The 72,089-nt window shown below is 32.3% G+C and overlaps 3 protein-coding genes across 3 annotated transcripts in view; all 3 read left to right on the forward strand.

Moving 5' to 3' along the window:
* The window catches only part of LOC134280691 (uncharacterized), a 2,882-nt gene extending 87 nt beyond the window's left edge, over positions 1-2,795 (forward strand). The window contains exon 2 of the mRNA XM_062763132.1: positions 554-2,795. Within this exon, the coding sequence (XP_062619116.1) occupies positions 577-2,760 (2,184 nt within the window). The 5' untranslated portion in view covers positions 554-576 and the 3' untranslated portion in view covers positions 2,761-2,795. The remainder of the gene's footprint in view (positions 1-553) is intronic.
* A 3,993-nt stretch (positions 2,796-6,788) lies between these two features.
* Positions 6,789-26,947, forward strand: LOC134280681 (short-chain collagen C4-like). The gene is made up of 4 exons (XM_062763120.1): positions 6,789-7,026; positions 21,121-21,195; positions 21,286-21,516; positions 26,703-26,947. The coding sequence occupies exons 1-4, from the start codon at positions 6,789-6,791 to the stop codon at positions 26,945-26,947; spliced, it is 789 nt and encodes a 262-aa protein (XP_062619104.1).
* A 30,748-nt stretch (positions 26,948-57,695) lies between these two features.
* Positions 57,696-60,509, forward strand: LOC134280682 (short-chain collagen C4-like). Its single transcript, XM_062763122.1, has 3 exons — positions 57,696-57,831; positions 58,400-58,633; positions 60,262-60,509. Exons 1-3 carry the CDS (start codon positions 57,696-57,698, stop codon positions 60,507-60,509), a joined length of 618 nt encoding a protein of 205 aa, XP_062619106.1.
* Positions 60,510-72,089: the final 11,580 nt, after the last annotated feature.

Here is a 72,089-nt window from a genome sequence, read left to right on the forward strand (position 1 = left end):
CTACTTCTCATATTGTTAAAACAGTTTCAAAAGTGAATTATATGTTTAAAAAGTGTTAAATGCTGTAGAAGAATTTTCCATTCATCTGTACGATGAGAAACTACCTCAGAGGCAACAAATTTATATACATGTATGTGCCTCCTTGTTAAGAAGCATTGAAATTTAGAACGTAATAGGTCATACTCATCGGTTTAGTCATCGCCCACTAGTTTTGCTTGTGTACGTCTCAGCTGGCCATGTTTTAGAAGTTTTGCATTCATTAAAAACATAGAATTAATTGAAATGTAACCCAACATTTATGCTTGGAGATGTGAGCCATATCAAAGAAGGTATAGTCATTCAAATCAAACACCTTAAACTGTTGACAGAATATGTCATTAATTGTTCTATTTATAGAGCAAGAGTGGATTTTCCAGGCGGAAGAGATTATTGTAAATAGAAAGTATAAGGACATCATAAGATAAAGGTAGTTATTTCTTTTCTACATCTTATCTTGTTAAAATAGTTTCATATTTTCACTGACTTTACAAAGCATCGTAATTACTTTTTTCAGGTTTAAATATTCTGCCTATCAAAATGGAACATAATATTGATTGCGAGGAAGATCCACTGATATGTCAATATGCTGAATTGATAGAACAATTAGGAAAAAACACTCAAAAAAAGAGACTAGCAATATTTGATATTTTTGAATTTATATGTCAGAATAGTATATCAGGTGAAATTCCTTTTAAGATACATATTGTTGGATCGTCGGCTGAGGGTGTTACAGCTTTAGACATTTTCACTTTGGAAACTGATATAGATTTAATGTGTGATTGTTCCTGGTTTCAAGCTTATGAAAGACGAGAAATTCTTGGAAATAAAGATCAAATGATTTTTAGAATGGATAGCGAAGGGGCAGTTCCAGGTTATGCTTACTTAAAATTACAAATTTTTGATGAAACTACAAACACAACTTACGAAGAAAGTTTACCGTCTACCGACATACTTTTACTAGGTTCAACATTATTTAACATTGATTTACCCATTCAGAACATGTTTAGTCTTTTTGGGGCGCCTTGTATATCCAATGGATACTTGAACGGGCCATCCTTAGCAATGGGGATTTTGACACAAGGAAATTTTCTAACCAGTTCTTTTCCAACATTCATTAAATCTTTCGACCGGGTTTTTGCAATTAAGTGTAATGAGTGGCCAATGATCGCTGATGAATGGATGGAAAGAGAAAGACACTTTAGCTGGCCATCAGGGGAAATAATTGCAAAAGCTATAGAATTAGGCTGCTATTTAGTACCTATCGGCAAAGATGACAAATTTGAGTGGCGAATTTCTTTTGTATTAGCTGAAAAACTTCTGGTTCGAAACATGAATCCAATGCAAACTTTTGTATATTCATTTCTCAAATCCATTAAAGAGGAGATATTTTCACCAGTCACGTCCGGAATTACTTCATACATACTAAAAACAGTATTATTCTGGGTGTCAGAGGAGAATGATGTGGCAAATTGGCGACCCTGGACTGTTCTGCAACACGTTCGTTTATGCTTCTTAAAGCTAACTGAGTTTTTATGCTTCGGAAAATGTCCACACTACTTTATGAAATCTTGCGATTTGTTTTACAGAAAAATGTCCCATGTGGAAATTGTCGAGCTTATTGCTAAATTGACAAATATGACGAATTCTATGAATTTTAAATTAGCTATAATCAATTTGAAATCCATTAAACTTCTTAGCAAGAATGCATTTTTACCAATCATGCCAATGTTAAAGAACTGGATGGAAACAATGCCTCAGTTAAATGGGAAAGTTATGTCGAGATTCTGCGATGAACTTTCCCAAAATTGTGTCGAAACACTATTCAATAACGTCGACGTACAACGTCCAGAGCAGATAATGGTGATAATTGCTAATGTACTGAGGAAAGTAAAAAGATATGACAATGATTTATCCGTGTCATTCAAAGATACTTTAATACGGATACTATCCTGTTTGCAAATTCGTGCAACATGCGCATATGAGTTTCAGACACTGACTGGACCTAATAGTGCCAAAACAATTGACGACAATTTTCAATTAGTGAGTCACTTAATTAAGCAATCAAAATTGCAAGTCGAAACATTGTGTCCTGGAGATTTGACACAAATAGCTCACACATTCTTTTCCGTTGGTTGCTTTGAAAACTGTTTAAAGATTATATCAACTATGTTAGAAATGTTGAAAACAAAATTCCAGACAAAAATTGGTTCTGTTATGTCTTTGTGTCAAGTTTACATGTCATTGATGTTTGGGGAAAGTGATGCATCTTTTGCCTCTCCCGCACGTCCTCTAACACAGATAGAGTTCTTTCCATTTGAAGTGGAGATGTTGACAAAGGACTTGAAATTAGAAATTGTGACATTAGAAATGCAGAATGAAAATTTGAGGAACAGCTTTCCAGTGCCATTTCTTTTTTCGAAAGTTCGTGCAAGACTGCAAGTTAACCCTCTGGTCTATGCTTTTTATTTGAAATTTCAATGTTGTCGATTTCTTGTAGACAATCAGGGGTCGTGGTCTGTTCTGAGGGATTTTGAAGAAAGTGCATCTTCGGGAATCTTTCAGAATGCAATATCCTTTAATCTTCTTGGGTGTTGTTTAAAGGAAAATGGACATTTTGAGAAAGGAATTCAAATGTTCGGACGATCGATTCAGAAAAACAAAGAATTGCTTGGAACAAAGTATCAAACTGCAATATTACTGAAACATGCTTTCAACTCTTAAATCATTTTATTTTAATTCTAGATTGACTTTATTGTGTGTACAAAACTATATGTATTATCATATGTTTTCTGAACTATTAAAAATATTTTCTTCTTTTTATCTTTTTTCTTTTGTAAATGCTTTCCATAACTGAATGATTGAGTGATTGACTTAATTTATGATAGAAGATTCTTATCTAACTCGAACATATAAAAGTGCTTGCCCAGACATTTTAAGTTAAGGAATACGATACATTACGTCATCAGGGATAAACATTAAATTCTAGATTTGACCAATTCCAGCAATAATTTTATTTTATTTGTTTCAGTTCTTTCACTTTCAAGAAATGCAATGAAAAGTTATCGAAAACATTATTTAACTTAATGTGGATGTAAAACTTTGAAGTAAAAAATATTTATATTTAATAAGCAAAACAAGATTGTAGCATTAAGGAAGAAATCGTAACGTTAATACATAAATTATTTAATTTTTTTGTACGTGCAATATATACTCATTGTATATAAAATGTTTTACACAGACGTTCATGACTGACAAAGAAACTTTTTTCTACTTATGATAGAATACAGACAATGTAGCGAATATTTGATGAATTTTAATAATACATTGTATATGTCGCTACATTTGATTTACTTTATTTCTCTTAAAAAGGAAAAAAAACTCGTGCCACAATCCTTTCGGATTCTAATGAAAAAATGAAAAAAAAAAATTGGAAGGAAAAAATGTAAATGTAAATAAATATCTGTTCTTGTTTGGCAGCCATTTTGAAAAGTTTTGTACATTCACAAAATGTTGCAGCTGTCATTATTACGTCTTCGTCTGCGTCTTTCTTCGGCTTCTTCCATAAGCCAATTATTTTGAAAGTTATGATTTTTCGAATATTTCTCGTCTGCCTTCCAGTGACTAAAGACCTTTAGACTAGCATTCGGTTTGAAATCGTCCCAGTCCCGAAGTAATGATTGCTACTGTCGCCACACATTTCATCATTTTGGAAGAAAATCTTGTTCAGCAATAAATCAGGGGAGAGCATTGTGCACAGAATTAGCAGCTCGCTTTTTTGTTCTTTAGAGAAATCTATAATTATCATAATTCCGCAACCGATCGATATTTTAAGTGACAGCACTGTCCTTTACAAAAACGGTCCAGGTAATACATCAGTTTAGCCCAAGGATCATTTGGTACTGTGCCCGTTTCCTACACTGATCACTTGCAAGCGGACATTTCGAACTGCAAAAGCCATTTCGTCTCTTTCATGTAAAATTGTGAAATATGTCGAGAGACGTCCGCTCAGGGGTTTAAATAGGCGTACTACTTTATTTTTTTTCTTTTGTGCCGGGAAATCCCACATAAGAGTCTCAAAACGAAATGACTTTACAATGTATAAATTTATAATTTACAAATTATTTTATTATGTTTTGAAATGATGTTCAAAACTTTTTTAAAAATTGAAAATTCTGTATTTATAATGTTAAACTGAATTATAAAATTTATTAACTTTCGTTTTTGAACTCTTTTAAAACGATTGGAAATGAAAATTTAAAAGCCAGGAGCAGATTTTTACGTGATTTCTGTCATATTCATCGATCTATCGTTACATGTATGAATTAATATGTATTTTTAAAAAATCAAAATGAAATATTATTCTTTTCTTTATTTTTATTTTAATTTCTCAATTGTATAAAAAAGTGAAAAACTAAACAGCAATAGTACTTCATATTAATACATCTTCATCGACAATTTAACCGATATAACAATCTGTTCATTCACCTTCGTAGAATTTCTGAAAAATTTAAAATAGAAACATTATTTACCCTGTCTGCGTTCCTCTACAATCAGCAAATTACTCCCGTGTATTCATTTAAATAATTGCAAGTTATTGTTGAATGCATGTTTTGTTTTTGCATTGCCTTTATTCTGTACTATTCCTCCATTTTAACATTAATTATCTAAATTTTTAAGTGAAAGATAATTATCATTTTGAATTATATGCATATTTTAAAAATATTTCTTAAGCATTACATCTAGTGTCCCAGATTCCTTGCCAATTATAATAATAATATATAGTTGTCTACGTGCAGATATTCTGTTGCAATCTAGTCCTGAAACTAGTTTTGTCGGATTCCAATTGCCTTGACCGAGTTTTAATTCATCAATACAACAAAGTTTGTTCATTTTTTTTTGAAATTGTGTTTGTCATGATTTCGTGTCTATTTTTTTTAAAAATAAAACTTGTTCTTTTTTACTCTTAATATAATATCGATTATAAAATTTTATAATATTTGAAAATCGTTTTACGTTTATCATTGACCATACGATATATGGAGGTTTTTTTAGCCTATTAGAAAATTTTCCAAAAAGATACAGATTTTTGCTATTTTTACTTTGCACAAGTTATTTCAAACGATAAATAAAAACTGAAAAAGTGTCTTTGTGGACAAAATCAACCATCATTTCTTTGTGTTTTAATTTTGCGAATTAAAAGTGATCGCAAAAATGCGAAAAATAAATCATCGCAAAAGAAAAAAACCGAGATAGCCTACAGTATATATTCTCTGAAAAGTTTTATAGTATGATATTGTCACAGAAGATGTCACTGTGTTGCGTTCTCTGCTCAAAGGATACATATGACAATTTCATAAAGATTTGAAGTTCATATTTCTATAACTTTTTATTTTTACAATATTTTACAAATGAAAATTCATGCTTTAGAAGAAATATTTGGTCAACACGTTCTTGAATAACTATACGAATACTGCAAAACAGAGGTCTTTGTATTTGGAAAGCTGCCATAAAAGAGCGACAATAATGACTTAGTCTAACAATGTCCAAATGCGTATACAGTGTTATCTTCATACAGTTGCAAAATCAGAATTATTTAAATTTGAGTACATTTGATAAATCATTAATTATTGAGTAGCTTGTGCCAAATTTTTGTGTGATCAAATATTACGGTTTTTAAAGAAAAATTAAAACAAAAGAAAGGGGAAAATAATATGCTCCATCTTCTATCTTCGGATTATAATGATATTCATATAAACAGGTATGTACTATATGAGACATTATATCTTATTCGGTTAATGGGGTTTTTTGTTATGCTTATTATTATTAATCATTATATTTTTGTACTTATTTAGTTTAAAAAAAAAAATTAAAAACAAACTTATAATTGTGTGAATTTTATATCAACAGAAAAAATGTTTGAAACGATTTGATTTTCAAAATCAATTGTAAGACAATATAATGAATTTTAATTTTCTTTATTAGAAGATCAATGCATGTTTCCAAACATGTTAACATGTGTCTTGTATAATCATTGATGATCAGTTTGAGTATTTGCTGTGCGAATTAAATGTAAACTTTTAAAGGAGCCTCTGTAAAGGATAAATTGACCTAGAAATAAACATATATATCGTTTCTTAGACTCTTTCGGTTTCGGTGTCTTTGTCTTATTTTTCCAACAAGTAGGTCAGTAGTCTAATTAATAAATTATTTTAGACTCCCAAATTTTTAATGGGTAAAGCATGAGTGTGTAAAAATTACCGAAATAATTAACAAAACTTTGCTCAAATGGCCTCGTGCCAATTCCTTGAAACTGAATTATATTTGTATGTAAGATTATAAAATACATCAAAATGTTTTATAAATATAAATGGCGTGTACAATGTTAAAACAATAAACAAAATCAAATCCTCTCCCTCCATTCCTTAATGAAGAATTGCATTTTAGATTGCGTTTATGCATAATTTCTCATTTCCGTGATTTCTGAAGTTTTTTCTTGTCATGCTAGAATGTGATTAAAATATCAAGTTTCAAGTAAAGATGTTGATATATTTATGAAAATTATATATATGCAAGTTTACGTCAGAATCTTCAAATTCACGGAAACATTTAAAGCCAAAAAAAAGTATTTATTGGACAAATATATTTTTGTTCAAAGTAAGTTTTATACTCAAGAGGGTTATGGATGGTGTCCTTATTATTTGGAGCAAAGGATATTCAATATTTTAATTTTTGATATCTTTTTTTTCTAGATGATGTGTCCTGTTTTATTCATTATTATGCTTATTCATGCATCCAAATCAGAGACGCAGACAAGCAACTGTAAAGAAATGTTACAGGGATATTTGACGGGACAACTCTCTTCTGCTCTTGGGTCATACCAAATTGAGGCTTTAAAGCGGGAATTCAAAGGTTTAGCTGATACCATGGAAAAATCAATTAAAGAGTTTAAGGAGCAAGTGAAATCTGATTTGAAGATGGGATCTGGAGGTACATTAAACATTCTTATCAATTTCAACCCATTAGAACGATTATGTTTGTACCTAAGTTCCTCTTTTATACTTATAGGCGTAGTCACAGGGAGTCAGCGGGGGCATTAGCCCCCCCCCCCCACCCCACTTTCAGATCTGGGGTGTGGGGGTGGGGGGTGGGGTGGGCAAGAGTATGTCTGTGCTTCCCCCCCCCCCACTTAATGTAGAACAAAATCACAGCTATGCAGAAATAATATTTTACCATATTTTATGGCAAATGTATTTTATTTTCAACAACTGAGTAAGCATTTCTCTTGAAGTACGAGGGTTGTCCCAGAAAAATGCGAACATTTTTAATATCTTTTGTTTAACTAGGACAATAAAGTTAAAAAGTCGCACACAAGATGATCAACATTTTTTGAATAATGCCAAGGAAATATCTCTATAAATAAAATTTTCCTCTTATGTAAAGGAATCTATTAAATCAGCTGTCGGCGCAACACTGACGACGTCAAAACGTATCTTGTAGTGTTTACGAATGTTATGAAAAATGCGCCTCTATAAATATTCATTTTATGCTCACATTCGGCAATGTGTTTAATTCTTTTTTTTTGTCTTCACGCATGCGCGGATCTAGAGGGGGGGGGGGGGTCAGGACCCCCCCTGGAATTTACCAGGTTAAAAAATGTATATTCTAAAACAAGAAAAAAAGTTACCATGGACCCCCTCTGGAAAACGCTGACCCCCCCCCCCCCTGATAAACGGGAATATGTGTGAAATAGGTATGAAAAGTGAAAGATTTGAGGCAATAGAAGTCACCACCCCCCCTCCCCCCCCCCCAAGAAATAGGTTTTTGACGTTTGGTCGAGGAGTTTAGGTTTTTTTTTTTTTTTTTTGCTTGTCAAGAAATTTCTGGGATTTGATTTTCTTTTTGACTGGGGTGGACCCCCCCTGGAAAAAATTTCTGGATCCGCGCCTGTTCACGTACATGTACGTCTATGACGTCCCGCTCTTGTCTTTTAAGTTCGTATTTATTTATGTGGTCTATTCTCTTGATCTTCTATCAGATAACCAGTCAAGTTAACCTATAACCTCTTCTACTAGATATAAACATGTTCCCCATAGTTCTGTTTAAGTTTTTTTTCATCGTTAAAATCTTTTTTTTTTCTAGATGCAGAAGTCATATCCCGCTCAACATAGTGTTGCTTGATAATTTATTGCTCCACATCACAGCTTAACGTCACCATTTTTGACATTTTCTAATTCAAAGCGCTTTGCTATATATCGTCATATATTTGTTATTCATGATGTCAACCAAATGAAATTTTAAACACAAGTACACCAAATCATAGAGTATTTATGATAGTAAAATTTTTTATATTATATTACCATATAGCCTGATAACAACGAATACTTCAATCACAATTTTATATAATTTAATTTTGTTTGTATTCTCGCCTCTCATTGGTTGATTTCGAAAAAGGAACGCAAAACATTTTGTATAATCTGGTTTGGTATGGGGACACACCCCCTTGACGACCAGCTTAATCATCATATCCATGCAATCCCCTCATTTCCTGTCCTCGGAATCCATGGAAAACTCCAGATTTAATAAATGCACCTTCAACTTTAAACAATTACTCGTTCTTACCTCATGTAAACAAACATCATGGCTGCTAGATCTATGTATCAGTTATTACCTCCCCTCGCTTCAAATCACTTCCGTTACTACGGTTGTATTATTGCACGGTAAATTTGAACTTATAAAAAGCAACACAATTTTACATCAAAAGTTGTTTAATTATTTTAAAATTAAATTATAAGGAATGACTTTAATTCTTGGCCATATTATCGAGTATAATCTGGTTTGGGTCAGTTTACGCTTTTTTATAATCCGCTTCGCGGATTAAAAAGCGTAAACTGACCCAAACCAGATTATACTCGATAATATGGCCAAGAATTAGAGTCATTCCTTCATTGTGAAAGTCAAAAAATTGTCGTGCGCCGACCACCGATATTTAACATCATTTAAATGCTGTTTTAATATGCTTATTACATCACATGCCTATAATATTTTGTCAGAATATCTAAAAGATGATTTCCCAACAGCATACCAAAAATTATTAGTTTTGGTTGAATAGTATTTGAAATATTCAAAGAGTTCGCGTTTTTCTGGGACAACCCTCGTAACAGTTGTATAATATAGTAATGTAATATAGTAATTTAAAAATCTGTCAATTAAGAGTCATTCTCTGTAAGAATCAAAGAATTTAGAAAAAAGATGGAAATGGTACATCACAGATTTTGCTGATTTTTTGCATGCAATGTAGAAACACCATGTATAGAACATTTTGGGGGTTAATTTTTTCTTTTGAGTCCCGGTTGCCATGGTAACCAAAACCACCATTTTGAGGCCAAAAATACAGAGCAACCTACTGAAAGTATACTATCTTCATCATAAATTTCTATTTTCTGTATATTATTTACATATTTAATTGTTGTCCACTCTGATAGACTATTTGTTGGAGTAACTACCACAACTAATGAAATTATTCAGTAGTTGGTCATAAAAGAGTTGTGTTCCAGTGAAAAGTGTGAGTTTTTCAAAATTTTACAAATTTGAAAAAATGCCAATTTTTGGCATTTTCTAAGCATAGTAGCAAGTAAACGCGGGCAACCCATAACAAACAACTGCCATCACTGAAAAGGTCATTCCTAACTCAACAAAATATAAAATTTATAGAGAGGTATTATTTCTTAAAATAAAATAAAACGAAAATGGTTGCTATGGAGATTTTGGATTAATTTGTAGATTCAACATTTGGCTCCTCTTTGTACATCATAACTTTAAAAAGGTCAAAAGTAAAGCAAATCACACTACTAAACATCATAATTTTACAATATTATGATAAATATGTAAGTTCATAAATTAAACAAAAATAGTTTGTTACTACGGCAACCAAAAAGTCAGGAAAAATCACTATAGCTAATGACGTTATCATTATGCTGAATCTGTGGCCTCGGTGCATGATTTAATTTCTTCAATTTTAAATAGATAACACTTATTATATTTGTTATTTCACTTATGAACATTTTAAAGAAAAATAAATACAAATTCAAGCGTCTAAAATCATGTTGCTGTGGTAACCAAATAGTTTTTGAACACTTTCTTATATTGGTTGCTATCACAAATTTTGTTATGCTGACAAGTATACAACAAATAATATCATAGCTTCATTCATTATTTTTTTTCTCTTTTTCAGTAAAATAAATTGAATTTAATTGTATTTCATTAAATATCAAAATAGTAATTCATAATTTATTTTTTAAAATGTTTGCTATGGCAGCCAATAGTTCAGGAAAATCCTTTTCATTGATATGTTTTATATACAAAATCTACTGCTTTATTGCACGATTATGTGTCTTCTTCAATAAAATAAATTCCATAAACCTTGTCATTTCACTAACATGAAAAAAGACTATAAATTCATAATTTAAAAAAAACAGTTGCTATGGTAACCAAATAATTCAAGAATGATCCAAATAAGTATTGATGTACCAGTATACAAAACTCATAGCACTGCCACCAACGTTTGATTATACTTCTAATTAATTTATTTACCAGGACAAAAACAGATGAACTCAAACTTAAACTGCTCACATATATCTGAATTACTGCAGCAGGATTTGTTTCCATGGAAACAATAAATACCGACATAAAATCATGACCAATCTTTTGGAAGCAACTTGCTTTATTAATTGAAACATATATAACATGTTTTAACGTGTGCATGCACTTCTTAGTTTAGTAGGACAAGCACATAGTCACTATCAAGAGTGCCCCCCCCCCTCCTCGATTCAACTTGTTTTTGCTGTTATTGAAATGATCTTTTGCTGCTCCTTTCGTTAGGAATTATTATACCACCGCTACGAAGAAGAGGGGGGTATACTGATTTACCTGTCTGTCCGTACCGTACATAAAAAAAAAAGTTTTCCCAGCCGAGATAAGTGTGATTCATACACATTAAGAATGACAATCAAAATTCAGTATGTAAGATTTTGTGATTTTGTTCTTCCTCATTAAGGCACAGAGGGAAAAATAAATATTTGGGAAAGTGCAATTAGATTGAAAGTATATAATTATACAAACCACCGCCACTCTTATTAGTTCCAAAACACTATCCGTAGGGGCTATGCCCCTCGGAGTGAACTCCCTATAAGCTTTTGAAATTCAATCTACAGAGAACCTCATCGATATATGGCAGGAAAAATATAATGATCTGAAATAGTTTTCTGGGGGGGTTAAAGTGAGGGGGGGGGGTTAAAATGTTACCACCCCTCCTCCAATATGTTACAAAGGGAGGGGGGGTGATTTATTTGTATTAGTATTTTTTTTTCAAGTTAAATAACTTATTTTTATCTAAAACTATTTGGAAAGCTTCTTAAAAACATTTTCCAGAACATAAAGTATGTGATAAATGGAATACTGAGATGTCCTTATAAAATATGACAAAATCAAATATATTTTTTTTTCTCTGCTATAATTTGGGCACATAAATCCATTATTTCAACAACGACCATTTTACATATTCCCATTTTCTGCATGCACGTACAATGAACTCCTCTCCACTGAAAATTGCCATATTTCCCTATAAACTTTAATGTATTCCTTCATTATATATATTGTTTCAGTAAAGTGTACACATTGTATTATAAATTTAGCTTAAATTCAACTGTTGTAGTGTTTGCTTTGACAAAAAAAATCTTAAATTATATAATGAATTAAATTATTTTTTCTTTGTTGCATAAAATAATCTGATGTTAAAGAAATAAATTCCTAGTACGTTCTTTCATTTTTTTGCAATAACTTCAAGTTCTTAAATGAAAGGGCACATTCATTCACAATCATCGACCCATTCAAAAAAAGAAACTTGCATCAACAAATTTCAACCCTGCAAAATTGAAATCTAAGAGAAAATCGCAGTTTTGTCACGTGTTCAATTTAGCGATGTGATTTCATAAGGTCAACATGTAAAATAAAAAAAATTAATTCATTTAAAAAATGATTAATAAATGAAATTCTTTTAAAAATTGATGAAATGCCTTAGTTACATGGCAATAACTTTTTAACCCCCCCTTTTTTTTTCAAGCACACAATTAAAAAGCTATTGTGAGGTATTTATCTTTTATCATATATACCGAATTGCTTTATATAATTTAGTTGAATTTGGTTAACATATATAATTTTTATCAACAGATGGTTTAAAAAATTTTCATCAACATCTGATTTTAATAAGACTGATAATATGTCTATACTATAAATTATTGACATAATTAGAATCATGTCATTATTTATGCTTTGGGTACTTTAATGTTTTTTTTTTAAATAAATAGGCATACCTTATTATTAATAAACTCATACAAAATAAATTGTGCAACTTTCAATGTACGTGGTAAATATTTCATTGGTACTTGCCTAGTGATCTTCTTATTGCCATGTATATTTCTTCATCACAACGTTATTATCCCACCCTTAGCTCTGAAGTCTATTTAACTGATGTTACTTTGTTTTTAAACACTTTTTTTTCCTTGATGCAGCACTTGTTGTCACAGAGGCAGGGATTTCATAGGATGCAATCCATTTTTAAGTTTATCACATCTATACACAAACGTGTATATCTCTCAGTCACAGTAAAGCCTGAACACTCATTTAACAGTTTAACTATGGGTAATGTTAAATACTTCACAAGTTGGATTAAAACCCCTAAAAATATCCAAAACAGACAGTATTTACTCCTCAAAGTCGTTTTCTGCTGTGTACTTTCACTTTCATTTTCATTGATTAAGCAAAAGATTTCCGAAAGGGGAAATAACTCTTGTCAAAAATGTGTGTAAATTTAGAGATTTTTACAAACTTTACAATCAATTTATTTTCTTAAAGTAAATAATACCTCTCCAGTTTTTTCATATGTTCTTCATAAATGTATAAGGTGAAATTCAGAGCATCAGAATATTCCATCAGTGCCTGCGTTTTTTGTACACATTGTTATGTTTAACCCCCCTTTTTTAAAGCAATTTTTTATGTTATTTGGCATTTAACAGCAGGTCCAAAAAAAATTTCAACTTTTTTTGATAGAAAATACAAATAACAAATTATTTCAAAGGAAAAAATAAGAATAATCACCTTTATTTAATTAAATGTACATGAATGGGAAGAAATATCATTTTAGGTATTTACCACTATGTGAAAAAACAGGTAACCTGGTTGCCATGGAAACAAGACCAATTGATCACTTTTAATAATATTTTTGTAAATTGGGCTTATAATGTAACTATTTCCCAAAGTTTCAGCAAAATCCGTGAAAATCAATTTCCAGCCCATTTTGATGCTTACAGAGAATGACTCTTAAGACCTCTTGTGTTCGCCAGTTTCGGATAGGGAGTGCAGGTCATAAATTTGAAGTTTAGACGTTTCTGTTTCACTCAGCATCTGTTATCTAACAAAATTAAATGATGATCACAGGCTGCCCCTTGTGTTGACATCTGAAAGTCATTATTGTCCCCCGCTTGAAAAGGGGGGGATATTAATTTGGGTATGTCCGTCCGTCCGTCTTTCTGTCTGTCTGTAACGCTTTCGTTTCCACACGATATCTCGAGAACCCTTTGAGCTTTCGCAATGAAATTTTGCATAGCAACTCCCTGTGGCCTAAGGAAAACCCCTATTGATTTTGAGGTCAAAAGGCCAAAGGTCAAGGTCATAAATTCGCAAATTCTGTCTGTTATAACACTTTCGTTTCCGCGCGATATCTCGAGAACCCTTTTAGCTTTTGCAATGAAATTTTACATAACAACTCCCTGTGGCCCAATAAAGACCCCTATTGATTTTAAGGTCAAAAGGTCAAAGTTCAAGGTCGTAAATTTGTACATTCTCTCTGTATGAAACACTATCATTTTCGGGCGATATTTCAAGAAGATTTTGAGCTTTTGCAATGTAATTTTATATCAAAACTCCCTAGGACCTCTCTCACCCCTCTCAAAGTGTCCCGCCCCGTTTGTTGTACCCCGCTTGAAAAGTGGGGGATATTAATTTGGGTTTGTCCGTCCGTCTGTCCGTCCGTCCGTCCGTCCGTCCGTCCGTCCGTCTTTCTGTCTGTCTGTAACGCTTTCGTTTCCACACGATATCTCGAGAACCCTTTGAGCTTTTGCAATGAAATTTAGCATAGCAACTCCCTATGGACTAAAGAAGACCCCTATTGATTTTGAGGTCAAAAGGTCAAAGTTCAAGGTCATAAATAAGCAAATTCTGTCTGTTATAACACTTTCGTTTCCACACGATATCTCTAGAACCATTTGAGCTATTGCAATGAAATTTTATATAACAACTCCCTGTGGCCTAAGGAAGACCCCTATTGATTTTGAGGTCAAAAGGTCAAAGTTCAAGGTCGTAAATTTATACATTCTCTCTGTGTGTAACACTATCATTTCCGGGCGATATTTCAAGAAGATTTTGAGCTTATGCAATGTAATTTTATATCAAAACTCCCTAGGACGTCTCTCGCCCCTCTCAAAGTGCCCCGCCCCGTTTTTTTTATTAGTATTTATAGTATTACATGTCGCTATTTTTAGCGCAGGGGCATGAGGAGAGTTATTGCGTATAAAACAGGTTCTCGGCGGACTTTATGTTCTTATTACATCTATTAGAACTGTTTAATAAAGGCTAAATAAATCAAACACCATGGATTGTGTAAAATTTTGAGAATACCGAACATGAAAACATGAATATATACATGTATGTGACTTCACTTCTGCATATACTTCACACCGCGTGTAGAGATTCCGTAGTCTAGTGGTTATGTCTCTCGCTTCAAATGAGAGAGGTCCCGGGATCGAACCTCGATCGATCCTTTTTTTTTTTTTTTTTTTTTTTTTTATATATAAATACTTTTTTTTTTAACTAAATGATAGTATTCAGCATGTGAAATGAAAAATTTATGAGGTTATAAAATCATCATTACAGTGTGATAAATATTCCATATAAAAAAATCTTCTATACACATAATAAAGAATAAGCAATCAAATCTTTAATGCATATTGACATACATGTATTTTATTTGCTTCAGTATACATGTATACATTTAATAATTCTACAAATTCAGTCAGGAGGAGCCGACTTTTTCCCTAAGCGGGGGACACGAATTCTCTGAATTAGCTTGTTTTATTAGTATTTATTACATGTCGCTATTTTTAGCACAGGGGCATGAGGAGAGTCATTACGTATAAAACAGGTTCTCGGTGGACTTAATATTCTTATTACATCTATTAGAACTGTTTAATAAAGGTTTATTAGACACCATGCATTGTGTAAAATTTTGACAATATCGAACGTGAATATTTACATCTATGTGACTTCATATTTGCATATTATTCGCGTCAAGTAACAGAGGCTCCGTGGTCTAGTGATATGTCTCTCGCTACTTGTGTGAGAGGTCCCGGGTTCGCATCCCGGACAATCCATTTTTTTTTTCGAAATACTTTTTTTTTTTAACTAAATGATCGTATTAAGCATGTGAAATGAAAAATTTATGAGGTCTGGCTTGTACAAACTCATAAAATCATCATTACAGTGTGATAAATATTCCATATTAAAAGAATCTTCCATACACATAATAAAGAATAAGCAATCAAATCTTTATATCCATATTGGCATATTTTATTTGCTTCAGTATACATGTATACATTTAATAATTCTACAAATTCAGTCAAGGGGATCCGACCCACCCCCCCTCCCCCCGAACTGCGCATGGTTTACTTTTTCCCTAAGCGGGGGACACAAATTCTCTGAATTAGCTTGTTTATTTGCTGTATCCCATTTCTTGTTTAACACATAGTCTCAAAGTAAGTTTTGTCAAACCTCCGGATATTTAATCATTTAATTTTGCTGATTCATTAGCACTCTTTTATGTACTATAGAATATATTCTAGCCAATCCAAATCTCATCAAAATAAGTATTGGCAATTTCTACAAGATGGCTGCAGTATTGGAGATTCTGATTTCGGTATACCTGTGATGAATGTCAATCAACTTTAAAAACACTATTTGAAATCCTGTCATTCAGCTTAGACAGGGGCTTGATATCACTTAGGCTAGCGGATTTAAAGGGGCGTGAGGGGCGCACACCCTTAAAATTTTTAAAATATGATGTGATTAACATTATTAATGCCATACTTTGATATATATCTAACCAATTCCACTATTTTTGTTTCTGGTTTTACTATTGAAATTACACAAAAACTCAGGAGCTTCCAGGGGCTTCGCCCCCTAAGCCCCCACCATTCAAAGTGTGATATGACTAATATTATTTCATGCCATACTTTGGTATACCCACTGGTACGGAAGCGTATTAGTGCCACTTTGACACTTCACTTTTTTTAATTTTTACACTTTAATCTGTAAATTTTACGCTTTAATCTGTAAAATTTACACTTTAAAGTGTAAAATTTACACTTTAATCTGTAAAATTTACACTTTAATCTGTAAATTTTACACTTTAAAGTGTAAATTTTACACTTTAATCTGTAAATTTTACACTTTAAAGTGTAAATTTTACACTTTAATCTGTAAAAGTTACACTTTAATCTGTAAAATTTACACTTTAATCTGTAAATTTTACACTTTAATCTGTGAATTTTACACTTTAATCTGTAAATTTTACACTTTAAAGTTCAAATTTTACACTTTCATCTGTAAAATTTACACTTTAATCTGTAAAATTTCATTTAATCTGTAAATTTTACACTTTAAAGTGTAAATTTTACACTTTAGTCTGTAAATTTTACACTTTAAAGTGTAAATTTTACACTTTAATCTGTAAATTTTACACTTTAATCTGTAAAATTTACACTTTAATCTGTAAAATTTACACTTTAATTGTTTAATCAAATAGTCAAATAAGCATAATCATACATCCTTAGTAACGCATTTTAAAGCCAACAGACCGTTAATATTGCAAGATAATATTTAATTCTGATTTTCAATTTTACAATAAATGCAAACTAGTGCTAATTGTAACGGGGACCGTTACAGATGTTCCCCAAACCCTCCCCATCTCCCTTTTGGTGCCATATTCCCTATAAGCTTCATTAAATAAGACAATCTTTATGCATTTGAGACTTTAAGAACGTTTACCCAGATGGGTACCAAGTTCATTCAAATTTTAGCATTGCACGCGTGCGCATGTTAATGCATGTGGGTAATGACCATATCATCTTGTTTACACAATCTATATAATTAAATTTACTAAATATTAAAGTATTTAATCCAAAAGTATTAAAAAATACGCTCATTCAAGTGTTTTTTTTTATTTTACTAATTTCACGTGCACGCCCGTGCATACATGAGCATGGTGACATACCTTCTTGTAGAAGTCCATTACATCTATCTATGTTCTAAATCCCACTCCGTTTGGTTGAAAACCAAGGGAGTTATAGCTGATTAAAGTTTCAGCCAATCAGATTGCAGCGTACGTACACGCACGTGTATTGATGTGCTTGGTGATCATACCTTCTTGTAGAAGTCCATAATATCTATCTATGTTCCAAATCCCATCTTGTTTGGTTGAAAACTAAGGGAGTTATAGCTATTTAAAGTTTCAGCCAATCAGATTGCAGCGCACGTACACGCACGTGCATGGATGTGCATGGTGACCATACCTTCTTGTAAAAGTCTATTATATCTATCAATGTTCCAAATCCCATCCTGTTTGGTTGAAAACCAAGGGAGTTGTGGCTATTTAAAGTTTCAGCCAATCAGGTTGCAGCGCACGTGCATGCACGTGTTTTCATGAAAATTGTTATATTTCATATTGTAGGATATCCTAATGCATGGCTATGTTCAAAATTTCAAATGATTTCATCAAAAAACAAGAAAGATTTTGAGACTTTAGTTTCAGCCAATCAGAGCGAAGCACACGTGCATGCGCGTGAGATCTTGCTATTTTGACCATGTCATATTGTCTATGCTACTACTATATCCTTATATTATGAGTTTCAAAGCATTTCATCAAAAAGGTAAAAATATACGCCTATATCAATTAAATCGGTCATTTCACGTGTTGCTCGTGCGCGCTCTTGCAAGCACGTGCACACAAAATGGCATGTTGACAATGTCATCTTACCTACATTTATAATATGTCTATATATGATAAAAATCAAAGCATTACATCGAAAAATGTAAAAGTTACGGCAATTTCAAGTATATTGGTCATTTCACGTGTTGCACGTGCGCGCTCTTGCAAGCACGTGCGCGCAAAATGACCTTCGTTCCGCAAATCTACATAACATGCCTACTTACCCTAAAAAGGTTTCCCCTTAATCGGATGTGTACTTTACAAGATCATTCGCGGACAAAATTTTCCCGAGAAGAAAAATAATAATAATAAGAAACAGAGTAAAAACAATATGTTCCCCAACTTCGTTTGGGGAACATAATGATAAGCAAATTAGTATTACTGATACAAGTAAAACTTTTCTTAGAATATAAATGAAGAGCATATCAAACATATGCATACATGTATATATTCTAGATGAATTTTATATTGATATCAAAGTATGTTTATATTATGTTTATATTTTGGAACAGCAATGAATTTTATATATTTTGATTCAATGACGTTTCTTTGATGCTACGTTAAAAAAATGACCGTAATTTTAATATATTATTTCATCATGACCATAGAACCATATACTTGTAATATCAAACTTAACTGCAAATAAAAAAATCTTTGAGATATTTATTTTTACTGTTAATTACACTGTTCATATACTAATAAACATGTACGAGTACATGTAAAATAAATATATGCAAACAATTGTAAACATCACAGTTTAATACTTTTTTCATGTTTCAGAGGTAAAACATCACAAATCGACCGTTTAATCATAACTGATAACAGTTTAGGTTGTTTAAAATAAAGTGTAAAATTTACAGATTAAAGTGTATATTTTACAGATTAAAGTGTAAAATTTACACTTTAAAGTGTAAAATTTACAGATTAAAGTGTAAATTTTACACTTTAATGTGTAAAATTTACAGATTAAAGTGTAAATTTTACACTTTAATCTGTAAAATATACTCTTTAATCTGTAAATTTTACACTTTAAAGTGTAAAATTTACACTTTAAAGTGTAAAATTTACAGATTGAAGTGTAAAATTTACACTTTAAAGTGTAAAATTTACAGATTAAAGTGTAAATTTTACAGATTAAAGTGTAAAATTTACACTTTAATCTGTAAAATTTACAGATTAAAGTGTAAAATTTACAGATTAAAGTGTAAATTTTACACTTTAAAGTATAAAATTTACAGATTAAAGTGTAAAATTTACAGATTAAAGTGTAAATTTTACAGATTAAACTGTAAAATTTACAGATTAAAGTGTACAAATTAAAAAAAAGTGAAGTGTGCAAGTGGCACTAATACGCTTCCGTACACTGGGGACCTAAAGGCGGCCCTCTGACCCCCTGCTTGAACGAAGTTATCAACCCCCCCCCACCCCCCCCCCCCGTATTACATATCCTGTATTCGCCCATGGATATTACATGTAGTACATCTTAATATTTCTTTATATAACACACTTGGCCTTTGGAACTGGGGGGTTGGAGGGTTGGCGATAAATAGAATACTACAGAAAACTTACGTACTACATGTATATGCTGGTTCCCCCTCAATAAAACCGTCTGATTACCTTTTTTATTATTATTTTTTTTTTTTGCTTGTCAAAGAATTTTGGTATTTCTGGAATTTGAGCCCCCCACATTTAAGTTTGTCTACGCCTCTGATACTATATTATAAAAAAAATCATTTCCTTTGTTCAGACTTTCAATAGTTTGATGTAAAAAATAAAATTTCAAATTTAGACTCAATGAAAAAGGTCAAATACTGTTGTTGAATATTCAACGAGTATTTTTTAAGTGTCTCCATGTATATTGCTACGTGAGAGTATACAAGAAGATGGTCTTCAAATCATTTTTCACAGTAGAAAATCACAGCATATGTAAATGCAAGAAACATATTGACGCAAGCTTCAAAAATCGGCCGCAAACCAATTACATGTAATTGTTCCTTTGAAGTTTCATGAAGCAATTATAGAAACTGAAATGTGTGATCTGTTTTTAAAATATCTTATATTTTATCTGTAAATATATCCTCGTGACATTAAACACCTGCGTACGACACTGCATGATTTTCTTCATAGGTAATACATGTTTAGTATTGCATGTATACGCAAACTACCCCTGGTCCTCTGCGTCTCCACACTCAGTCTGGTACAAACGAATTCTGGCGGAAGTTTGATGTTTAAGTAATATTTACATTAAAAGTGAAAAACTTAAGTTTAAAGTTATCTACAACTAGAGATAGTTTTACTTTAATAAAAAAACACATCAAATATGTGGGGTTCCTTGCTCTCTTTTAAAGGAAAAAAGTTAAAAAAAAAAAAAACAAACAAACAAACAAACTCCCTCTAGATCTGCCACTACATTTCTTTTTGAGGTGTAGCGGGAATATTCTTGGCACTTTGTAAAAACACGCGTTATCCTAGTCTGCTAGAGCAAAATCTCGTAATATTCTGTCTTTTAATAAATGAACATTTCATCATATTTTCGAAAATTCTCCGTAGAAAATGTTTAAAATTATATATACATGTGTACACGTCATTTTAAAATAAACACGTACAACAAATCCTGTTTAAATAGAGAAAGTAAAATTGTTTATATTTAACGCGGTCTTTGCTTTAGAATATGCCTAACACTTGTCCTAATATTCTCCGAATCTCAGTCATGTTAAAGTTTGTCAACCAGGATTGGATGAATTATTTACCCCATTGTTTCTAAAAGTTTTCTAATCTAATGATTATTGTGCGTTTTTCTGAAACATTTAGACATTCTTTTTTATATTCTATTATATGAATGTTAAATATTTTTTTTATTTGAATTGTTTTAATTCCGCAGACACGCACGCCGACTTCAAACTTTCATATCAATTAACCGACCTCCTCCTGGCGGCCGGTAATAATAGAATAATCAGAATTTGCTAAAACTAAAATATTTCATATAGATCCAAAGAACAGTGCTGTGTATATAAGGTGGGGAAAGAAAAGTTGTCCCTCGACAGCCCAACTCGTCCATTCTGGTATGTATGACACATACTAGTATTTGAGATATTTATTATTTTCGCACATTTTGTGAACCTCGCTACTACAGGGACATCATATATCTACAGGTTATGTAGGAGGATCATTCTATACTCACACCGGCGCTGCAGTTGATCCCCTTTGTTTGCCAAGAAATCCCGAGTGGGGTAAATACAAAGATGGAGTTGAGGTGTATAGAGGTTATGTGTATGGGTCAGAATATGAAACAAATGATATACAATTGACAAACCTTCATGATCACAATGTACCATGTGCTGTATGTCTTCTGAGAGATAAATCAACTACAACAGTTTTTCCGGGTATGTCATAAGATTGCAGCAATAAACTGTAATTGATCTAAATTCATACCGAATAGAAAATTTAAATTATCGCGTTGAATAATGCTTTAAAGTAAAGAATTTAAAAAAGAAAACATACCCTATATTTTCTTCATTTAATCAATACTTCAATCATTAAAGAATGTTGATAAGGGCAATACCTTTTTCTCAGGTATCTTTGCTCAGACAATTTCTTTAGAACATGTAACGTATACATGAAATATATGGAGATAACGAACTATTCAAGCTCCAAACTCCATTCAAACAGTACAAATCGGGAGCAGAGTTCATACGGACCTCTATCTAATGTAAAACGGATTCCTTAAAATTCATAATTTAAAAATATTTATACAAAGGGATAACTTTTGAACTTTCAACATCAGAGTAAGATATTTGAATCGGTTTTTACATTTAAAAAGAACAAAAAAACAAAAAAAAATTTTTTTTTAAGTATTAAAGGGCCTTATTGTTGCTGATACTTGTGCGAGGGTAAGAAAACGTTTTCGACCCAAGCCAAAATAACACATGTATTTCAAAACATTTCCTTGGTATTTTGTTTAACCTGCAACATTTTTTTTTGACTTTTGACTTCCGAAACAAATATTTCATTAGATTTAGGCATATACCGGTATATATTTCTCCTAGCCGTTGAACTATGACGAAATGGCGTATATGGGCGGCGGAAAGGGTAAAAAAGACGTTTATGCAAAACTAACAACTAATTTTATAAACATAATGAAATACAAAACAGACAACCTTAAAAACAAAATCAACAGACTCGTTTGCAAAATCAACAGACTCCGATGCGAAACCAACAATCACCAATGCAAAACCAACGATTATTCACTGAATTGTCGCTAGATGTATTACCTGAATTAACGCTAGATGGCACGCAAGTTTTTCTACGTCATCATTATTTTTGTACTATCATAGGAACGTAAATCACGCGAAATTATATCAGGATCCAATTGGTAAACCTCGGAATGTATTAAAGAATATATTATCGGTATCGAAATTATTTATATATAATAAGGGATCATATACTACCGGTATATAGAACATTTTATACCCATTTTTATCTATCAGATTGACCCCGTGTATATTTAAGGGAATAGCTTGAGTACTTTAAAATATTTATAAAGAAAAAAAATTAAGGCAAGATGTGTGTATCCATGTGTTTTTTTTTGGGGGGGGGGGGGCTTAAAAATAAAGTGAAGGAATGTAGGACAGCGATTACTCCAGGTTTGGGCGATACTGTTTTCGGACTCGGAGAAATTAGGCAAAATGCACATGGGACAAGGTCTACTGCGCATACCATGGCAAAGATGCCACCACATCTTGTACAGGAGTACAATTAAGTCTCATCCTTGTAGCCTTATAGTGTAAATTTCATTGAAGGACCCAGAGGGGGGGGGCCGGTGGTTGGAACCCCCTTTTATTTTTGTACACAGAGAGAAAAATTTCTGTATAAATATAGAATAAGTCTAAAATTTTGAATAAATGGAAAATCTTTGTCCGCTCTGCTCTGTAGATCTGTAGATTTTCGCGTACCTTCCTCCGTGTACCTTCCCAACCCCGGCTAAGAGTTACTCACAAGTAACATGCAAAAAAAAAAAATGCAGATAGAGGGGATTTATTTTTTCTGAGAGTAATTTTTTGCTGTAGTTTTAATTAATATTTTGATTTGGAAGCTCCCTCCACAGTTTTTATTGCCGGAAAATACGCAGATTTAAGCATTACATGAAAGTATATAATGCAGTCCGAAGAGAAAAGTTACAGAAAGCCCCCTCTACCCCCAAAGAAGGACTTAGAGTGTGGTGGGTTTTTTTTGTTTTTTTTTGTTTTTTGTTTTTTGTTTTGTTTTTGTTTTTTGTTTTTTGTTGTTTTTTTTTCCTTGTCAACTGTTTTTGGAGCCCCCTTTCTTATAAATACATGTAGTTACGGACTTCAAGTGGTCCTATTGTGATTCTATGCATGAGTGCTGGGGCATCGACCTTTCGAAAATTGCTGGATCCGCCCCTGAATTTCTTTTACGGTTTCAACTATACTGAGAGGAAAAAGAAACGCATAGTAAAACTTTTGAATAAAATTAAAACTATCCTTTCGAATATGTTTTCCAGATTTATTATCAAACATTTTTAATTCATGTTTAATCAACAAGTTACCAAAATCTTGTGAGACTTTGACAGAAACTTCATGAGTAAATGATATCGATAACCCCCCCCCCCCCCCCCAAATATCATCATCTCCCTTGCGCAAAAAGTACCAACCTTGATTATCCTGTTTCTTAGAGCATTTATCTTTTCTGTCCTATATAATTCATATCTGTACAGGCGCAGATCCTGTTTTTCGGGGGGGGGGGGGGGGTCCACCCCAATAAAAACAATCCAGCCCATATATATTTTTTTTTGATCCGCGCACATAGATCGCTAAACAAGTAGCAATTAATGCGAGCGGATCAAAGGATCTGATTTTAATCAGATTGCTTCCTAAGTTAACGATCAAAGGATCTGATTTTAATCAGATTGCTTCCTAAGTTAACTTATTCTAAAATAAATTTGATAGACTTCACTATAAGTCGTACAAAGAAAAGCAAAAATGATAAAAGTACAACTTGCCAAGTGAATTTTCATGTATCAACAAGTTGTGTAATGCATGAACACAATAAAATAATTTTAGGCCAAAATAAAAAATACCTTTGTTTCCCCTAACGCGACCGACCCAATTAAATCGCACCGACTGAAAAGATTTTTTAAATAAGAAGATTCAATTATTTTTTTTATTGTTAACTAAGTTTCATAAAATACAGTTTCATCAAAATCAGTTTTCAGCAGAACGGCCGACATTGTTCTACTGTGATTTGTTGAAGAAAATCGCGCCAAGATGTGATTACTGAGAAAAAATTCTTAATACATGTAAAACAACGGCGACGTCTCAATCTTATGCCTTTAGCTAAGTAGAATTCTTCACTCTTGAAACAATTTGATAGTAAAATTTACCACGACTAATTAAGAGTGTTTCGGAGGTGTCTTGGCCTCTTCATGTGAGTGTTTTTAATCCCTTCGAGTTTTGTATGGACGACATTTGAACATTTCCTCATTGCTCCAAATTAGGACGTACTCAGCACTTTTTTGCCATTAAGGAGTAAGGGATCTTTTTTGAGCCATCAACTTTAGCGGGACTGGACATAAGTTTTATGGTTCTTTTTGAAAGACTGTTTTCAACGTTCCTTATTGGTATTTTGGACCTGCGACTTAAAATTAGACACTTCTTATCTCTATAGCAAAATGCTCTAGAAACACTGCAAATCTGATGGCCCTCAGAAAGTTCATTGATTGTCTATAACTAAATTGGAACGTATTTTCAAAGCTGCTGTCATAAAATAAAATTGTTCACCTACCTACCGACCCGACTTGAGAATTCAGGGTCGGGTTAGGGGAAACAAAGATATTTTTAATTCCGGCCTTATATGAACTTTTTTAAGAGTGTAAGGGGATTTTTTTCTTTCAAAAATTTTCTCTTGGGGGAAAAAACAATATCTGCTACTGGTTTCTTGTAATAGTCGTTTGTCTTGCTGCCTCTAATATGTTTGAATTTTAAAAGTTCGACATGATGCTATTATCCGAGGTTTGCAAAATGGATGTTGATAGACAATTTCGCGGGATTTGGACCCGGACTACAATTAGCTTACATGTACATATATATAGACTTATATAGTAAAAACATGTGTTTTGTTTTCTTTGTAACTTTTTTAAAAAAGATTCATTTCCAAAATATTTTTTAACACATGACAGAGTGTCAGATAAATATTCACATAAAAATGGGGGTGTTCAATGTGGAAATCCTTGGTTATTAATAAACTTCTGACGTCATGACCTCCGAATAGCTCTCGCTTGGCTTAAACAAACCAAATGACCTCTCATTTCAATATGTATTTTTATGCATAATTTATGCTTGAAAAGCACCTTAATGCATATCATTGTAAACTTTTGACATTAAACTTTTATTATATACCCAGAAAGTTTCACAAACGTGAGCATGTTTTTATTTTTATCATTGAAAGGGAGGTATGCGAATTTCCTTTATGTGCTACTTTTCAGGCTTTTGACCTTCACTCTATAATTGTGGCCCTGATCCATTTACGTTCCTATGATAGTACAAAAATAATGATGACGTAGAAAAACTTGCGCGCCATCTAGCGTTAATTCAGGTAATATATGTTTTTTGCGCGCCATCTAGCGACTATTCAGTGAATAATCGTTGGTTTTGCATTGGTGATTGTTGGTTTCGCATCGGAGTCTGTTGATTTTGCAAACGAGTCTGTTGATTTTGTTTTTAAGGTTGTCTGTTTTGTATTTCATTATGTTTATAAAATTATTGTTAGTTTTGCATAAACGTCTTTTTTACCCTATCCGCCGCCCATAGGCGTACACATTGCAATATCAGTGGCGTCACAATGCTTTGAGACTTTTAATGTATACTTTATAAACAAGATACACGTGGAATCAAATATGAGGACAATGACAGTACATACATGTAGCATTGGTTTATTCAGTATATGCAAGGGTGTCTGCGGGATAAAACCCATTCAGACATAAATTCAGAAATGTTTATATTTCATCATGAAATAATTTATAAAGCCAGAAAATCCTGTTACATACATGTAGCTAGGTTGGCGATTAGAATATATTGGGTTCCTTATGACTGGATATCATAAATTTAACGCTAATACTATGTTTACATTTAAACTAGTTCATTTAAACAATAAAATGCTTTCTTTGTTTGTTATTACTAGAATTAACGGAAGCAGCTGTTGCAGAAAAAATACATAACCCGCGTAAGTGGGTTATGTAATTTAAAATTTTTTCTGCAATAGCTGCGACCGTTAATTCCAGTAAACACAAACAAAGAAAGACATTTTATTGTTTAAATTTATATCTGTTTAAATATTTAAAGTAAGATTAAAAAGATTAATTATTGTATTAATGATGCGAACGTCTTTATACGTTTCATTAATGGAACAGCCGCTGATCAAGAAATCTGTACAGGGGACATGCCGACTGCAGTTCATGCAGTGATTAACGAATGGGTTTCCGTAAGAAATAAAGGAGAAAATATTCAGCGGGTGTAAATATTTAATAATAATGGTATAATTGTATTTTCCAAAGCCAGAAAATCCTGCTTCAGAGGTTGGAGGTTAGAGTACAGTGGTTACCTTATGGCAGGGTATCATGGGCATAAGTCTGGTACTATGTATACTTGTGTGGACAAAATTCCGGATACTGTTGTTGGGGGCCATGCTAACCATAATGGCTACCTCTTCTATCCAGTGGAATCTCGCTGTGGATCGCTGAAATGTCCACCCTATGTAGAAGGACGAGAACTTACCTGTGCTGTTTGTTCTGCGCCATGAGTTTTAGGCACTATAACTGTTACAAGAGCAAGATACTCCAATAATTATTTGAATAAAAATTATGCTTATCAATCTTGCATGGCACGCATTTTTTCAAAAAATTATTCTAAAAGGAAATTTTAAACTTTGCATTATGCTTGAATCGACACATAAGGATATTGGTCTTGCAAGGCTAGGATAAAGTTATTTTAGATTCCCGATAAATCAAACAAACAATATAGATGTTATTTTGCTTGTTTAATATGGCGCTTCTGGCCGCGGTGATCAATTTGCTGGGGTTACCACAAGGCTGCCCCAAAATCAACAATCAATACAACAAATGTGACGACCCAAATCGGGTGGATCATGCACTGTGCAGGTCAAAAGTGCATGAACATCACCAATGCAATAATCAATCAAATTCAATCAATCAATTATTAATCAATCAGTCAATCAATCAATTCAAATATCAATCACGTCAATTACGTGTCAACCAATCAATTATTAATCAATCAATCAATTCAAATATCATCAAGTCAATAAACAATGGAATGAGCGTAAGAATCTGTGTTGTACTCGTCCAATTGCGTTGAGGTGCGACGGAATACGCCACTTGCAAGGGTCATGACTACTCGTGTCTACTTCGAGTAATCATGGAACTGCAACCGCCACCAATGGAGTGTCAATAACCATGGTGACGGCGGCAGTACCTCAACACAAATGTTCACTGTCGACCAGGGCCTGCTCATTCACCAATACAAATTTACAGAACAAGTAATTACACAAGATTTACAAACAGAGTCAAGAACTTGTCCGTATAAAACAACTTCTATTTAACATTGTTGATACTTACAGGCACTGTATTTTCCCATTGGTTGCTTGTATAAATTACCAAGAGGCTGTCATTCTTTTTATGGCTTTTAAATCATTAAAACACCTCTTACTAAGTTTCCTTGCGTGAAAAGTAATATAGAACTTAGAAAAAATAACTATCTTTGCAAGTGTTGCTTATAGATGTCTTAAATCGTTTTTTACTGAAACAAGCTTAAACCAAAATGGCATACCGAAATTGGAAAAGCCAACGATAATGTCACCTTTTAGCTTAAGGTACTTAAGCTACTTTTAACAATAACAATGCCTGTCCTAACACACACCCCATCCTCCAAACAGATCCCTTTATATACCTACCTATATAAATTAAGACTCTTCTTTAGTACTTCACAATTTATGAACCAACTATCCATCAGTAATAGGAAAAATAGAATACCAGTTAAGAATGTAAAACTATGTGAACACATGTTAATAAATTTATTTATGTATAAACGATATGCTTTTGAAAGCCACCAGTTCTCAAAATTATAATAACCTTGTTCTCCCCTGTTGCATTCTGATGGGAAATTTGTATTAGGTGCTTCCCTGACTGAAGTGAGCGAGATTTAATGTTTTATCCTACAAAAACGACAAATATATTTTATAAACTATCCAATACTGTCTAAACCTGCCCGCAATTTCCGTTAAAAAGGGTTTAAACCTAACGTCCCATTCAACCTCTCATATAAATCTTTGATTTAAAGGATTTCGCCCCTTTCGCCCTCTCCTTGACTGGGCGAATTTAAAACTGGGCGAATTCAAATTACATAGCATAATTTCTTAAACAGAACTATGAATGGGCGAATTTAAAACGGGGCAAAATGTTTGCAAGTGCAAAAGGGCGAAAATAACACTGGGCGAAAATAACCCTGTATACAGTATTTTGATCTCCTTTAGAAGAAGAGCTCCATATAAAGATATACAAAAATGATCAAATTTTAAAAAATAATGTATGAAATCTTTCTTTGTCAAGTGATAGTTGACAGCTGAAGATATCATATCCCAAAATTTAAGTTATATCTGTTGGTTAATAAAAACTAATTTGTTGACCCCATAGCATCCTTAAGGTACTGTGTATTTAGATTTATATTGCATCTTGTCAAAAGAGCAATTTAACTCCGTTAAAACAAAAACAAGAATTATGAGTAATTAAAAAAATTGCCTCGAAGAGAGTAGTTTTATCTCAGAAAAATGGTACTAGTAATTTATATCAAGCTTAGACACTTAACATTAAACCTATATTTGGTAATTAAGGAAGATACTAACTTAAACAGATCTGGTTTAAATTATTACATATCTTTGTTATGTTTACTTTAGATTGTTGAGCATATGGGATTTGATACACTGGTATTTAATGCAGAAATTAATACTTTGCCATATGCAAGTCTGATTAATTCAAACTAGGTCATTGTATGCTGATATACAGACATACAATTCTTAGTTGCCTTTATGCTAAAAAAGAACTGTATTTATTTTTATACAAATTTACTTGAGATGTATAATTCATTTCAAGAGTCTTTGTATATTTTATTTTTAAAATTTTGCCAAGAATTTTTGGTAAAACTTGATATAACTAAAATGAGAGTAAACCTGTCCAAAAGACAGCTTTGTAAAACTTATCTAATCAAACATGATAAAACATGTGCCTTATCAATTATGTAACCTTATATATAATACTATCAAATAAAAAATGGCATTTTACACAATGTATAAACATTTGAGAGTTTTTATGATTATGAAAAATTAAAGGATTTTTTGATGCAAACTCAACATCAGTCTGTTGTTTTATGTGTTTTGGTGCTAAACTACAGTATAAAATACTCTACGTTAAATTTTGGCTGTTGAATTTTGAGAGTTATGTTCTCTGAAACAGGTTGTAATGTATGACAATAACCATGCAAAGGCATGTATTTTATGGGCTTTTTAGTTGGTTTATAAGTTACTTGAGAACTATCTTAAACAATGCTTCTTATAAAATCAGTCACACATGCATGCAATTAAGGAATAACTGTCTTATTTTTCGAATTCATGAAGTGATCAATGGATTGGCTTGTGTGATAATTTGCATAAACGCCGAAGGCGTTTATGCATAAAATTATCACACAAGCCAATCCATTGATCATCTTCATGAATTCGAAAAATCTGACAGTTATTCCTTATATTTACATGCTTTGATTCCGCCAATCCACGGGCTCCAAGCCTGCTTCTCTCTAGGTATTGTCCCGCCCTGCACGTGGTTTTTTTTGGAACCACGCCAAAACATTCATGAGGAAATCAATTACATTTACAATTGGTAATTTTATCTCGGACAAAGACATTGGAAATGTAAATATGTTTAGATCAAGTTGGTGGGAAATGGACATACATGTACTCACTTATGTGTAACTAACAATGGATTGGTCTATGTACAACCTTGAATGATGAAAATAGTTAAATATCTGAGAATATAGTGTTTGGAGTATGTTGTAGGTTTGTGAGATTGAATACATTAAAGATGTGTTACAGTTGAATACTCGATTTATTTAGACATAACTCCCATTTATTACTATTAGCATGTGAGAGTGGAATGTTCCCAATTTATGACCTTTGATTTTGGAAAGAGTTATTTCCCTTTATTTAAAATTAATTTAAAAATTAATTTTAAAAATCCTATCTGGTAATTTTTTTTTGAAAACAAAACTTAAAACGGATTAGTATGCCTGACTTAATATTTCTGCGCTTGACACCCCCCCCCAAAAAAAAAGCGAATCGGGGATTGTTTACGTTTTACTCCTAAAATTAATTACTTACATTAAACCATCCCTTGACTCCCATATATATTTTATTCCTGTTATCTATAACTCAAATTATACCATATTGTGTAATTCATACAATCAGTCGACGTTTGATCTTAACAAAAATCTCGGGCCAAATCCAAAGAAAAATTACACCATTGATCGACACGTCTAATTTGGCTTGAAATTACAAATCTTGATAGTTACCCTTGAAATCAAACTTATTTCATTTCAAAAATTAAAACATTGCAACAATTCAACTTCATAAAATTTTCCATGACGTTTCGTTTTATCGATTCATCGAGAAAGGAAGAGGAGGAAACAACTAAATATTAGACAAATGGACCTAAATTATCCGAAATGATAGATTGTGACTAAGGGTGAATATAATTATATATTCTTATATCTGAAAGGACTTAAGATATCCGGAATGGAGGGACATAGCGTTACTGAATAAACTCACTTATCCTGAGGGCCATAAAACTTAGACGAGCTCACTTTTGATGTCAGTCTCACTTTTTTGAAAGGAATATATAGTGGAAAAGTGAGACTGAGATCAAAAGTGAGCTCGTCTAAGGTTTATGGCCCCCAGGCCAGACTCGTATAAGTGGTGATGTTCTTTTATAAAATTGGCACAGGAAAGTTGGCTTTTTGAAATATTTGAATAAAGATGTCAAATGACCTTTTTAGAAAACATATCCCATGGTAGGGTCAAATTTTGACTGACGTGTAAGGCTTGTATTTTTATTTTGAATTGATACTGGAAACTCGTTGATGTTTGATTATTTTGTTATGAATATCTACCATAACGAATGACAAGCACAGTCTTCCTTAGGAGTAGAGGTAGTGAAACATACATAGCATCTGATCGGTCAAATCTTATTTTATTTCAGCGAGAAACAACTGTCTACTTTAAGCATACCGGTATTAAACTTCAAGTAGTGATATATGCCAGATCATAAAAGTTTCATATTTTATTTGAATTTTGCATTTAGGTATTACAATTCCTAATCAATCACAATGAACGTCTTCATTTGGCATTTGAAAACAATCATGAAATTTCATTGGTTAAAATAGAAATGGTAAAGATAACAAACAGTATTCGATCCCAGAAGTATTTAAACGACGAAATTATGTCGATTTGTTATTTTAATGCAAATCCTTTTCCTGGAAGGACGTTTTGTTAAATGAATTAGAGTTTATATAGTGTGTATAATGACTTTGCTTAGGAAAACACTAAAATTCACCTTAAAGCAACTGGGACAAGTGCTACGGTTCCTGATATACCCAAAGCGAACCTCATGTATATTAACTGTATTGCATACTAGTATGCAGATTGCTACAACTGGACGACTCTGATTCTGCCAGCATATAGGAGCTCAGAAACTACCGCAACCACCTGGCTTTATCCGACAAACAACCACAAAACTGCTCGTATTTTGCTCTCTGCTTTCATCAGATGTTGAACAAAATCATTTTTCAGAACGATGAAATGTGTGGTCATTCGAGCAATGAATTATTTGAATCGGGTGTTGTTTCGAATAGAATGCTTGTTTCGAGATCCATTATGATTGGTGGACAATCTGGCACTGTGAAGAAGGTCATGACCTTTAAGATGAGCTGGTTGAGAGAAAATTATACCGAACCTCTGCACGCCTTGTCCAGTCAGCTGGAATCTCGTGAAACTCAGCAAAGGAGGAGAGATAGCGAAGATAGCGATGATTCCTGTGTTGTTTCCTAGATTTCTTAACTTCGATACTTTTAAAATGATTGACTTCTTAATAATGGTAGCATTGGTAGAAATTTCAAATCTTCGTAATATTGAGTTAATGTATCATACTTTTTCCATACAGGGTACATGTTTAACTTGATAGAAAATGTCATTTTCTTTGATTATATAGCGAAACCTGTCCAATCCAATATACAATAGGAGACTGATTTTGCGTTGGAATAGACATGTGTCGGATTGCACAGTGTTTACTTAGGTGCAGAATCAGACATTTTTCATATGTATATGCTTTATTAAATTGTGTTGTTAAGTTAAAATTTCAATATAATACATCCTGTGTCTTAATGGTGTCAGTGCATATATAACTGAGTATTCTGATTTTTCACTGCCCTTTCAATAAAATTGCAAACGATAATCAAAGATTTTTTATGAAGAATTCAAAATCATAAATTTCATACTTGGCTATTACTATAAAAGTTGGATATATTTTTAATCTTTATTAGTTTTACATCACAATAATTCTAGATTAAAGACAGATGATACATACAAAACAAATGATGCCTAGATTGGTACATATTTTAGGATCTTTTTTTGGTTGTAAATGATCGGAATACTGTGTAATACTAAAATTCTAAAATATTAAGATTTTAACAAAAAGGATTTTTATATGTTCAAAATTTCACCTTTCTGCGACCGTCCATATTAATCTTTACAATTTTTATTTACTTTAAATCTCATAAATATTAAAATCTTTTCTGTTTAATTTATTCAATATATTATATAAAAATGATTGGAAATATAATTATTCTTAAAATTTCATTTTAAAAAAGTTTATTTATCATCTATTTATAAATGAAGGGTACACTTTTTCACTAAATTGAGGGGATACATGTAGAGGTTCGAAATAGATTAAATGTCCTTCAATAATGCTGTAAGAAAGTAAAGTTTTGAAATCAAAGATAACTATATCTTTATTAAAATGGAGGTCGGAAATGTTCAGATTCTTTGATTGATCACTAACCAAATACTTTTTAAAGTCACTCTGATTCTACACACAAGTACTCTGAAGTTTAAACTATTAAAAGAATGCTGGAGTTATGGGGAAACGATGATAGGCTTCTGTGAGTGCTGTTAAATCCATTTCATTCATATGAATGAAATATATTTCAAACAAATGATGAAGTTCCTCATTTGTTTAGTTTGCGGAGGCCTTATTTCCAACAAACTGTGGGAATGCCGATGGACACTAATTGTGCTCCTTTATCATCTTACCAGTTTTTTTTATTTCTTTTCAGTTAAATTCTATTCAAAACATAAATTATATTTTAAAAAAAAGAAATCGCTTGTTGTGCCCTTCAACTTGTCGTTTAGATATATCGACTATGAATTCATATAAAAATAGTTACTTTAATTCATATGTCGATTCGTTATCTCCGTCAGATTAAAATAATACGAATTTTTAGTGACTATTGACGACAAGTGTCATCTAACAACGAAATGGTGTGACAAACGAAATAACTTTAGCTTTTCCGTCGTCACCTTACTTTATATAATTTATAGTAATATCCCTCTATTCCCTCATATGGTGTTTTCATCTCCAAACTTATGATTACACTTACTTCACTACGCTCTGATTCCTACTTACCATTGATTTTTCTCTGCTTATCAAAAATTGAATAATTCATCTCGTGTTATGTACCTACATTGCGATAATTGTATGCTTGTTACTCCCTGGTGAGCCAATTTGCAATTAAAAATAAAGACACAGAATCCGAAACAGTTCCATGGACTATATTTCATTTAAATTTGTACTTAAAGATGTTCTTAAAAAGGTGACTTTACACATTAGCCCAATGCAAATCATGTTCATTTCATGTACTATTTTCAATATAACACGGAGAAAATTTAAAGTTTATATTTGGAAAACAATAAGGAACTAAATATTGTTGGACTTGGATTTTAAGAAAAGTTCTCTTATATGTGTAAAGGTTCAGTTGCTGCCGATCGAGAAAATATTCCGAAACTTCAATATACGTTACTTTATTTAAGCATTAACACATAAGTGATAGTAAAAGCATTGACCTGATAAAATAAGTCTTAATTCCATAGTTACCTATTTCTTAAGGTATATCTTCTGATTGTATGTAATTTTTAAAACAAGCGTATTGAAAGTATTGTTATAAGCAATATTAATCCAATGTAGTGTACATTGTGGGAATATCCATTTTTCCTGTTTCGAAGTATTCAGCAATTTGAAGTTTTGATACCTATTTTTACACGCAGTCTGCACACAGAGTAATATTGTGCAGTGAAGTGTTCTATGCGGGTCTTAAGTTATATATTAAATTAGCTGTCATGAATTCTATAATCATATTTGGAGAAGATATCGTGCAAGTCCATAAAAAAACAATTAAGCTTAAAATTAGCACTATTTTAGTAATATCTAAAAATTAACATCATAGACCCCCACATTTAATTTAGTTAATGTAATTTTCCACTCTGCTTAATTTCAGAAAAAATGTCATTACTTTCAAATGATGTTATTGCTTTTTAAATTTTTAACATAAGAAAAAATAACATTTTTTTTAGTGCAGAAAGGTCAAATAATTGACTATGCGAAGTATTTTAAAACACTATTTGTTGTCACAACTTTTGATTGGATTATTTAAGATAAATAAAAAGAGTGTGTTTGATCGAATAAATCATTTGGATAAAAATTAGAGAATGAAAACTTTTAAAAACTGATTTACAGTGCATCAAGGTCATAAAAATTGCTCAGTAGTGCTAAAAGACCCCCATATTGTGTTTTGATATTTCATTAAGCTATGTGTGTGTTTTCTAAAAATATACTTGACAAAACATTCTCAATACTTTTGATATCAGGAACCAACCTCCTTAAATTCAATTCATTTCATGTAGTTGAATTTCAAACTGTTTCCTTATTCAGAAATAAACTACTAAATACCTTATTGCTGTCGAAAAATCATCTTATATTTGCACCTCGAATCACCGAAATATGACTGAAATATTGCGGACATGGCTTTAAACAATAATTATCACTCAATCAAAGATGAAGTAACCTTAAAAGCAGGGATTACTATAGTTGAATCTTTGTATCGAAAAACATTATAACAATAGTACTGAGTGATTAGTATATTTTATTTGGCTGAATGGGCCACGTTAAATGCAGGAGCCGAGGCATCAATATACTGCCCTTGTAATGGCATCCTTAGAAAATGTGAACCCTGGACACAGATGTCCACGGCGTTAAACAATGATAATCACTCAATTACATGTAATCACTTCGAATATGTACACTTTTTCCCAACATAACTGCAATTTGTATATTTACCCTTAACATATTTTACCTGCTATAACTATAACAGATTTCTCAATATGGGTCTTAAAGGGATGTCTTGGTTGTACACTCCGGACTTCCTGACCTCGTTTTCAGCACAATAGATATTTCCTCTTGAGGCGTCCGTTCTCCTGTTAAGGCGACCCAGTTAAGGGTCTTTCGGTGAACAGATAGCTATGTTCAACTGCACCTCCTGGGTGCATTTAATTGGTTCCTCAAACATAATTGCAATGCAAGTTATTTACATCTTTAATTAACTACATTTACTAATATTTTTTTCATCTTTTCTTTTGGATTTAACAGAAAATTATATGATATGTAAATAGCAGAAGATATTTTAGAAGATTTTTGGTAAAAAAAAAATAATAACAACACAAGAATAAATATCAGTGTGTCATAGTGTGTTTAAGTTATTTTCTTGGCAATTTTCTTTGTTTTCTTGATAATGTCTAATATTTATAATATTACATGTACTTCCATGTTTCTTTTTTGTAAAATTAAAATCTTCCACAAATGCAGTTAAAATAATTTTATTATAACATATAAGGTTGTCATACAACGACAGGAGATTAATTGCATTACATGTACTTGTATTGATGAACGGAAATTTTAATTGGATATCAATTTATTGATCCATTTGAAATCTGTACCAAAAATACGCTGAAAAAAATCCTGCAGTTATCGACTGTATATTTTCTAAATGACTACATGTGCATTAGAAAACTGTTAAGGTCAGAAGACACGTTGCTCAAAAATATATAATTTTCTCCAAGAATTTGCCATTGAAATTAAGGTACTTAAACAAGTTTCCTCACAAAAAAATTAAGGTAGATTACTTGACATTTGGACAAGATACCACAGGGTGATATTTCTTATTTAATCCATATATATATGCTTTGGAAAATCATCTGAATTGCCCATATCACAATTTTTGATGTACTTCTTTTTAAAAACATATTGAAAACAATGCAGAAATCACAAGAGAATGACAAAGATGCATATTTTTAAAGCATATTTTTTATGTAATACCAAGAAATACAAAAGATATATTTGAGGAAGGTGTCATCTGACCTTAAGTTACGACTGCATGTTTACATTGAATGGCTTTTGGAACGTTGAGCATACACTTAACCGTAGTGTCCTTTTAAAAAAGCATTTGCCTTAAAGTCCACCGATTATCTTTAGAATCCACAAGCACTCGTGAAAAAGTCTTACACCTACAGAATTATCCCAGCAGGCACACAACATTGAATAAACTTTTAATCAACGTTGTTTTTCTATGTTTGATTCAACATTGATTTTATGTTAGATTTTGAAAATTTGTATCAACGTTGAAGTCTTAACATTGAATCAACATTGATAATCAACATTGATTATCAACGTTGATTATATGTTGAAAAACAGTTGATTCAACATTTATTCAATTATTTATTTTGGAAAGGGGGTGTCATATACATGTAGTAATAATACTATGACTTAAAATTTCAACCGTTATGGCACGGTTGCTAAGATGTCTTCATAATTGTTGAAGGGATAGCGACCCTCTGATAAGACAGATAACTTCCATCTAATAAGTAAGTATTATTTTCATATGCACCTCATATAATATATTAATGTGGTGGTAATAAATCGTTACTCGTTCTGTTCTCAGTGTTCAATTTCTTCATTCCATGATCTACACATAAAAATCATTTCTTAGAAAATATGCAGCGCTTTTTAGTTAAAACTATTTTCCATGTAGTTCTAATGTTATTTTTGTTTATTAAAATCAATATTTAAACTTTCTAAGGTGAAATTTATAGCAGATCAATAGAGGGTCGGGACCCCGTAAATGAAAACATACGGTATATCACCATATGAAAAATATATATATATATTGTAAACAGTAAGTGTTTAATTTCCTATCAATATTTAATTGTGTAGCCATTATTTTCACCAAAATACATTCTATGAATTGTGTAGCCATTATTTTCACCAAAATACATTCTATGAATTAATCATGTTACAAAACCCGAGCATTTATAAACGTTTTGTATTTACACATGTGGACTTAAAATAGTCCAGAACATGAAACAATTCCAAGATAAGGTGCTAATCTTATACGCTACAACTTTTGATGTACCAGATATGCATTTCGACAAATTATGTCTCTTCAATGATACTAGTACTCTTTATACATGCCGAAATGTTTTCTTTAAAGAGTATTTTTTTTATTAAATCTTGGTGTTGAGTCCTGAAAACTGTGTTATGCTTTTTTAATTTTTTTTTTTGATATCCTACTGCGTATGCTCTTAATTAGTACTTTGGCAAATTCGTACTGAATTCATATTTATCATTGAATGTGTAAAATTCCTATATTTACCATCCTTGTTAGTTATAATAGTTAGTAATGATATACGGTATTACGACTTTGTTAAGTCCGACCTCGTTATGGTCCGAAAGTGTTACATTCCGACACTATCATAGTCCAAATTATCTATCAGCGAAACATAGGATGGCCCGCTCAGCAAAGATCTGACGTTGAATTAATGTTGGCAATTCAACTCAATTTGAATTCAATGTTGATTCAACGTTAAATTTTCAACGTTGAAAAGTCAACGTTGAATCAATATTGTATCTAGATTTATCAACGTCTAAACCTAACTTCAACTAATATTCAACGTTGAAACAATGTTGTGTGCCTGCTGGGTATCTCGTATGTTAAAAAAGTCACACGTCTATATATTAATTATTTCGTATGCTGAAATAAAAAAATTGCATGTCTTCATCATCCTGTTGCATCTGATGCCATATAATGGTGTTAGAAAGTTTACATGTACCAACATTAAAATAAGATCTTCTACAGAGAAAAACTTGCATATCAGCATAATTAGTTTGCACGTTGATAAAAACGATCCGAATGTCTACATTTATGGTGCATTTTAACCTAATCTATCTTGTGTGTAGGTGGCAGATTAATGCCATCAGACTTAACAAAAGAAGAAATCCACAGGCAACTGACATTACTTATTTTTCGGTTAATAAAATATTATACATGTACCTCTGCCTAAAAATGAAAAATAAGTAACATCAGGTACCCATCTCCTAGTCCGAAGATGGCTTCTAAAGCATGCCTGCAGCAGATCCTAAAATCGCTCTATAACAGAACTCTTACATCTTTTAAAAACTAATCTAATACCAAAATGGGGATTCAGATGCCCTTTCCCAAAAAAGGACTACGGGCATGTTGATATCAAGTCATTTTGTGCATAAAATGGAAATGTTATACATATAAATAGTAAATACTCGAGTTATATGTTTAATTTAATTCATTTTTATAAACCTCTCGCAATCAATTAAGCCAGAAAATTTGTTGTTGTAGAACCATATACGAGAGGAGGTTAACTTGAACATAAATTTTCACGGCTGGAGTCTTAAGCATATATTCAACATTTCTACTTAATGTACCACCGGCAGGCATAACAAAATGCATCTAGTCCTTGTTTTGGAAAGGGAAACTTGCTACAAATTGACACATCTCTTTGAGAAAATATGCAGCGCCACCAAACAACTATTATCGCGCGTTCATTTAAAGTTAATTTGGTGAAAGACCATATATCTTGATTTCATGCACTTTTGTTTACATGGCAATTAACACTGTTTGCTGTGAAATTATAATAATTTGTTGTGCATTTTTAAGTTCGTTGTATTTTTATGTTATAGTCATCTGGCAAAAAAAGTCGTTCGTTTTGCATTTATATATGCCTTTTACTTAATGGATCGTTGGTGTAACTTTTACGAAAAATGTCTTTTGCGAAAAGGTCTGCTGATTTTGCATTATAGTCATTTGGTAAGTTTTATGGTCATTTGAAATTATAAAAATGCTTGACAGGTATATAGCACTTTTGTCCTCTTAACTTCATATATATCAGTAATTTAAAAATCATTAAATATTAAATGTTGATTAATGATTCATAATCAGAAATATTCAAATTTTAATCTCCAAGCTTGTTTCTTTCTTCACCTGTCAATATGTCACGTCTCGAATCAAGGGTGTGACAGAAGGTAGGGGTTTTATATAAAAGACCATGCACCTCTGGCCTTTAAGACTTCGAAGAGCACCGATTTAAGGTAAATCAAAATTAAATTAATTAAATTTTGAAAAGGGAAATGTGTTTCTCTACATATCTTAAAATTTTTTCACTTTTATAATGTTCTTTTCAAAAATGTTTCTTCGGTGTTAAAGTTTTTACTTTATTGTGAATGGTTTGAAATATTGAATACATATAAAAATGAATATTTCTTTTTTATTGACCTTAATCAATAATTTGTTTTATTAGTCATTATATAAAATTTTAGATGATGTCCATTTTCTCTGTTGTCCTGATTGTGGTAGTGGTCGCTTTTCAAGCTGGACAGTGTTTCTCGCCTGGGGGTATTGTTTACACCCGATGGGGCCGGAAGACTTGTCCAGCGACAGCATCCATTATTTATTCAGGTAAGGGTTACTATTGACAAAATCGTCCAAAGTATATACTGATCAGGTAGGAGTCATTGTTCGTAACAATTACCCACACAGACATCAACCTTGATTTATTTAGTTATGAACTACGGTTGGCAAGAATTTCCCAAAGTCAGCAAATATGATCTGTTCCGTAAGATGTGCTGTTTTCGAAAATTGCCAAAGAATGGCGAAGCATGGTATCTTGCATGTCAACACAATTATTTTGCATGTTGACATAAATAAGTATCATGTATATTTATGTTGCATGTTTACATGTGCCATCGCCACAATGATACGTCAAAAACGAATCAAACCATTTGACATTATATTTAAAATGCGTACAATTTAAATGCATTTTGAAGAAACTTATATTATTTTCTACACTCCAAGACGGAAAGGAGTGATGATTTAATAGTTAACCAACTCCGCAGATTTTAAAGTGTAACCTGCCCCACCCCAATTAAACAGTACGAGTATAATTTGGGTAGATATTAAATTAATTCCTTCAATAGAAAAAAAGGATTACTTTGAATGTATTTTAGGTTATGCTGCAGGAAGTCATTATAAGCACCCAGGAGGGGCAGTTGAACCGCTCTGCTTACCGACAAATCCAGAGTGGGAGACCCATAACACAGTGCTAGACAACTCAAGAGGACTGGTATACGGAGCTGAATACGAAGTTTACAGAGATATCGTAATGTCTGATGTCCACGACCATGATGTGCCCTGTGCTGTCTGTAGGACTCAAAACGACAAGTCTGTCTTAGTTATTCCAGGTATAGATATAATTTTTAAAGTTTACATCAATGATCTGTTCAAGGACAAACTGAGAGACATAAAACTAGAATTGTCGATACTTTCTAATGTTTCTATGAAAGTTTTGGAATTCATATTGTTTATATTTGCCGCTACTACATCAAAGTGTGACACTAACAGTTTACTTGAACTAAATATAAGTCGATAAGTCGACCTTAGTCGATAAAAAATGGGTAGCAATTGTTCCTTCGACATGAGTTCGGTACTTGAAGTGAAAGTAGCGTGTCCTTCGGATGAGACCTTAAAAACCGAGGACCCGTGTCACGGCAGGTAAAGATCCCACTACTCAGTGGACCTGAGTGCCAAATATAAGTCAAAATCTGAGCCCTTCACTGGTATATGATGACGTCTCTACACATAGTGAAAAATTCTCGAATGGGGCGTAAAACAACATACATTCAATAAATTAATCATGTCATGTTAAGCATTGTTTTCTGCAATTCAATAAGATTGAACACTTAAGAATATTATTAAGATTTTGAATAATGAAGAATGTCTTCTTCATTTTTTATTATACACCAAAGCAAGAAAATCTTGTTATGACGGATGGAAAGTAGAATTTTGGGGGTATCTGATGTCAGGAAATTTTCAACACCGTGCTGCCTCCACTTTCACCTGTATGGACGCTCAACCTGAGACTCTGCCAGGAGGACCTGGAAATGCCAACGGCTATTTATTCTATCCAGTGGAAACTCAATGCGGCAGTTTGACATGCCCACCATACAAGAATGGTACGGAATTATTGTGTGTCGTTTGTTCTGAAAACTGAGACAAAAGTGTCGATTGAATATAAAAATGACAACAAAAACTGTATGTTTTGACCGAATTTTTATGATTTATATTTTTCAATTTAATTAAAGCATTTTTTATAAAATAAAGTTACTGTGATGTATTTCATTTGTAATCGATTCATAGTCTTCATATACAACAATAAGGGGCAATTACTAGTATTCGTTTTCGACATTATAAAAGTTTGCTAAAATTCCATTTATCTTAGATAAGTGCATATAAAAACACCAAGTATGTACATGTATTTAATAGATTTTATGGTGGCGAAAATTTATCCAGAGACACAAATTATGAAAAGCTATTGGCGTCTCGGCAACACAAGAAAGCAAAAGTTACATATAAAAATTCGTAGTTCAACGTTTACTAACACAATCTCAGAAAGTAGTAAAAGCCTTGACCCTGGGAAATGTAGAGGTCAAACACTTATTTATGTACTGAATATCTGAATCCAAAGTTTACTTTTCAACTTTCATGAGTTACATGACTGCATATAAGGATAGTTACTTAGTGCCGCTCGTTTACGCACATCTCAGCTGAAAAGAAACGGACATCCGTACCAGATTCTATAAATCCATATTATTGTTTAAAGTTTGTGGATAGAGTAAAGTAATTGGCTCCTGGAAAAAATGGTTCATGCCTTGCTCTTGGAATGAATTACTTCCATATAAATGATTGTTCCTCACATCACTTTCACATTAAATGTCTTGAAAGTCCAGAATGCTGTGAGTCCATACAGATACTTGTGGTTCAATCCTCTTGGCTGTTTCCTAAGGACTTGGTTTCATCTCGTAAGTCCTGTTATGTTGAGATTGATATATTCACTACAAGTCTTTGTCTGAAAGCATAAAAAACCAGAAAAGCAGTATCTATTCTAAATGGTTGGGTGGGTGGGCGTTTCAAATTAATAATACACAATAACAAGCTGGAAAATTTTTACCGACTAAAGATGATGCTGGAATATTGAAATTTTGAAGAAGTTACAACCAAAGCGCCCTCATGAATTTTTATTAAAAGGGGAATAATCAACCAAAATATTTGACAAGAACGATAATCACTACGAATAAGTACTGAGATTTAGGTAAAGCATTTATGCACTTCCTTCGATAAATGCAGCTAATTCAGAGTGAATTAGCTGTGAATATTATCTCAGATAAGTGCATATAAAAACATCATCTATGTACATGTATTTAATGAATTGTAGTATGGCGAAAATTGGGCACAGCTGTTTATCCAGAGACACAAATTATTAAAAGCTATTGGTGTCCCTGGCAACACAAGAAAGCAAAGATTACATATCAAATATTCAAAATCAGGTTCAGAGTTCATAGTTCAAAGGTCAAAGTTCACAAACACCATCTCAGAAAGTGGTAAAAGCCTTGAACCTGGGAAATACAGAGGTCAAGCACTTATTTATGTACTTTATATCTGATTCCAAAGTTTACTTTTCAACTTTCATGAGTTACCGGGTACATGACAGTATATAAGGACAGTTACTTAGTGCCGCTCGTTTACGCACATCTCAGCTGGAAAGAAACGGACATCCGTACAGATTTTATAAATCCACATTATTGTTTTAACGTTTGTGGTTAGAGGAAAGTAATTGGCTCCTGGAAAAATGGTGCATGACTTGCTCTTGGAATGAATCACTTCCACATAAATGGCTGTTCCTCACATCACTTTCACATTAAATGTCTTGAAAGTCCAGAATGCTGTGAGTCTATACAGATACTTGTGGTTCAATCCCCTAAGCTGTTCCCTAAGGACCTGGTTTCATCTCATAAGTCCTGTGATGTTGGGATTGATATTCATTGCAAGTCTTCGTCTGAAAGCATAAAATCCAGAAAAGCAGTATCTATTCTAAATGGGTGAGGTGGGTAGGTGTTTCAAATTTATAATACACAATAACAAACTGGAAAATTTTTACCGACTCAAGATGATGCTGTAATATTGAATTTTTAAAGAAGTTGCAACCAAAGCGCCCTCAGGTACTTTTATTAAAAGGGGGAATAATCAACCAAAATATTTGACAAGAACGATATTCACTACGAATGAGTACTGAGATTTAGGTAAAGCATTTATGCACTTTCTTCGATAAAAACAGCTAATTCAGAGTGAATTAGCTGTGAATATTATCTCAGATAAGTGCATATAAAACACCATGTATGTACATGTATTTGATAAATTTTATTGTGGCGAAAATTGGGCACGTCTGTTTATCCAGAGACACAAATTATGAAAAACTATTGGAGTCTCTGGCAACACAAGAAAGCAAAGATTACATATTAAATATTCAAACTCAAGGTTCAGAGTTCATAGGTCAAAGTTCACAAACACCATCTCAGAAAGTGGTAAAAGCCTTGACCCTGGGAGGTGCAGAGGTCAAGCACTTATTTATGAACTGTGTATCTAAATCCAAAGTTTACTTTTCAACTTTCGTGAGTTACATGATTACATATAAGGATAGTTACTTAGTGCCGCTCGTTTACGCCACAAGTTCCCGACCACAAGTTTTTGTTGTAAGGAACTCCGCCACCATATTGGTGGCGGTAGAGCGGCAGAAGTAGCCATGCCCAAGCAAATACCTATCAGGATTGATGAAATTGCTTCCCTGTAGAATTAAACCTAACCCCCGTTTATACATGGAGTCAATGTGATGACCCTTAAAACAGTATCTAAGATTTTGGTGATGAGTAGATCAAAGAAACATAATACATGTACTCATGTATATCACTGTATATGTAGAAACCAGGAATATATACGCAAAATACAACGAGAAGCATAACATTTAAAATCTATTTTATATCCGAATTAAAGGAAACTGTACTAACCTTACTACTGCAAATATTATTACCTATTTATTGGAATACAATAGATGCATAACAAATTAACCTAATGAGAAAACTGGAGAAAATGAACGTTGATCGAAGTTGGATAAGTGTACATATATAAATATACAAACATTTAATTGAATTTCTTTGGGTAGGATCATGGGCTTAGAAGAAAACATTCCCTACTGACTGTTCAAATTTGCCTCAAGTCCTGTATATATATTGATCAGGTGCAATGGAACATTGTGTTGAAATTTAGTATAAAAACAAGGGCCTACAAGGGCCTAACAATTGGTATAAATAACACCAGTTAAAATATGACCTACTTATGGGTTAAATTTGCTAACAAGGTCAGTATAACAGCAATAGATTTTACAAAATCTAAACTGTAAAGAAGGTTTATCCGTGTTTAACAAACTAATTTATAATACTGGTTTAATCTATTACTGATTAACAAACATGGCACAATATTATTGATTTAGAATAATGTTTTAATATATCATATAATCTAGCATAGGACACCCTACCACTAATATCCAGAGTTGGGGAATATGCCACACTTCCAGCAAGAAAGTAAATGATGTTCAAATTAGAATTCAAAGGAAAATTATTATTTTTGTACGAAAAGTATTAAATCAATGACCCGTTGGAGCTATAAAAAATATACTCATGAAGTCTTGTGATTTCAAAGTTTTGCCAAAAATTAGTTACAATGAACAATTTAAGACTTAGTGAACACTTACGATCTTTCACGCTTTGCTGATTAAATATCAGATTTTTGCAGTATATGAAATTAAAAGTTGTAAATATTTGTACAAAGCATAATTATTTGTTTAATTTTTTGTTTTTGAATAAATTAAGTATATAATAATCGGCTACACATCATATTTTTATTGTATGATGTATGAGTAAAAGTTTAATTTTCATAAAAATTGAAAAATAATTAAAACGTGTAAAAGACTACCGGTAAAATGAAATAAGTGTAGATCAAGTAATTTTGTAATGTGTGTAGATTCAGAATGTTTAGTGTATGTAAAGGATGGAATTAATTATTATACATATACATGTACAACCATGTAGCTACATGCAGGTCATGATCAATATTTTTTTTCATTTAATTGTGCAGTTTGTATTATGTAAATTAAGGGCTATAATTCAAATATAAGGGCAATGGACCATTGGACCGCCAACAATGAACATGGTAATGCTCCAAAATAAGTTCACCAACAATATCAAGCTATACACATACAATCATGTAGCAAGGTCATAATTAATAGTTTTTTTTTTCTTGTAATATGCAGTGTGAATGTTAAGTGTGTGTAAATTAAGGGCTGTAATTCAAATACAACAAGGGCAATGGGCCGCCAACAACGAGCATGCCCCAAATCAAATACTAGTACTCAAACAACATCAACCAACACATATTCACAACATTCAACATAATTTATAAGCTACACATACAACAATGTAGCTGGGAGTTTATGATCAGTTTGAACATGATGCAAGATGTAAGTGTAAAATACTCTGTGTGAGTAGTTGTGTTATGAATTCATAAAAATTGTTAGATAGACAATGGGCTTTATTTGGGGCCTAAACTCGTAAGACACTACCTTTAAAATTATAGAAAGGTTAAAAGGATATAAAGCAGAAATAAAATACTAAGTAAGGCAAAACCTTAAACCTGGAATTATCATCAGACTTCTACATGTATGATGTGTTACAGATTTTAACATGAGCACCACAGGTCTGATGGAAGCGGGTACAAAATCTGGCTAGAATATAAAACCAAAATATTTAAGAGAGAAAATTTTTAAATTGTATGAAGAATGTGCCTTATTTCTATCCGAAATCGTTTCGAGGACAGTGTTTAAAACTCACTGTAAAATAAGCTGAGCATGCAGGGTTAATTGATAGTTGAAGTTGTCCGCCCTGCCAAAAATGTACTAGCTCGCAAAAAAAGATATTTGTCTTTGAAAAATTTTATTTAGCAAAAATGTGAATAGGACTGACTCTCTATATATTCGATTCCTGACCTATAAGCTGCATTATGAATTCTACCCATTTGCTTGTTACACTTTGCAACCAGTAATAGTTGATTAAATTTTACTCGTACAGCTGGGCGTCAATATGTGTAAATTTGTTCGCCCGTGACAAATTTATGCATCTCGGGCCGCGGGGCGGTCGGGTGCACGGTTATTCCATACACTGTTGAGAGCCATGTCAAGTTTCAAATATGGTACTTTAAGTGAAAAGAATGTTACTTATTTGTATTTTATAAAATTAACAATAAGTGAATGACAAGTGAATTAAATTTTCCCATATCAGACTGCTTTACAAAGAGTTATGACTATATTAAAAAAAATTAACAATAAATAACTTGCTTTTAGTGAATTAATTATATTTCATTTCTTGAATTTTACCATTGATAATGGAACCCATGAATTGTTGTTCATCGACGAGCAAAACAGGTAGGATTTTAGCGTTAATTTTAAAATAAATTTAAAAAGTTTCAATTCTGATATTGACTTAACGGACAGATATATCCTTTTTGTTGTTCTTGATCCAACTTACCTTTTATGAAATTGATTCACAGGTAATAAAATATTAAGTCAATAATTGTGCAAATACAGTTTTATGTATGACGTTATCAGGACGTTACTTGATGAGAGCCAAGATTACTGACCCCTTTAAGATATATTTTTATATTCTTATCTGTTAGTTATTTTGGGTTTCACATAACAAAAAACTGCATGTACTTTATCATTATACTAAAAATGATTTCGAGTGCACGATACCAGTTTAGTGAGCTCAGTTCTCTAAAATAAATATGGAATATGGAGATAACAGACAACATTCAAGCTCAATTTTCATTTAAACAATACAAATAGGATATAAAAACTTCAGAGGTGGGATCAGATGTCATGGAGTAGTAAGCACCTCCTGCTGACCAGTTACATCCGGCGTATGCTCCTTGTCATGGTCGGCAAATAACGGAAAAATTTCGCAGATAATTCAGTGTGTAAATAATGGTCTATACAATATTGTGCTGATTGTCAAACAAGTCTTAGATTGAAATAATTTATTAAGGAAGGGCTCATACACTTTATCTACCTTTATGCCTCCATGAGAAATTTCAGTCTGATAGTTCAGTAAATATAACCAAAGACAAATATGCAGTTTTTCCCACCGCATACCAGGATAACAATCAAAGTACTGAAAGTACTGAAAAACGGTTAGCATGCTTTCCGCTGACATGTGCAAAAACGCATGAAATTATGATATTAAAATATAAATATTTTTGACTAATGTCATCAGAAAAGAAGCAGACATTCTGAATTTTCTAATACTTTACTAAATAGTAAAGCTAATAACATTTCAAACTGATGTCACAAATGCATGTTTCAAAATATCAACATGAGAATTTCTTCGGTTTGAAATACAGGAAGTGCAATTTTAAAAATTTTCGTTTCTGGTGGCGTCCAGAAGTACTCAGGACGAAAAAATGAATATGTTGATGTTGCAAATTTAATTGTCTTTCATGTTCTTTTGATTTTAAAATTAGGAAATTAGAAAAGCTACTAAAGCAAATAACTCAAAAAGAAGAAAATGATAATTCAATTTTTTAAATAGATTTATGGATTTGAAGAAGTTGAAGATCTTTAGCTGGCTTGTCTGAGAAAAACGGATGGATGAGTAGAGAGTTTGAAAACAAATAAATTTCAGAGAGCTTCAGTTGTGTAGGTTCACTGCGGGTGTTACCTGTCGATGGGGATGTTTACTTTTCCTAGGCACCGGATCCCACCTCTTGAACTTTCAGGGGTCCGATTTTTTTTTTTTTAGATCGATCACTGTTTATCTGTATTTTGATACAGATACTGAATACTTCCGTTTATTAATATCTTAAGCTTGCACTACTACCTTCACATGAAGGCACACAAGAAAACGAGATAATCAAGTTGTATAAAATTTATATTATTGACTGTTCAAACAATTAAATGTTCGAATAAGTAATTGGTATATGACAATCATTTAAAAAGGAGTCTTGCACAATAGATATATGGGGACATATTTACTGAGCATTTCGCACATACTCTTCATGCAATATTGATATCAAATAAAACGTGTGAAAAGGAAAGTTGTTTAATCCAATGATAGTATTTTTAAAATGCAAATGTTCACTAAAAGTCATTGTATGATAAACAATTTATTTGTCCATCGCAAGAATTATCCAATTATCATTGTTAATTTCTTCAATTTGTAGGTTTTATTTTATTCTTAAGGACAGACAAGACGTTCCTCAATAATATATAATTTTTTCCATTTCTTTGTCATTGAACAAATACTACTTTTGCAAGTTTACTCACAAGAAATTGAGCAACCTTACCAGGCATTTGTACGAGATACCAGATGATGACATTTCTTATATAATCCTTTAGAGAAAAAAATTAGTTTGCTAAAATCACATTTTTAGTGTTTCAAATTTTTGAAAACAATTAAAAACAGGTTTAGAAATCAGAAAGCAATTAAAATTTTGTTTATTTTCATACATTATGAAGACATACAAATCAGAAATTCAGGGAACGTATCGTCTGACCTTAACGACGTTCGATCCTGATATTTAAAGTCTTAAACTTTTTTTGCCAAGTATATTTTTAGTTTCTACATACATAGCTTAATTAAAATTCAAATTAAAAAATGAGGGTCAATACGCTTCTTTTGGCGCTACAGTACATTTAATATGACCTTTTTGCACTGAAATTTGTGTCTTAATTAAAAATTATATTTTTGACGTTTTCCCTCCAATATTTTTATCCAATTAAAGCATGAAACAAAATGAACTCTAAGTTTGTTTAAAAAAAGACAATTAAAAATTGTGACTAAGAAAAAGTTTTAAATTGCTCCGCATAATCAATTATTTGAACTTTTTGCACTAGTAAAAGGTGATTTTTCTGGCATTAAAATTTAAGAAGCAAGACAATTATTTTAAAGTATAAAACTTTTTCTGGTTTTAAGCAAATAGGCCAAATTTATCTTGAATATTTAGAAAAGAACATCAAAAGCGGGGGTATATGATGTAAATTTTCAGATATTGCTAAAAAAGTGTCAATTTTACGTTAAAATTGGCTCAATTTTTTCCTGGATTTACAGAATATATTAACTATATTTGTCACACTTTGTTGATAAAATTCATAAGAAATAATTTAATAGATATTTCAGAATCAGCATAACACATTTAACTGCAAAAAACAGCTTTTTGTGCAACCAGGAAGGAAAAATAGGAATCCAAAATTAACAGTACTGTTATAGTTCAAAATGGAAAAACTGATCATTTTCGTCTAAAAAAAACCTTCCGCCACAAAATATAGTCCCTATCTTAATTCTACTTAAATGGAATTTAATCGCCTTTTTTTCATTGAATATAGTTAAATTTGCACTGCAGAATTCAGATTTAATGTTAGAACTTAAAAAAGATGCAGATTTTTATAAATAAAGGACCTGACCAAGTTACGCTCAAAATCTCAGGATCGAACGTCCTGAAGAATTATCGACCATTGTCAGTTTTACCAATTGTTAGCAAAATCATAGGAAGGCATGCTTTTAACTCTTTTTATGAGTATTTGAATAATAATTATCTTTTAACTGAACATCAATCTGATTTAAGGCCAAAGCATTCATGCGAAACGGCCTTGCATAACATTATTGATAAATGGTTTTAACAATATAGAAGGATATGGAGATAAAGAATAGTATTCAATATTAAAGTCCATAAAACAATACAAAATAGGAGCAAAGCAAACATGGACCTCCGAAACATCAGAGGTGGAATCAGGTGCCATGGAGGAGTGAACATCTCCTGCTGACCGGTCACATCCGCCGTGTGCTCCTTGTCATGATCGGGAAATAATGGGAAAATCCGTCAATTCACTGAATAAATAATGGACTACTAATAAGTATGAAAAACGTCAGTCAGCATTTAACTTAATGATAAATTGTATTTGCTGACAAGGTCATTGTATCGACCATAGAACTTACAAAATTACCGGGTATGATTTTAAACGAGACTGCTGATATTCTTGTTTCATCAACTTCTTGTCAATAATTTACTTCGTTTTAGAAATTGTTCATACGTAGAGCATGCTCTTGCGTATCGAATAAACTGAGATATATACACATCGTATGCAGATGATGAAGGTATATTGCTGCATAAGTAAAGAAAATTGACGATAGAAAAGTTAAAGTCATCACGTTTATCATATAGCTTGGTTGTTAGATTACCTGTAGCTTCTTAGCAATTCAATTGGTGTTTTTTTAATTGATCCTAGTAAAGCCTTTTACACTGTAAATCATGCAGAATTGTTGCACAAACTTTTGTCATGTGGCATTTGTAAAAGATCTTTTAACTGGTTTCAGTCTTATCTTAGTGGAAGATCACAATGTGTTAGATGGAAAAGTATCTTGTCTGATGAAAAAGATGTTACAATAGGAGTGGCACAGGGATGTATATTGGGACCTTTATTTATTATTTTATTTGTAAATGATTATCCAAAATGTCTGAAGCACTCAAATGTCAATATTTATGCAGATGATACCTGAAAGGATGTGTCACATAAATCATAAATCTATTGATGTTATTGAACAAAGGTTGCACGATGATCTTTTAAATTCTGTGAAATGGATAGAAAGTAATTAATAAGCTTACGATGAACTTCACGAAAATACAATGCATGTTGCTTGGTACTGCACAAAAGCTCTCAAAATGTAGAAAATTGTGTATCAAAGTAGGTTATGTTGTGTTAGAGACTGTTAAAAGTGCCAAACTACTCGGTGTACAAATAGATGAATGTCTAACCTGTTCTGTACATATTGATTCTTTATGTAAGAAACTTTCACAAAAATAGGTATTTTGCGCCGTTTACAAAACTTTATTTCAAAGGCGGCATTGCTTAAAGTTTACAAGAGTGTTATTTTTCCCCCAGTTTAACTATTGTTGCACTGTTTGGTGTTCAGTCAAAAACAAGAGTTTTATTGAAAGACTTTTTAGGTTACTAAAAAGGACCGCCAGAATTATCTTGAATGTGAAAGAAATTCAAACTCCTACTGTTGACATTTAAGTGCTCTTAAGTGGATGCCTGTGCATGATTCTGTTATGTATAGAAAAATTGTGTTTACTTTTCAAGTTATGAAAAGTATGACGCCAGAATGTTTTAGTTAGGTTAGCCAAGTTAGCTCAAGGGCGACAAGAAGTAGTGTTGGTGGCCTTTTATACATTCCAAAAGCACGAACTGAGAATTATAAACGATCTTTTAAAGTTTCAACTGCAATTTTATGGAACCAGTCGCCTGAATCTGTTAGAAACTGTAATACTTTGACTTCTTTTAAATCAGCATATTTGCAAAATTATAATTCAAACAGGTGAAGAAATTGTTATGAAATGAATTTTATCTTATGGTACAATGATTTTCTTTAAATAGTTCATTTACTAGTATGTACGAATATGTCTGATGTAATATTTTATGTATATATTCTTTCTTTACTCTATTTTCCATTTTAATATTTTTTATCTGTCAGTAAATATGTTTTATACTGGACCACAGTGTAAACTAATAATATGTACTAATTGTCTGTTCCTGCCGAAATAAAAGAATTTATAATTATCATTTTTATTGGGTGCAGCAATCTACACTGATTTTTTTTAGCTAATAACAAGTATGCAAATTTCTATCAATATGCCTGTAAATACAAGTACTATTATATAATAATATTTATTTCTTCTCAAAGGCTCAAAATATGATAATTAACAAAATGGACAAATTAAAATTTGAAAAAGTATTTTTACAACTTAGATATCCAAAGAAACTTAACAAAATTTCAAAAATAATGAATAATCATTTATTATATATCTTTGATTTTTGCTAATTGCAACTTGAAGATTTTTCATGCTTCTTTGTCTGCGGATGTTTTAAATCGGTTGAATTTTAGAAAAGGATCACGAATTTTTTCCCCAATTGCAATTTTTTAAAATCAATTTTATTATTTTCAGTGTCCGATTATTTTTTTCAAAAATAAAAGTAAGTTATCATTTATAATCGTTGTAATAAATATCACACGGAGTACAGAATGAACCCCTGGGTGCAGAGGTTTAATTAATATAACCTTTAATTAGAGAGAAAAAAATAGAAGAAAACAAACGTTTCATTATGCAGCTTTTTTTTGGAAGTTATCCTTTTGTTTCCATAAAAATGTTACAAAAACTGCAAAAACAGATATATTCAGTGTTTTTATAAAAGCTTTTTTTTTTCATGCATTAATTAGCTAAATAAAAGGTATGCCTGAATCATTATAATACTTTTGCAACGAAAATCAAACTCGATCATGACGCGTCGCCGACCGATGTTTTGTAGTCGGTAATAACCCTCGACCTCTTTAATCAACAATGAACGCGTCCGTATATATCCAGTAGTATAATGAGGTCGAATATTTATTGTTCATGAAAATCGTTCAAGTTTCAAAGATAAACTAACAGTTGCTATAAATCGCATTGGCAGGATTTACTGAATTTATAATAGGGACCAAATTCCTAGTTCTTTGAAGTTAGTGTAATAACCGTATCAGTGGAAATTTAGCGATTTGTCCTTAAAAATTGTCAATATTTAGGTTCAGTAGAATTTGGCATAATAATCACTGACTCTTCATACACAGATACACTACATATCTTTGTCAATCTCTCACCAGAGAACGTATTACGCAGAGTAATTATTAAAAGCAAATCATAGGTAGCGCTTTGTTAAAGTTTCCGTTGTCGATAGGTAGCGCCTTATGGAAGTTTCCGGTGTCGGCAAAAATTGCGTAATCTCGTTGGTTACGTGCCGTAAAGTGATTAGCGAAAACGATAACCGCTTAAAAATGGCGCAGCAAAAACAAAGATTTTGATTGGTTAAAATCTGTAAAAAGTTATAAGAAAAGCAAGGGTTGCAATTTCGCAATGAAAGGTTATATACAAATTGCGTCTGCGATTAAGGCGCATATCCGGCAGACTGTGCAGGGATATGTGGAATTATCCGAAGATGTAAAATTTAACAGATTTCTCATAGCGGCATAAATTGAATTATCTGTGATAATATTGTTTGATTAAACGACTCTCCCGAGACTGAGGACCCTGCTTTTGATGGTCGCCATGCTCATTTTGGGAAAGAATATTCTGATCACCCATTCTATTGCCAAGATCTGGCTTTTCTGACAAATGGACTATTCTTGTTATAAAAATTATTAAGTTGCATGGAAAGAAATAGAAGAATCAGAAAAATCTTTCACCATTTGACAGAAATCTACGGACCATATCACCTGACCGCGAATAGATTAATAATATGTGTTCCGCAACACGGTCGCACATGTGCATTAAAACTGGAGAAGACTAAATAAAAATACTTTTTGATCACCCCTCGTACATGTATCTTATTCTTTTTGTATCTTGTCCTACTTCTTTTCTTTCCACAGTGTATGTTGGTACATTTATGAGAATAAATTTGTTGTCATCCTCACTGTCCTTGCCACACGGTATGGTTTACATTTAACGTTTACAATCTATGAGCCTTGTTTAACGAATGAAAACATACTTTGGGTGATGTATCTACAATTTTTACCCCCTTTTCATAGCTTTAGAAAACATTTACAAAATGTTGCTTATTCAATTTAGAATACGGTTTGCATTTCATAACGGTTGGAACGTCGATCATGCACTAAACCTGGAGTGTCCTTTTAAAAAAGCATTTGCATTAAAGTCCACCGATTATCTTTAGAGTCCACAAGCACTCGTGAAAAAGTCTTATACCTACATAATTATCTCGTATGTTAAATGAGTCGCATAATTTTTGCGAATAATTATGCGTCGCAGTTTATAAAAAAAGGTCGTCTGTCTTCATAATCCTGTTGCATCTGATGTCATATAATGGTGTTAGAAAGTTTAAATGTACGAACATTAAAATAAGATCTTCTACAGTGAAATACTTTCATATCAACATGATTAGTTTGCAAGTTGATATAAACGAGCCGAATGTCTGCATTTATGTTGCATCTTAACCTAATCTATTTTGTATGTAGGTGGCAGATTAATGCCATCAAACTTAACAAAAGAAGAAATCCACAGGCAACTGATATTACGTAATTTTCTCTTAATAAAATATTATACATGTACCTCTACCTAATATGTTTATTAAAAGAAAAATAACTAACGTCAGGTACCCATCTCTTAGTCTGAAAATGGTTTGTAAAGCACGCCTGCAGCAGATCTTAAAACAGCTCTATAACAGAACTCTAACAACTTTTTAAAACTAATATAACACCAAAATGGGGATTCAGATCCCCTTTCCCAAAGAAGGACTGAGGGCATGTTGATAACAAGTCATTCTGTGCATAAAATGGAAATGTTATACATATAAATAGTAAATACTCGAGTTATATGTTTAATCTTATTCACTATTATAAACTTCTCGTACTGAATTACGCCAGAAACTTTGTTGTTGTAGAGCCATGTACGGGGAGAGGTCAACTTAAACATAAATTTACAATGTTAATGGACGGTTGGAGTCTTAAGTTTATATTCAACATTTCTACTTAATGTACCACCGACACGCATAACAACAGGCATTAGTCCTTGGTTTGGAAAGGGATCTAGCTACAAATTGACACATCTCTTTGAGAAATTATCCAGCGCCACCAAACGACCATTATCGCGCGATCATTTAAATTTGTTAATTTGGTGGAAAACCATATATCTGATTTCATGCACTTTTATTCAAATTTGTTAATTGGCGAAAGACCATATATCTTGATTCCATGCACTTTTATTCATATGGCAATTAAGGACATTGGCAACGTTTCTGGCTTTCGTATTATAATAATTTGTTGTGCACTTTAAAGTTCGTCGCATTATTTTGCAAAGAAAGTCGTTCGTTTTGCATTTATATATGCTTTTTAGCTCACCTGAGCCGAAGGCTCAAGTGATCATTTCTGATCAAAATTTGCCCGTTGTCTGTCGATGTCGTTGTCGTCGTCGTTGTTGTTGTTGTAAACTTTTCACATTTTCATCTTCTTTTCAAGAATTACTAGACCAATTTCAACCAACTTGGTACAGAGTATCCTTGTTTAAAGGGGGTTCAAGTTTGTTGAAATGAAGGGCCATGCCCTCTTTCAAGAAGAGATAAATATGAATTAGTGAAAAATTTATGGCATTTTTTAAAAATCTTCTTCTTAGAAACTACTGGGCCAGGAAAGATGAAACTCATGTGGAATCATCCTCAGGTAGTTTACATTTAAGTTTATTCAAATCATGTCCCCCGGGGCAAGGGTGGGGCCACAATAGCTGATCGAATTTTTACGTGGGAATATATAGGGAAAAAAACTTTAAAAATCTTCTCAAGAACCATTGGGACAGGAAAGATGAAACTCGTGTTGAATCATCTTCAGGTAGTGTACATCCAAATTTGTTCAAATCATGACCCCAGGGAGTAGGGTGGGGCCACAATGGCTGATCAAAGTTTTACATAGGAATATATAGGAAAAATCTTTAAAAATCTTTTTCTTAAGAACGATTTGGACAGGAAAGATGATTCTCATGTTGAATCATCCTCAAATAGTGTACATTCTAGGTTGTTCAAATCATGACCTCTGGGGGTAGGGTGGGGTCACAATGGCTTATTAAAATTTACAGGGGAATATACAGGAAAAGTCTTTAAAAATCTTCTTTTCAAGATCCATAGGGACAGAAAAGATGAAACTCAAGTTGAATCATCCTCAGGTAGTGTCCATTTAAGTTTCTTCCAGTCATGATCCATGGGGTAGGATGGGGCCACAATGGCTGATCAAAGTTTTACATAGGAATATATATAGGGAAAACTTTTTAAAAAAATTCTCAAGTACTGCAAAGCCATGATTAGTGATATTTATATGGAAGCATCCTCAGGTAATGTAGATTCTAGTTTGTTCAAATCATTACCTGTAGGAATAGTGTTGGGACACAATGGGGTATCCAAGCTTTACATTAAAATATATTTTAAAAAATCTTTTTCTAAAGAATATCAAAGCCATGATTATTGATATTTATATGGAAGCATCCTCAGGTAGTGTAGAATTAAATTTGTTCAATTCATAACATCCAAGGGTAGGAAAGTGTCTCAATGGTGGATCAAAGTTTTACATAGGAAAATAAAGGGGAAAATCTCAATAACAGAAAAGCTATGTTGCGTCACACTGACATGTAAGCATCCTCGTGTATTGAAGAATTAAATTTGTTCGAATCATGAATACCCTTTGGGGTAGGAGGGAAACAATGGGAGTCAAATTCAAATTATTACAAAGTAATATATAAAAACAAAATTTTTAAAAAATCTATAAAAATCCTTTTCCGAAAAACTTTCTCAAAAAGTTATATGCAGAATTGATATGGAAGCATTCTCATGTAGTATTAGAATTCAAACCCCCTCCCCTCCCCCACCCCAACTCTTTAGTAAAATTTTCAATTCTGATATGATTTGAGGTTTTTCCTAGCTGATGTGCTCAGGTGAGCGATGTGGCCCCTGGGTCTCTTGTTACTTAATGGATATTGGTATAACTTTTACATAAATGTCTTTTCAAAAAGGTCTGCCGATTTTGCATTATTGTAATTTGGTAAGTTTTATGGTCATTTGAAAGTATACGAATGGTTGACTATATGAGAAAAATCATTAAATATTAAATGTTGATTAATGATTCATTATCAGAAATATTCATATTTCAATCTCCAAGCCTGTTCCTTTCTTCACCTGTCAATATGCCACGTCTCGAATCAGGGGTGTAGCAGAAGGCAGGGGTTTTTTTATATAAAAGACCATGCATCTCTGGCCTTTTAGACTTCGAAGTGCACCGATTTAAGGTAAATTAAAATTAAATTAATTAAATCTTAAAAAGTGAAATGTGTTTCTCTACATTTTTAAAATTTTTTACTTTTAAAAAAATTTCTTGGGTGTTAATTTTTTTTTTTTACTTTATTAGGAATGGTTTGAAATATTGAATACATATAAAAATGAATATTTTTTATTGTCCTTAATCAATATTTCTTTAATTAGTCATTATATAAAATTTAAGATGATGTCCATTTTCTCTGTTGTCCTGATCGTGGTAGTGGTCACTTTTCAAGCTGGACAGTGTTTCTCGCCTGGGGGAACTGTTTACACCCGATGGGGCCGCACGACGTGTCCATCAACAGCAACCATTATTTATTCAGGTAAGGGTTACTATTGACAAAATTGTCCAAAGTATATACTGATCAGGTAGGAGTCACTGCTCGTAACAATTATCCACAGACAGCAACTTTGATTTATTCAGTTATCAACTACAGTACGGTTGGCAAGAATTTCCCAAAGTCAGCAACCATGATCTGTCCCGTAAGATGTGCTGTTTTCGAAAATTGTCAAAGAATGGTGAAGCATGTCTACATAATGTTGTGATATCTTGCATGTCAACACAATTATTTTGCATGTTGACATAAATAAGTTTCATGTATATTTATGTTGCATGTTTACATGTGCCTTCGCCAAAATGACACGTCAAAACGAATCAAACCTTTGACATTATATTTAAAATGCGTACAATTTAGATATATTTTGAGGAAGAAACTGTCTTATTTTCTACACTCCAAGACGGAAATGAGTGATGATTTAATAGTTAACCAAGTCCGCGGATTTTAAAGTGTAACCTGCCCCACCCCAGGTTAAACAGTAAGAGTATAATTTAGGTAGCTATTAAATTAATTCCTTCAATAGAAATAAAGGATTTCTTTGAATGTATTTTAGGTTATGCTGCAGGAAGTCATTATAGGCACCCAGGAGGAGCAGTTGAACCGCTCTGTTTACCGACAAATCCAGAGTGGGAGACCCATAACACAGTGCAAGATAACGCAAGAGGACTGGTCTATGGAGCTGAATACGAAACCCTCCGAAGTCTCGTAATGACCGATGTCCTCGACCATGATGTGCCCTGTGCTGTCTGTAGGACTCAAAACGACAAACCTGTCTTAGTTATTCCAGGTATAGATATGATTTTTAAAGTTTACATCAATGATCTGTTCAAGGACAAACTGAAAGACATAAAACTAGAATTGTCGATACTTTCTAATGTTTCTATGAAATTTTTGGAATTCATATTGTTTATATTTGCCGCTACTACATCAAAGTGTGACACTAACAGTTTACTTAAACTAAATGTAAGTTCAAATTTCGTCCGCGACTGACCTTGGTCGATAAAAAATGGGTAGCAATTGTTCGTCCGACATGAGTTCGGCACTTGAAGTGAAAGTTGCGGGTCCTTCGTATGAAACCTTTAAAACCGAGGACCCGTGTCACGGCAGGTAAAGATCCCACTACTCAGTGGACCTGTGTGCCACGTACGAGGGTTGTTCGAAAATTATTGAGACAATGTGTGTATATTGCTTTCTAATGAACGTCTTTCGGTGAAATTTTGCATATACGTTTGACATACACTTAGAATTAATAAAAGCAAAAAATATTTCACAAATATTAAATATATTTTCTGTACAATGCTACATAAATGCGTCAATAGTAGGGGTACCCGGAGCAGTCACGAAATCAGATATTGAAAATATGTAACACCGACGTTCTATCTCTTCGTGGACCCATAATAAGAGTGAAAATAATTCAGTTTATATGTATAATTTTTCAGCTTTATTTCAAATTCATGTTGTGCAACTTTGATAGAATTTTGATAACAAATACGGAGATGATTAAAAAATTAAGCGCGGTAGAGAAATCTGCAAAGAACGAAGCAGCCAGCATACCTAAAATTGTGTGTATCGCAATGTAGAACTCTTTTCCAGAAGGACGACCTGCTAAAACAATAACAACGAGAAAAAAATAATGTGTTGGTATTTTTTTTCATTGATATACATTTTTTTTTTACAATTAATTCAACCAGAGTGAAATCAAAAGCATCGGACAACCATCAGTTATTACATACGATATTAATATCGTTACGGTATTTATATCGTTGACCCGCGTTGCATAAATCAGCAGTGCATGATTCTAAGTCATCCTTTCCCACAAATGAAAATTTTACACTGGGGTAGCAACGCCATACATTTTAAAAGAATAGGTTGAGAAAAGAGAATGTTTGATTTTTTGTAAAGTTATATGTAATAACAAAGAAGGAAAAGTATTAAACGCTTCGAGGTCGTTTTACATGCGAAACCATCTCCGGCCGACGTGACGTTAAATGACGTAGCGATGCTGCTCCGGGTCAATAGACATATGCATGTTTATCATTTCACTGAAACTTTTCTTATTATCATAGGAATTAGAAATTTTGCATAATTGTTTAATTCGTCCTTTATAAAATGTTGATGAATTTTCATGAAATTATCTCCGTCCTTTATGGAGTAAATGTAATTGTCTCAATAATTTCCGAACAGCCCTCGTATAAGTCAAAATCTGAAGACCTTCACGGGTATTTGATGACGTCTGTACACAAAGTTAAAAATTATCGAATGGAGCGTAAAACAACATACATTCAATCTACCAATCAAATTGTTTTAAGCAATAATTTTCTGCAATTCTATAAAATTGAACACTTATGAATATTATGAACATTTTGAATAATGTAGATTGTAGAATGTCTTCTTCATTTTTATTATACACCAAAGCAAGAAAATCTTGTTATGCCGGATGGAAAGTAGAATACTGGGGGTATCTGATGTCAGGAAATTTCCAACACCGTGCTGCCTCCACCTTCACCTGTATGGACGCTGAACCCGAGTCTGTGGTAGGGGGACATGGAAACGCCAACGGCTACCTATTCTATCCAGTGGAAACTCAGTGCGGCAGTTTGACATGCCCACCATACAAGAATGGATCGGAATTATTGTGTGTCGTTTGTTCTGAAAACTGTTGATTGAATATAAAAATAACTTCAAAAATTTGTGTTTTGACCGAATTTTAATGATTTATATTTTTTTTTTTCAATTTAGATTGTTTTAAAGCATTTTTTAAAATAATAAACTTACTGTGATGTATGTCGTTTGTAATTGATTCATAGTCTTCAGACACAACAAAAATGGGCAAGTACTAGTATTTGTTTGCTAAAATTCCATGAATTATAGAAAGCTAAGCTTATACAGTAGACATAATAAAATACTACATTTTATAGAAGGCAACCATAAATCTAGTCTCAAGAAAAATGATTGTACTTATATTATCTTTGAATAACCGATTTTAATGGGTACACAACTTACTAATTTACACTTAAACATTATTTGGTAATGCAAGTAAGCTTAAAAACATAATGATGCTTGCTTACTCTTGCACTGTTATGGAAACTTGATTACTCGTCCCTCACTTACAGTCAGGGTCACATTATTCAGGTGGTCCTAATCTAGTGTCTTTAAAACAAATTCAGACCTCCTCAAAAGCACTTTTAAGTGGCATAGCTGACAAATAAACAAAAACATAAAAAGCAGCATCTGACTACAATAGGTAAGAATTTTTCAATTCTAGTAGAGTTACGCATTCGGTTATGGGATTTACCTGACTTAACGCTTAACTGAGAAGAGATCTTCTAAAATAAATACTGGAGCTCAATACAGACGGATACAGAAACCAAATGCATTTCACATTTGGATGAACCGCATTTTGAAAAAGAAATCATTTAATTAACACTCCTTTAACAATATTATTACACGATGTGACCGGCCGGTAGGAGATACTCACTGATCCGTATAGGTGATCCAGTGAGGTCCTTATTTGCTCTATTCCTCTAGTCTGTATTTTTAACATAGACTTTTGAGCTTGAATATACTGAAAATCACTTTTTTATTCGCAAGAACTTTATTTTTCGCGTAATTACGCGAGACAAATAGCTCGCGAAATTAAAGTTCTCGTGTATAGAAGCATTCCTTAGGTTTATTTAGAGGAGAAACAACAATTTATGAAAATTATGGCCCCGTTATAAAGAGTCAATGACTATCTCTCGAAAATAGGTGTCGCAAAAATTTAGTGATCTACAGTACTTTTCGTTATATATCCCATATGTTTCAAGAAAGGAAGTAACTATTATTAATTTATAGATATTCGTTGATATAAAGCTGAAGGTTTAGGATTCGTGAAACATTGTTTGTTATACACTTACTTGAAAAGCGGTCATATATTAAGAAGAAAGTAGTTGTATCAGTATATCTTTTGGTCTCCGTACGACAGGATCTTCATAACATAGTGCCATTATGCACCTTGTTTTAAAAATATTCTTTTTTGTTATTTTTTGGGGGTTTCACATAACAAAAAACTGCATGTACTTTGAACTTGTACTCAAATGAGATCGAGTGGACGAAATCAGTTTAGTGAGTTCAGTACTAACAGTACATACCTCTAGTTTGAGATTACTATGAAATATGGAGATAACAGATACCATTCAAGCTCACAATACAAATAGGAGAAGAGGAAATATAAAAACATTAGAGGTGGGATAAGATGTCATAGAGTAGTGAGCACCTCCTGATGACCAGTTTCATCCGACGTATGCTCCTTGTCATGGTCGGCAAATAACGGAAAATTCCGTAGATGATTCAGTGTGTAAATAATGGTCTATGCAATATTTTGCTGATTGTCAAACAAATCTTAGATGGAAATAATTTATTAAGGAGTCTATATACTTTATTCAGCTTGATTGAATGACTCTCCCGAGACTGAGGACACCGGCGTTTGATAGTCGCCATGCTCATCTTGGGAAAGAATATTCTGGTTTAACCATTCTATTGCCGAGATCTGGCCATTTCTGACAAATGGACTGTTTTTGTTATAAAAATTAATAACTTGCATTGCAAGTAAAAAAAGGAATCGGAAAAATCTTTCACCTTTTGACAGAAATCTACGGACCAGATGATCTTACCGCGAATAGATTATGTACTTCGCAATACTGTCGCAGATGTGCATTTAAACTGCAGAAGACTTATTGAAATACTTTTTGATCACCCCTCGTACATGTATGACATTCTTTTTTTATACAAATTTTGTATCTTTTCCTACTTCTTTTCTTTGTACAATATGTATATCTTTGTACATTTATGAGAATAAAGTTATTGTCATCGTCATTGTCCTGGCTACGGCTTTGGTTTACAATTAAAGTTTACAATTTATGATCCTTGTGTAACGAATGAAAACATGTTTTGGGTGATGTACGTACATTTTTATCTCCTTTCCATACCTATAGATAACATTTACAAAATGTAGTTACTTATTCCCTTTAGAAACGAGAGAGAAAAAAAAACGATAACTTGATTTCAAAGAATCAAAAGAGACAACCTTGCTCATAATATATGCTTTGTTTAATATGTTTACTTAAGGAAAGCTCTAAACACTGATTAAAAAGTGCTTTTTTGACTTAGAGAAAAATATATCACACAAATTAAAGGTGTGCAAACTTTGACTATCTAGTTAATTTTTTTTTATAAAAGAGTACCTGCCTTATTTCAGCAGGAAAAATTGTTCAAAGACAACAGACTATTTGTGAACAGAAATCACTGTTGTTTACTTACATAAGGAAAATAAATAAGTAAATGATTTCATTTACTTATTCTTATTCTAATATAACACGAAGAATATTTTAATATATATTACAAATCGTGTAATTAACTATAAATAACCATTTCCCCATTGTATCTTATTTCTGCATAAAACTACCCTATAAATAGAACTCTTTACTATGCAGTGTTTAGAGCGTCCTTATAAACATATTCGTTTAATTTTTAGGCGGAAGCCGCCTTTTACTTTTGCATGCTTTGTTGACCTTTCGACCTCTCAAGATGTTTGCCCCGCTTCATGGTACTCCAAACGGATGTATCTTAAACTAAGGGCATACAACCCGCTTAATCATATTTGACCCCTTCCCAATCTTCATCGTTATGATCAAATCAAAAAGCGTGTGTTATGGCGAATTTATTTTAACAATTTATTTTGATTAATGTAAAAAAGTCCAATAAAAATAATAGCCTAATAATAGAACGAATAGTTACTTTGTTACTGCTGATACGTTTCACGTTTGAGAGAAGAACGAACGACAACTCTGTATGTCGAAAACATAAACAAATCTGGTTCAACAATTGATTAGCACGGGGTACTGGAGCGATCTTTAGAAATACTACGAGGGACAAAATAGTTCAAGTAGGTAATTATGTTTAAGAACTAATGACAGGTACATAGCTACTGAGGAGCTTATCTTTTCAATAATCTTGTATGAAATAGAAGAAAAGAGGTATGTAACTCCTTTTATCAATTGTGTACTACATTCGCGTAATAATTAATCTAACATATAGACGATTCAGCGTGAAATTATTGTCAACAAACCCACGTGGAGCACAAATGATTTACAATGATTGACTGGAAGTGACAGGCATTCTCTTCAAAATAAATAAGGTAACTCACGCTGTGTGATTAGCCTATCTTTTATTGTCACCCTTATCTTTGATTGTTTTAACCTGAAAATGTCGCCTCCCTATGCAGGCATACTTTAGACATGCTAGATATCGTAATATGATAGCTGTTATGGTCGGGTCTTATCGAACGAACTGGTACTCTAATTACCATGATTACATGCCTGGGAGAAATTATTTGAGGAATTATCATGCCGAGTTTTTGTATACATTTATATATCCTTTCTCATTTAATGTTAATACATGTATGTTGAAGGATGGGCCAAAACTGTAAAATCTGGACAGAAATTAAAACGCAAGCATAAGAACTAGTTACTACATTGTATTTTGTATAGATGTGTCCCTGCTACGGAGGCAGCTAACAGAAAGGGGATATAATTAAGATTGCATTGTGGATTTGCCCTGTGCCACCTCTATTAAATGGCAGAAGAAGACTCAACTCAGCACTACCAGAAACACTTTTCTGAAGGTGAGTACATCAATTTATTATATTTCTAGATAAGTGGAAAAAATTCTCATAACTTATGATACATATTTTTTATAGCATAACAAATGATCTTGTTATGATGACAAAACTGAACCGAATACTATTTTTGAAAGTATATTTTGACTTTTCTTTATAATTTTTGTTGACTTATTTTTTTTTCATTTTTTTTAAATACATCCAAATACATGATTACTTATAATAGTAGGCTTTTGAAAGAGAAAACAAATACAAAAAAATATTAGAGAAGTCAAATCAGTCAATATTTATCATGTTTAATAATCGCTTACTCGATATCTGACTTTTTCATTACATGTACAGATAATTATGAATTCCATTGGAAATAATTTTTGGTACTAAAATTAGTTATCAAATAAAACACAAATGCACAATACACCCAAAATTACAAAAGGTTGTTTTAATTGGATCTATTTGAAAAACTGCTGTGTACACCTGTAGGTTATATAACTAGCGAAAGAGAGGGGACAGATGTTGTTGGTCAGGATCGCTAGTCTTATATTATTTCATTTGTTCGTTGTTTCCAGTATATTTACACTAAACTTACTACACAAGTTCACTTTCCGCAGTTTTGAATCTTTTGTTATTTCTATATACCCACTTCACTCTTGAAGTGGGTATAGTGGCATTAATTTCTTTGCATGTCAGATTTCACTGAATGAATGAATGTAGATCAAGGCGATAACGGGTGTTTTACAGCTAGGTGTAGATGAAGACATGCTAATTACCATTTGCATGTTTTAGTTATAATTGATAAGTTTCTGATAAAAATGTGTACCTTGTAAAAAGAAATAATATACATCCGAGTAAACGAGTAACTTTTTTTTAGTATTCGATACTTGGACCTTGGATCGAGTACCTGGTAAAGTTGACTTCCCTAGAAAATATATTAAAATAACCGGTATATCATAAAAGGTTATTTGAAGTCCTTGATTTCATTTATTGAAAGTCAGATACATAATGTGAAATAATTTTTGTTAAATAAACATTGTGAGATATTCTTAATTTTTTTTTTCAATTGTACACTTTGTTGAAAATTCTGCCAAGAGACAGTTGTGAAGGGAATCGTGTAGATAATCTCCAGAAAAGAAATCACCACTGATATTGGGATGTATGTACCAATATTTTAATACAATCATCAAAGACAAATTTACCACAGGAATAAAAATAAAACTGTCTGGCATTCAAGGGCCTGCCATGGTAGAAGCTCTCCTGAAAAAAATATTCCATTTGTTGTGGACATCATGACACAGTGTTCACCTGTCATCAGCATTTAAGACTTGTGTGATTTGTTCTACCTGGGCCATACATGTATTGAATGAAAACAATTCATAGAACGACACGCACATTGTAAATCTATGTAAGGTCTTCTGTGTATGTTGTATTCCTTATATAATTTGCTGTTTTGTAACAAGACTTTGTTTCATTGGTACTAAAACTTAATACATGTACACATACAAAACCCAAAAGCAGTTGTGATATTTATTGTTTTTTATTACTCATTAGTTCTCATTTTTGTGTGAAATTTTATAATTTTCCATTTCTTGTTCCCCAAAACCATATCTTACAAATTTTATGTATTGCAACTTGCATTTCAATTTTAACTTGTTATACTTGACAAAAACAAGAGGTACTGTGAGCAATGAACTGACTAAATGATACCCCCGCCTCCCATATGATTATAATGGAAAAGTCCATGTTTTGCTGTGGCCGGGAAACCCAAAATATGTGTCAGATCAAAAAGTAAAAGAGGAGGTGCACAATGGCAATATGTAATAAAGATTCTGTGAAGGTTTCATTAAATTTCACTCAGTGGTATAAGAGGAATTGCAGATAAGATATGAGTACCCCAAAGCGTAAGAGACGGACGAACGGACAGCTAGACGTACGTACGGACGGACATACCGATTACAGTATACCCTCCCTCTTTTCAAGCGGGGGTATAATAAATGTTAAAATGTTCATCTTGCTATTGACGTGACTTATTCTCATGTATCCGCATCAAAACCGAGACATATTGTTTATTCTTGTTCCTTGGTTTCAATACTACAATCCATAAAAATATTTATCACCCCCCCCCCTTTAAAAAAGATTATGCTTCAAATATGTGTCATTAAAGTTTTGCACATGAGAACCTGCAAACATGCTTCCGCCTATCAGTACTCTCAGTACTTTGATTATTAAATATATGCAACAATATTGTAGAAAACAGCAGTAGTCATTTCCATTATTAAAAAGTAGTTTTTTTTTTAAATGTATGCAAAAATATTGTAATCAAGAGTAGTCATATCCATTATTAATTTAAAAGGAGTTTTTTCAATAAAATATAATGCAACAATATTGTAGAAAACAAGAGTACTCATCGCCCTTATTAAGGTATGATTTTTTTTTAACATACTTGTTTTTGGTCAGCTCTACCTTATTATTACTAAGATAATTAACAAAAGGGACTTGAATAAAGACAGCTTTTACATTTAGAAAATGATAAAAGATTTTTAAGGGGGCCCAGTGGGGTTTTATTATGTGAAAACTACAATAGCGAAACTCTTCATTTTTATGGCATATATAACTTACATTAACTACAGTCAACATGCCAAGTTTGGGGAAAATCTACCGTCCAGGTATTTTTAAGGTACCGTCTCAAAATGCAGGTATATTTACTATAGGATTACATACTGTAGATTCCTTATTTTTGCGAGTACTTTTTATCGCGAATTGACTCTTTAACGTCAATTCGCGAGAGTTATATTATTTCGCGAGTGACAATTTTTGCGCAACAACGCGGAAATTAATTCCTCACGTATAATTATGAAGCTACAGGAAAATGTTTCGCATTTCAAAGTAAATGAAACAAATACTACAATAGAGTTTTTGTTCAAATTATAATATCTGATGACTAATACTATATTGTACACTATATGTAAGAAACACAAAATTCTACCGTCTTGTTACCAGAGGAGGCATCTCAAAATGCCAAAAATTAACGAATTTTCCTGGGGTTTTTTTTTTTTTGTCGAGTACTACAAAATATTACAGGTGCAAAGGATTTATATGAAAACATAATACAAATAATGGAAATAATCTCCAATCTCTATGTTTTAAATTTTAATAGTGTATGTTTATTACTTTTTCTTAAATAACATTTTTATTACCACTTTCTTTAAGAGCTCTAGATTATCGTTACGTCAAAAAAGACTCTGTAACAACGTCAACCTACATATCAATTGCAAAATCGGTTAAAAATCAGTTATATGAAATTGTAATTACATTTTCAAACAAATAATTCCTGAATCTTTAATTTTATCAATTAAGCAAAAAAAAAAAAAAAAAACACAAAAACAGTAAATACGCTTCATTTTACTATGATGCACGAAATATTGAGCAATGAAAACCACAGTCGACCACCTTAAATACTATCTCAAATGTGCAGTAACTGTTTTTCCGCTAATGGGGAAAAACTTGCTCGTAGGAAGCAATATCAATTTGGGGGCACAGCCAAACATTTTCAGTTTGGGGGGAGGGGCACTACCAACTACCTAAATTCCTTGACAAGCTATAAAAAAGAAAAAAAAAAGAAAGAAGCCGGGCGGGCGGCATCTGGGATTTTTATTGGAGGGGCAAAAACATTATAGTTAGTTTTCTATAAATAGTATACATCGGCAAAATTATTGGGGGTGGGATATAAATGTCTTTGGTCAAGCCTCTTTATTGTAAACCACTCATTTATTCCTCGAAATGACCTCGATACAAAATAAGACCGTAGATGGAATACACAAGATTCCGGTTGGGGTTATAAGAGAATGGTAAAACCAGAGACCTCAGAATGGAATACTCGAAAGTCTCTGGTTTTATCCTACATTCGCTATCCAACAGTACAGAAACTTTATTTCAACCCGTACATGAACGAGCCCTTACATGTAACATATCAATTTGATAAAGATGTTATAGAAATTGCTACACATATTGATATTATACAGGCATAGTATACTCGCGCATACTGTAGTATACTGTAAACCAACTTTTATTCGCGACGACTTTTTTTCGCGATTTACTAGGGATAAACTAGTCCGCGACGATTAATTTTCCGCGATCAATCGGTTCGCGGCGAGAAATATACGCGATGACGAGTCTCTCGCGAACTTCGCGAAAATTTCTTGCACGCGATTAAAAGTTACAGTAAACCAACTTTTATTCGCGTGCGAGAAATATTGGTGAGTTTCGCGACCGACTCTAACTCGCGAATATTAATCCCCGCGAACCAATTATTTTGCTCAGTATGTTTCCTCCTTCTCAAAAATTGATCGTCGCGGATTGATTTCAAACGTACAAATGGCGAAGATGACGCGAATAATTGTTAGTTTACAGTATTTGCTGCTGACAGCAATTCAGACATGTAGATACGTTCACTAGAGAAGTGAGCATAATTTATCGGCGTTTAAATTTTATATTAACAAGTTCTTGAACTGTATAAGTTTTATATGAAGTAGAGTCTACATGCATTTACACATATATCATTATCTACCTTGATTTAAAAAAATTGATTTGTTTTGTAACATTTCATTAGGACTTCGTTACGTTTCGGTAGATTTTGTTTCGTTTCGGAAGATTTCGTATCGTTTCAGCTCGTTTCCTTTCGTTTCTATTTCATTTCGCACTTTACAGATACCAGCTTGCCACATTGTTTAGAGCGTGCTTAAAATGCTTAAATTTACCATAATTATCATCGACTGGATGTTTGATTTCAATAAATTCAAAACAACTTTGCATATTTATGAAATACCGCAGGAATACTTGAATCTCAATAACAATACAGACCAATCAATGAATATTCAGATAAGTCAGACGCGGATCTAGGATTTTTTTTTCCAGGAGGGGTCTTCCCGCTCAGCCATCATACACAAAAATACAGGTCTGTCTACCTGTGTTGACTTACTGAGAATGGAGTGCAGGTAGAGAACACAAGAAAAACATTACAGGTAGGTTATAGTCTGATTGGTATATAGAATTCATTTTTTAAACAATTTTCCATGTAAATAACTCTCCACCGTTGACACTTTCTATGTGGTAGGTTTGTTAAGGACGGTAAACACGGTAAGATTTGTATTAATATGCTATTTATGTTCATAAATAATTTTATGCCCATTTCTTGTGTATTGAAAGTGGGACAAGCGAGATAACTCTAATACTTTTTTACCCCACCTTTGATGTAAACATTTTATACAGTAAGGTTTTGATCTATTTGGAAGTTGCATGTAGTGATATTGGTATCACTGCAAGGTTTATAAATGTAAATCTATCAAACTACATTTTCATTTTTGTAATAGTTTTACAAAATTGTCTTTTGATAATAAATGACCTTTTTCAACTTCAAACGGTGTTGTGTTGGTATCAGATAGTGTAATATTACATCAAACAGAGCAACCTTTAGTGCTAGTATCAGGAAGATGGGCATAAAGATTTGTATTATAATACAAAATCTTACTGTGTATACACTCTTAATACAACGTATCATACGATTTTTCGAATCTTGTAAAACTGTATTAAGAATAGGGCAATGCTCTATTTCTTGATACAAGTCTTAACTTACCTTTCACTTTCAACCAAGCAAATGTACTCACATTGGGAGTCATCCTATTTAAGCATATGGTAAATAATAATGACGACTTTACAAGTAAAGACATCGAAAAACTCGTGATTTTATGGGAAGTGGAGGAGAACTGGAATATTTCAAACAATAGTAGTAGTATGATGATAGATACTGCTTTCAGAACCTCATCTTCCATCTTTTTTATTTTGACAGAGAGAGAAATATAGCGGGGGAAAACACGTGGGAATATGTATATTATTTACAATCTTATAAGATATGTATTAGCGTGAGTACAAGAAAGTATTATAGTAGAAAAACATTATCATACTTGTATTATACTATAATTATTATACAAATATTATACCGACCTTTAGGAATCTAATGTTAGAATAAATAAATTTATTTTTTTTACAGATTTATTCAATAACAAAAGTCGATTAAAATTAAAATAAAAAAAACATATAATTTGAAATGTAACTAAAAAGTGATGGTTTAACTGACATTTTTCAAGTAATCCATTACATTAATTACCTGTACATGTAATAAAAAAATGGTCTATTTCATATAACATCCCATTACTGTGATAACATGTAATGATTACATTCCATTACCATTATACATTACCATTACGCCCAGGTCCAAGCCTGATGTTAGTATAGTAGTAGAGCTGAACAAATTCTATGCCTTAAAAATAGGTATTAACTTCATCTGATCAAAATACAACAAATATGAAGAATCCTTCTTGGGGAAAAGAAAACAGGTACTGCCTGACTTCACGTGTTGTTGCTGACTAAAAATGCCTCACTGGCAAAGAGTAATTTGTGATTGGGCAGTATTATCGGGGTATTGCTGGGATTTCTTCTTTAATATGCAAAGTAGTATTGATTTCACTGAAATCAAATATTCAATCGCTGAATAATATATTAATCAATTTGTGAAAAGTTACTATGGTCGATTGAGCGAAATAACATGATGTTATTGGAATGAAGGTAATGCTTTTAAATGTTGAATTAATCAACTTTAAGAAAGAAGTAAATTTTGAACTGTCAACAGATAAAAATGAGTACAGAATTTTAATTTTCTGAATAGTAAATTTTCTTAAAACGCAAAACGGAAAATTGAGTTTTCGGTGCTTTATTTTCTCGTTAAATTAGTTTTAGATTGCAATGTTTTAGTTAAGAATTAAATGCTAAACTGCTAAAAATTCAAAAGTGTTAAGTATGCAAAAAACTGCTTATAAAAGAGTTTCTAAATAATAAATAGCTTGAGAATTCAAAGAAATTAAAAGCAAAGATTAATTCTAGAGCACTGATTTTTTAAAGCACATAATACATGTATATAAAAAAAATTAACCTTAAAAATACAAAATCATTTTTTTTTGATTTTGAGCAAAAATATTTAATTTCATATATTTTTAAAAATTGAATTATGCGGGGTAACACTCTTCTTTAAAATAAAATTCAATCAATGAAAATTTGTATTAATTTTTTAGCATATTGCTATTATTTGAAAAATAATGGAAATTAGTTTTTAAGAGGTTTTGAAACTTTGCAAATTTTTATTTTATTTTTTTTATTTTTTCCACACAATGAAGTTATTTATTAAGAATAATAATCACAGATTTGAAAAACATTAATCATTAATCATTATTTTCAATATTCGCAAAAAGCTTTTTTTGAGGCAATGCAAGCGTTTGAAGATAAATTTATGTTTATTTAATTTGCAAATTTAGGTTATTTTTCGCATTCTAAGTTTTGCATAAGTTATGTAATATTTGTTTGATCAATCACTTTCGTTATCTTCGCTTTTTTGTCTTTCTTTTTACTTTCAAATATTTATTAAACTAAAACTGCATGCAATATGATTTGTAAGAACTTTGCATAAAAAACAAATATATAAATGCATTAATTTACAAAACGTTGAGCATATATTGAGCATATTTACTTAATTTTGCATTAAATT

This window comes from Saccostrea cucullata, unplaced genomic scaffold (genome assembly GCF_032062105.1).
Source record: "Saccostrea cucullata isolate Sc308-1 unplaced genomic scaffold, CSIRO_AGI_Scuc_v1 ctg630, whole genome shotgun sequence".
Lineage (NCBI taxonomy): Eukaryota > Metazoa > Mollusca > Bivalvia > Ostreida > Ostreidae > Saccostrea > Saccostrea cuccullata.

Excerpts from the sequence above, each read along its gene's own strand:
- LOC134280681 (XM_062763120.1), top strand. The coding sequence starts at position 6,789 with ATGATGTGTCCTGTTTTATTCATTATTATGCTTATTCATGCATCCAAA. Across the intron at positions 7,027-21,120 it reads TTTGAAGATGGGATCTGGAG|ATCCAAAGAACAGTGCTGTG; the intron begins GTACATTAAACA and ends TATTTCATATAG. Across the intron at positions 21,517-26,702 it reads AACTACAACAGTTTTTCCGG|CCAGAAAATCCTGCTTCAGA; the intron begins GTATGTCATAAG and ends TATTTTCCAAAG.
- LOC134280682 (XM_062763122.1), top strand. The coding sequence starts at position 57,696 with ATGTCCATTTTCTCTGTTGTCCTGATCGTGGTAGTGGTCACTTTTCAA. Across the intron at positions 57,832-58,399 it reads AGCAACCATTATTTATTCAG|GTTATGCTGCAGGAAGTCAT; the intron begins GTAAGGGTTACT and ends AATGTATTTTAG. Across the intron at positions 58,634-60,261 it reads ACCTGTCTTAGTTATTCCAG|CAAGAAAATCTTGTTATGCC; the intron begins GTATAGATATGA and ends TATACACCAAAG.